The 72,089-nt window shown below is 32.0% G+C and overlaps 1 protein-coding gene and 1 long non-coding RNA gene across 2 annotated transcripts; both read left to right on the top strand.

Moving 5' to 3' along the window:
• Positions 1 to 16,067: 16,067 nt before the first annotated feature.
• On the top strand, positions 16,068 to 62,021 carry LOC143257994 (uncharacterized). The gene is made up of 3 exons (XR_013032079.1): positions 16,068 to 16,370; positions 59,701 to 59,786; positions 61,216 to 62,021. It is a non-coding gene; the product is annotated as an uncharacterized LOC143257994 (long non-coding RNA).
• Positions 62,022 to 62,088: 67 nt separating this feature from the next.
• LOC143255645 (prolactin-releasing peptide receptor-like) lies at positions 62,089 to 67,318 on the top strand. The gene has a single exon (XM_076511628.1). The coding sequence runs from the start codon at positions 62,196 to 62,198 to the stop codon at positions 63,462 to 63,464; it is 1,269 nt and encodes a 422-aa protein (XP_076367743.1). The 5' UTR covers positions 62,089 to 62,195; the 3' UTR covers positions 63,465 to 67,318.
• Positions 67,319 to 72,089: the final 4,771 nt, after the last annotated feature.

The raw sequence follows: 72,089 nt of genomic DNA, 5'->3' as shown, positions 1-72,089 counted from the left end.
CAACTCTTGGACTATTCTTTTACAAACGAATAGCGGGATTGATCGTCACATTATAACGCCCCCACGGCTAAAAAGGCGAGCATGTTTGGTGCGACGGGATGTAAAACCGCGACCCCCAGATTACGAGTCGCACGCCTTAACCCACCTGACCATGCCGGGCCGTAAATTGCTGTCAGTATATCTGTGATCATAATTTACGTTCATAGCTAGTGCAGCTAGATTTTCACTTCTGTAGCACTACTTGTGTGACTAGTTCGTAATTTCACATGCAACGGTGAATGAGTAATTATTCTAAAAGTCAATACGATGACACAGAATTTAACTAAGCACAACTTTTATAAATTTATTATTAAAAAAAATTATTTCTGTCTAACATAGGTTTTCCAGTGCAGCATTCAATAGATACACCTGTTTTTAGTTAAATACTTAAGCCTGGTGAATGACAACTCTTAACGTGTAATATTTTTTGTGTTCAGTGAAGTTTATCCAAACCCCATAATGGTCAATGAATTGTGTCTTATACCATCTCTTCCAAGCGGTTTTAGGAAGCAGTCTAAATTTCTTTCCCTGAACTTCTGAATGTTAAAAATCTAGCCTGCTTCAAACCATTAGACTATACGATTGGCTACTATCTGCGTTCAGACAAAAGGCTTTATAACAAAATCACCATATTCTTGTCAATTAAGACTGCTTGGGAAGCATTTGGTTAATGTTTCTTCTTCATCCACGGTGACTGGTTGTGTTTGGTTCTTTTTGTGTAAATTTAAAACGGGAGCTGTCCCTTTCTGTGCCTTGCTGTTAAGTTATTAGCTTAGATATATTCTCTGTGTGGTTTTAACAAATACACAAATAACGAATGTTATTGATAACCAGTTTGATGCTTGATTGATTAAAGCATCTTTCTGATATAAGGATATACATTAACGGGAAAAAGCAATAAGCTAAAGTTTACAAACCTGCAAGTAAATGAGCTTTAACAGACAAAGAATTAATGATACTGATGTACAAACAAAAAACAAATATTTATAAATGTATGTAAGAACAACACATGCAGCTTATACCGTAGTCCAGGAGCTTCGACTAACCTCGGTAGTGACAAACCAGATTTAGCTTTAGTATGATTTAATACAAAGTTAACTAAACTGGAACTAAATAATGATGTTGTGTTTGATTAAGTTTAAATATTAGTTTTTACAACTGACAAATACAGTATTATACTTCGCTCAGTTGTTAAGCAAGATAACAGCACCATATAGAGAAGAACAGAAAAACTCAACTTACAACTTCACCTGCTGGTACAACTATTAAGTTACTTAACTGAATGACTACAACATTCGATTATTTCAGATGACCTTAATTAAATAATCAAAGCATCAAACAATTCCTGAATAGTTTTTCGTTAAAATATATTTTACTTAAAGAGATCATAGTTATATGCTAATCCGTTTGAACATACTGATCTGTTTTGGTTTTTTTTTTGGCATGGATAAGGCACTCGACCCGTAATCTGAGAGTCATGGTTTCGAATACCAGTCACACAAAACATGCTCACCCATTCATTGGTGGGGGCATTAGAATGTTACGATCAAACCCACTATTCGTTTGTAAAAGAGTAGCTCAAGAGTCTTTGGTGGGTAGTAATGACTAGTAATATCAAAATTGGAACACAAATTAGCTAAATATTATTCACACCACAATTTAGCAACGTTTTTTCTTCCAAAAACATATTCAAGGAGTAAAAATACGATTTTTTAAATTACGTCACACATGAGTTGTGAAGAATATTTGGTTACATCTACAAAAACATCAAGTGGAAAATAAAATAATAAACAATTAGTGACCTAACAGCTTTGTTTCATGCAAATAAAATTAGTATTTTTTATCCTCCTAGAGGATTGCAATCTCATAAAGAGTAAATCAGAAAACATTACAAGAAGAGAAGATTTTATGATGTTTTTCGATTGACATTTCATATTAAAATTTATTTATGCACATAGCTCCTTTGCGTTAAAACTATGACTTTTATTATTATTATTATAATGGTGTTTGGTTACTCTAGCTAATTTGATTCTCGAAAAATTATTTAAATAATTATTAAAAATATTTAGCGTTTCCAGCAACTTAACATATAATGGAAGAGTGCTGTGACATTATGGCACTCCTCCCAGCTGACAGATGTAACGGCATTGATTAAATTTGCTAATAGAACCGTTTTCTAAAAACAACTCGCGCGTGTGTATGTTTTTTTTATAGTTTGTTTGTTTCTGAATTTCGCGCAAAGCTACTCGATGGCTGTTTGCGCTAGCCGTCCCTAATTTAGCAGTGTAAAACAGTGGGCTACTCTTTTACCAACGTATAGTGGTAAAATTATAATTATAACATCACATTATAACGAGCAAACGGCGAGCATGTTTGGTACGACCAGGATTCGAACCCACGATCCTCCGATTACGAGTCGAACGCCTTAACCCACTTGGCCATGACGGTCCTTTTGTTATAAGAAAGCCATAATGGGTTTTGTTTGTTTGAATTAAACACAAAGCTACACAATGGGCTATCTGTACTCTGTCCACTACGGGTATCGAAACCAGGTTTTAGCAGTATGAGTTCGCAGACATACCACTCTGTCACAAGTGGCGTCATATAAAGCTGTTTTATGTGTCAACTGAGGGGAATCGAACCTCTGATTTTAGATTTGAAAATTCGTAGATTTACCACTGTCCCAGCGGAGTACCTTAAAATAACACTTATACAAATAATTGTTCTATTGAAATACCGATTCTTCTAACAGAAATTTTATGCTGATTTGTTGAGCTGAACCCATGATTAATTACAAAATAAATTGAGTAGATTCTCTTTCACGTGTTGTAAGTATTCCTAACATTGTTGCTTCAGATACGGTTGTTTATCTATATGTTTCAAAAGGTCTGTATGAGCTTCTCCAATCATAATAGCTATTTTAATTAAGCGATTTTTATTCTACAACTTAACAGATAAGTTTCTAGCGTTTTCTTATCAATATAACGAATCTTAAGCGCAAATAATCAAAATAAAATTTTTTGCAACTAAGTATTTATTTAGAAATTAGCTATACTAATCACCATAAATATTGATTTGTTGTCATAAGGAAAGGTATGACAAGAACAAATATATTATTATATAGGAGATAGTTTTATTCTATTTTTTCATGCAGTGTTGAAGAAAACGAATTACTTATTCGCTTAATATGCAGTATCTGCTTCTGACACAACTGAGACAATTAATTATAATTTTAAATTAAATAATTTTACTTTTCTGATAATAAAAACACATAAAAAATTGAGATAAAACAATAATTTTTCAGATATCTATATTTAACGAAATAGTTTATAATTTATAAATATCGAACCAGGTTACTTAGATCTTTAACAGCTTCGTCCTTTCAAAAAGAATCTGCCATCAAGAGCGCTTACTCGAAGTTGACCAGGAAAAACAAACAAACCCAAAAATTTTTGTTTGTAATTAAGCACAAAGCTATTCAAAGCGCTATCTGTGCTCTGCCCACCACGGTGGTTGAAACTCGGTTTTAAGAGTTGTAAGTCCGCAGACATACCGCTGTGCCACTGGTAGGCCTCACACGAATAAACAATTTTAACCATTTTTGAAGGAAGTGTATTACTCAGTTCTACCAAATAAAGAAGTAAAATACTTTATTCATAAAAGTAATAAACTTGAAGAATTTGATACTTGTTTGTTTTTGAATTTCGGGCAAAGCTACACGAGAACAATCTGCGCTACCCGTCCCTAATTCAGCAGTGTAAGACTAAAGGAAAGGCAGCTAGTCATCACCACCCACCGCCAACTCTTGGGCTACTATTTTACCAGCGAATAGTGGATTGAGCGTCACATTATAACGCCCCCACGGCTAAAAGAGCGAGCATGTTTGGTGTGACGGGGATTCGAACCTGCGACCTCAGATTACGAGTCGAATGCCTTAATCCACCTGGTCATGCCGGGCCACTACATAATAAGCATGAGAGACTGTATGTGTCCTAAACAAATTAAAAAATTTTTCAACGCAATAGATGTTTTTCACCTTGAGTAACAGATTTTCAAAACTTTAGTCTGAAAATTATAAGTAATTTTAATGAATAGTTATACCTTTGTGAATTTGTCATTTACTATAAAATTCATTATCTTTGCTGTTACAACCAGTAAATCGCAGAGTTAGACATTCGACAATGTAGGAATATTTCTTCGAGCACCAGTTTTTTGCATGGTTTAATATAGCAGATTTTTAAAGAAAAACATTTGGTCATAACATAAAAAATATACAAAAGTTAAAATTCGAATCAAGGACCACTTATATAAGTGATTAAATATTCAGTAAAAACATTTGCGTAAAATATTAGGAAAATAATGTGTATTCTGAATACATTAATAATTAATTGTTTTGGAAACATTCTCATAAAACATTTATTTATACTTACTTTTCAGTATAAAAGTTAGTAAGCCTTTTCCCTCATACGATGGGCATTCAGCTAGTATAATGTAAAACATTCAATATATCATGCAAATTAGAAAGGGCAGAAGTTTATGCTTGGTAAAATTCCTTTGTTATTTAAAATGTGGGAGGAACGGATGCTACGTAAATCAAATTGAATTGGCATTTTTACTGGAACAGCCTTAAGGAGATTATTGGAAGGAGATACAGTACCAAGACTGGTGTCAAGTAATTCAGGCGTATAATAATAGTTGAGTAACTGTATTAAAGTTATGTTACTTACATTGAGTATGTTAAGAAATATATACAATAACAATAAATAATGAAGTAAAATGCAAGAGCGTTTGCTGTTGGACGAATATTTCACAGTGATCGATAGTTCTGAAATACCGATGGCGCCACGTTACTTAAGACTGCTCACTGACAAACACGTGCGATGGATTCCATTACTGGAAAAAAACAAACTTTGTACTTTGGCAGGTGCTAAGCTCATCTAATGTATAAATGAATCAATCAACTAATCATTCAGAACACTGTAATTAGGTCATTTGACGACACACAAATACTCATGAAACTTCGTGAATTGAGTCTTCAACATAAGAATTTCAGGCTTAAACTAGCTAAATTGAAAAATCAAAATTTTAAAACTTCAAATCACTCTTAACCGAAACATTATCCAGCTGTTTCTTTCACTGAAATTTAATCGTTATGATTTTTCAGTATATAATCTATTTAATACTGTGATCATACTACTGTTAGTTTTTCTGAACTAATCTTTCTCACTATATTAGTTTCCCTGGATTCATGTTTCTCAATATAATCCAATAAGAAACTTTGATTTAATTTTCTTTTTAAAGGAACACGTTAATTCTGAATTATTATAATTAATTTTATGTTTAATTGTCATTATGCTTCAGCTGTTGTTAGAGGTAGTCATCACTGTTAGTCAAGATACTGTTCATACATGTCTTCTTTTAAGAACACTTCTTCATCTTAATGTAGCTCTGGAAATCAGATTTTAATGAGTGCATATCCCCGTAAAGAATGATTTTTAGCAAAATGTTTCTTCGGCTAGCTAGTCCAATACGGCCCCAATCCAGAAAGTTCTGAGAGATTAAAGAGCAGTTGTAAGAGATAGCTGGTTATTTGAAGTAAAGGGCCTTTAGGATTGTAAAATGGTAGATAACTAAAAATCAATACCAGGCATAAGCAATTTAAAAAATAAGAACAATCCTTCGTAGGCCATTCAGTATGTAATATGAAGAACTAACACAAATACCAAAAACTATTTCACATATCATGATGAGGTAGGGACATAAGTCACAGATATTATTGTGCTAGAGTTCCAAAGTTCTAAATTTTAATCTTTCATGGGTATTATTGTCCTAAATTTATAATATTATATATAAATCAATATAGTTCTCATAATACTTCAGTATTAGCTTCATTATATGTTGTAACCCAATATGTTTTATTCAGTCTCTTAGGATTATTCAGGATAAATTTTAGTGTGTAATCGTATTTGAATCAAACCATGTTTGCCGTATTTATTGCCAATAATACGTTTTGCACGATAAAAGCTTGTCGGTCTCCAATTAGGACACAGTAAAGGTTGGAACATTATTTATATAAGTTACTTCATATATTCGACGTGTTAATTAACAAATAAAGTTAATCACCTTCTGCTTTTCTCGGAAGACATTTTGGTGCACTTACTTTTCACGGTTTTTAACTCCTTTATTTTTATTTGCAAAACATTTGTAAACAGCCTGAATATATTAATTCAACAATTTCACATGATTTCACAGAAGTTTTTGAAAGATGCATGAGAATCACATCAAATTTAGTATGACTTAATGATAAACGTGTCTTAACTAATAAAACTTCATTTATGAATTTCTTCTTACTTTTGAGAATCAGTAAAATAATTTTTTATATTTTAAAAAAATCACAAAAGTTTACGATAATTCATACATTTGAGTAAAACTTCTTTTTATAAATTATTTTCAGGATTTGTGTATGGGCCAGATTCTTTAAAGTAGGTGTCTGTGATGTGTTAGCGATAAATTACAACATTAAACAAACAGCACTATGGCTAATTGTTTCAAAATATATTAAAACAAATTAAAACGCATATATAAATATACGTTACACTATTAGTTATAATAGTTGTATTAAGAGCTTTAAATAATTGTCTCTTTTCGTCAAACTCTACACAGACTGGGTGTGTAGCTTTAAGACACACCTTGAAAGACGAATAATTCTTCTCTGTTCTGTTATTACCATAAACATTGTATAATTTAATTTTAAATGCCGCAACTGTACACTCTTGTATGGCTAAACTCATAATTAAGAAGTCTTGGTTAATTTGTCTATTTAACTAACTAGATCCACGAGATATTATGATGCAGTAGTACTCAACTAAAACAATAAGAAAATCATAGAAGGTTCTAGTAACATAACGTAATAATATAACAAAAGCCAATTCAAACAATTGCGCTACATAATATATGAATCGCACAATTACATAAGCAAATGTGCGATAAACTATAGCCTGCGTAAACAACCAAGTTTAACACTCGCTCTATATTTAAATTGTCTAAATCATGATACTTGCTTTAACATAAACAGTCATGAATATCTGACAAATATTTTGCCAGAACTTAAAACTTCAAATTAGGAAAGAATAAACAGCACTATAAGAATTTTATCACATCACATGTGCACTGTAATAATGTTAATTAAACTAAATATATCAACTTACTTTGAACAATAATTTTGTACATATATATATATGTTGGTAGAAAAGTAATATTTACCTTGTAATCTTCATTATGTCTACATATATATCCTATTAAATATTTTAGAATTAAGCATATTATAAACTTTATTTTTAGTGAAATAATTTCTTAAAATCTCTAGACATTTGGATAATGAATGTAAGACGTGACATGCCAGAAATGGTGTGAGTAGCGGCTAAGCATGTTAGATTAGATTTCTTGCTTTTAGATGCTCACAGATGAAAGAAATAAATGCAGAAAATTAGAATGTTCGTCTTCAAACATAAATTCCCATCTTAAATGTCAACTGCAGTTTATGGAAGCAGGTTTTAAACTTTCTGTAGTATTAAGAGTAACTTTTACCAAATAAGTACTCGATATTACGAGCTGAAATGTTGTGACTATTCAAATAAGAGCTTGTCTACCGTAAAATCAGCTGAGTGGATTTTGAATTAATTACTTAGTTTAGTATATTTCTCACTAAACCCTAATTGTGAAGTTTTAACCTGTGCCATAGTTGTCTGTACTGTTGTAATTAATTAATTTACAATCCTGAATAAAATATCATTAATGCACTGTGTATTCTGTATTCAGTTTGATGAAAATGAATGAAAAAATTCCGACAGCTCTGATGCAAACCGATGATTAAGCAGATTAAATGTTTAATTAAAAATTAATTAATTGAAAGCTTTATATCTGTGCATGCACCTTTTCATTTTCATGATCTGGATTTTGTACATTTTCCTGTTGTCTTAAAATTGATTTGTGCTCCTGTTTTCAGTTTTGCATACACACAAAACACATTGAATTATCACGTGTGCTTGAAGAAAATTAGGAGTATCTTAAAATATACTTTATAAATGTCCTGATAGTACGTTTCTTTTATAATTTAGCATTGGGGTTCCTGTGAATAATGGCCCTCGCTATTACGGCTGTAAGCCTACGGGTTTACAACGCAAAAATCAGGGGTTCAATTCCCTTCGGTGGGCTCAGCAGATAGCCCTATGTGGCTTTGCTATAAGAAAAACACACACACACGAATGAATATTCTTTATAAAATTTCTGTAAAGTATAATTATTTATTGCTATGTAGTCCTTTATATAAGTATTTTAATCAGGTGACGTTTTATAACACAAGAATTATAAACTAATAAAATGTTGGTTTATGTCAAGGAATAAGGAAAGTGTAGTTTTTGGTTCTTGATCTAGAATTAAAATATAAAATTAATGGTTAAAAAGAAAATCAATAATCAACAGGGTATTCATACGTTTAGACCGTATTCATATTTATCGAAAAATAAATAACTATAAAATGCTTTAAAAAGGAGAAAGTTTAGGATCGTTGTCTGAAAATAGACCTTAAGAAAATTAAACATTTTGGCTTTTCATGTTGGCTACAAATACGAAGAATACATTTCAATTAGAGATGTTTTTCATTAGTCAAAAGTGATCTTAACTGCGAAGTTACTGCCTTTAAACTGAGTAATCAAGTATAACTAGGTTGTAAAAATGAGTTTTGTTTTGTACAAAGCGGAACTAGTTTCTGTATATATATATATATATATACACAGAAACCACAGTTTTTATGATTGTATTTTCATCTTCTTCCAACAGAATGAAATTATATACGCTGTATATAAATTAGTTTATAGTTTGAACCTATTAAAACAATCAATCTGAAGAATCAGCTGGAAAATCTCACGTCTGTGAATTCCTCACAGTAAGAAAAGTGTCGTCTTATTCGGCATAAACTTACTTAAATAAAGCTTTTGCACGAAGTTTAAGTAAGTTTTATGAGAAACCGATAAAAGAAATAAAGTTTCAAGCTAGAGGAATCAATATCTGAATGCGTGATTTTCTAGATCTTGCATGGATTGTTAAGAAGTCAGCAGATACCGCTGTTTCAAAGGTTTTGGTCTCCCAGTTGCATAGAAGTAAGTCTGAGGTATTACACCACTAAGAACCGAGTTCCGATACTCGTGGTGTACAAAGTATAGATATCCCATTGTTTAGCTTTATGATTATCTAGAAACAAAATATAGTGTTTGTTTGAAAATAAAAATATTTCAACTGAGAATATAAAGTGCACGTAAATGTGTTATTACATTACAGTTTTAATTACGTTTTAGCACAAAGCCACACAATATATGTATTTGGACCTATTAAATACAAAGATCCAACTTCGAATCTTATTATTATAAGTCCTTAAGCTTACCACTGAGACATTGGGAAAACTAAATTTAACATATTATTGGACTTTTATTTTCTTGACGGTCATTAATTTTAAAAAAATTCACCAATCATGTACGTACAATCAAAAATAAATAAACTTTACAACACTTTATGTCAATTACAAAATAATGAATTAATAATAGTAAGTGCACTATTAGCACACATAAATACATATATATCGTATACTAAAAATGTTTTATGTTTATCGTACTCTATTATATAAATAAAATATGTTTTGAACTAAAGTTTTGTAACGAACAGTTGACTTCCTTTGTTTGTTTCTATTTAAGCACAAGGCTGCTCTGTCCATCACGGGTATCGAAATCCATTGTCTGTGATGACGAGAAAACCCACTTGTAGAGAAAAATATATATGTAAAAACGGCTGGTTTGGGTTGAGAAAATTTTTGTAGTATTATAAGTCCTCTCTGCCACTTGGGAGCGAACTGTTGCCACTGAACCAACTGTTGTCAACTCATTTGGTTGATAATAATAAATTTATAACAAACATTTGTCCATGTAATAGTCATATTTCCTATTTTTCTCATTAGTTTTATGTGCCTTCTCTATATCGATGTGTGAAATAATCTTACTTAGTTTTGTGTGCCTTCTCTATACCAATGTGTGAAATAATCTTATTACAAAACGTAGGTGAAGTAGTGACTTGCAAACCATTTGTTACCACGTTAAAAATCTAATTTTATCAAAGGAGGCCATTTATATTAGAATTATGCAAAAATGGCTAATATTTTTATTAGTTTGTGTGCGTTATAATTACTAAATAGGAAGGTCTATACTAGAAATGTGCGTCTAGTAGGGAGTAAAAGTTTCTTGAATCTATAAGTTTTTTATCTCACTGTTTTTTATTTGTCATGTAATCAATGGAGTAGATGCAGCTAGTCTATAGCATCTACCTGTAACTGTGTTTTCATCGAATAGTGGGTATTTGACTCCAAAGCGCCAGTATTTATATTAAACGTTTTGAAAGTTATAAAATGCTACATTATAATTTTTCCAACACAGTTAGCTAGTTATGTAATATAAATCACATAGTAACATTGCTATGTTTAGTACTTTTCGTTCGATATACAATTTCTCAATCGGTTTATTTTTAAGTGGCTTCTAGTACTTATTATTATGCTCTCGGTATCGAAAAATATAACAGTAAAGAAAGCTCAGAAATATTAATATTGTAAAGTAATTTTATAAAATACACGTGAAACAATTTAAAATATTGCGGGAAGTAGCAATGTGCAGTGTGAAGTTATTTAGAATTCCAGTTCCATGTATCATTCTACAAATACTTTCATTGTTGTAACTACAATATATAGTAACCAAAATCTCTATACAAGGAAACATCCAAGCAATAGATAGACATGATAAAAGAGCTTCGTCGAAACAAACAAAACTCCATTTCAACATGTTACGATCTGTATAGTTTTATAAAATATTATCTAATGCAACCGTTCATATCAATAATATATTTCTGTAGAATACTAAAAGTATATGAACAAAAAAAATGAAGAAAGAACGTTTGCTGATATTATACCCTTATAAACGTTTTGTGGGATTTTAAAGAGCATACAAACCCATATTAAAATTATATTATTTTTCATTCCGCCTATCTATTTCATAAACATAAAATAATACTGAAATTAACTGAATAACACTTTCCAACTATACTGGAAAACCGAGATTTATAACTCACAACACCCCCAACGGCATAGCGGTATGCCTTTGGACTGACACCACTAGAAACCGAGTTTTATACCTGTGGTGAGCAGAGCACAGATAGTCCATTGCGTATTTTTATGCTTAATTCTAAACAAACAAATTAACACAAACAGTCTTTATACACTATTCTATTACCTATGTTTAATTTTAATATAAATAGCATTTGAATGATCTATTTTGGTGAAAGACCAGCCAAATTAGTTTTAATCTCAGTTTTAGAAAGTAAAAAAAAGTTTGATGTATAATGTATAGGTAGAAACAGACGGGATGAATGATAAAGCTGAAAAGTACATCTGATTGCGATTTTTTTTTTTATTCACTAAGAAACTTCTGTTGTTTGTTTTCATTTTAACAAGGTTTTTTTTGCTTCACAACATACAATAAAATTGCGATTTTGCTTTTGTTTTCGCGTTGTATTACAACTTGAACATCCTTTAAACTAGAATATATTTTTTTCAAATTCAGAGATCAGAAATCAAATAACGTACTAAGTTCAAATTGATTACCAACATTTCCGCAGCGACTGTCTTTCCAGATAAAACGAGTAACGAGGTGTTTTATACGGTAAACATCTGCACTATATATAGAGAGAGTCTCTTTGACAGTACATTTGCTTTGTTGGTTGCCGGAAATTTTTGTCACCCATTACAGAATCATTTGGAAGGAAAATTCAAACACTACTTCTCAGGCGCAAGCGAACGGTAATATACGACAATTGTATTAAAAAGAAACTATTATTTTAAAGATAAGTTTGATACACTGCTGGCCGAAATCTTAAAACCAATGAATATAAAGAAAAAATATGCATTTTGCGTTATTAGACTCAACTACTTATTTGAGTGGAGCTTCGAAAGATGAAAATAAGAAAAGGAAAAATAAAAATTAAGAAACTTTTTGCATTTAATGGGGAAAATGTAAACAATATGAAATTAGCCTAAATACTATCTGGTAAAAAGTTTAAGACCATACCAAAAAGAAGTCCTAAACGGGATAGGAAATGCCCAACAAAAGGTCTCAATAGTGAGTTCCAGGGTCGTCATTGTGGATAAGTTCAAACATTCATTTAGCATGGTCGATATAAGCGTTTGCAGAAGGCTGGCTGGAATGTTATTCTAAGTGATGAAGATGGCTTCACAAAGATCATGCACTGTTTGGAATTGACGTCCATTTCTATAGACTTCCTTTGCCATCTATCCCCAAATATTTTCACTGGGGTTTAGTTCAGGCGAACATGCTGGATGGTCCAAAAGAAACACGTTTTTCGCCATGAAGAAGTCTTTTATCCTGCTGAAAGATCCAGTCATTTCCACACAAGTGAGAGACTTCAGTCAATAAGGATGATCTCACCAACATGCCTATGTAGCCAGCTGCTGTTTGACGCCCCTGTATAACCTGAAGCTCCATTGTTCCATGAAAGGAGAAAGTACCCCAGATCATGGTGAAACCTCCTCCACTGTGTCGTGTAGAAAATGTCTCCGGTGGGATATTCTTATCTTGTCAGTAACGTTGGAAGCCAACATCTTGATTAAACTTTTCTCATCAAAGAACAAAACTTTCGTCCACTTTTCTACGTCCCATGTTTGGTGCTTTACAGCAAAATTTAACCGAGCTATTTCGTGGTGTGGAAGGAGGCGTGGCCTTTTAAGACGTTTACGGATTTTTAAAGCCTTTCTCTCGTAAATGCCGTTTTATTGCTCTTGAGCTGCATTCTGCGTCCGTAAGGGCCTTAAACTGGTTCGTCGATCGGTTGGTGTCTTGCCGGACAACCCGTCAAATCCTTCTACTCAACGCCGGCGAAACTTTCTTGGGCCGACCACTTGAAATTCACGTTCTGTATCCCTCACGGTCTTTTAAGAAATTTGCAACAGCAGTTTTACTACGCCCAATTTCACCAGCGATGGTACGTTGAGAGAGACCTTGCTTTTGCAGCTCGACAATTCTGCCACGTTCAAACTCTGTCAACTTTTTAGCCTTTGCCATGTTTTTACCCAGAGAAGATGTCAGTGGGAGATGTTGACAACGCTAATGCTTGAACACAAATGACTAAATTTCGTTACGCGTTTACCGATTAACGCTTCGTTTCTGTATGTTCTTAAACTTTTGACCAGCTAGTATTTAGGCTAATTTCATAGTGTTCACATTTTCCCAATTAAATTCTAAAAAGTTTTTTATTTTTATTTTCCCTTTTCTTATGTTCATCTTTCGAAGCTCTACTCAAATAAGTGGTTGAGTCTAACAATGCAAAACGCATACTTTTCTTTATGTTCATTAGCCTTAAGATTTTGGCCAGCAGTGTATTAATAAGAAAAGAAAAATGTGGCTATTCGTAATCCGAATTTGTTTGAAAAAATCAGTATTTTATCTGCAGTGTTTTATTGTCCGTACTTAAAAACTTTGATGTTATATTTCGCTTTTATATTAGATCGTCAAGTTGTAAAAATCGTCCATTGTTTTAAGTTGTACAATACAAAATGCTAATGCTAAGTTTAAGTGAGATTGTATCAGAGAGTCTTCTTACTAGACACATATACAGCAAGAAATGATCTGATTATAAACATCATCAGCCAAACATCGCACCTTTCGTCATATTTCACTGATAACAGTAGAAAGTAGAGCTCGGCTTGTTTTAGCATTTGGATGTAGTTGAAATATAAATGACGTTTTGGATTAACATGTCACATTAAAAAGTGGTTTTAAAAACTGATACAATTAACATTTACTAACAAATGTTCTAACCTGAAGCCAGGCGTTTCAACCTGAACAGTGATTACTGCAGTGCCTACTAACGTTTTTTATTTTTTATAAGAAACTTAAGTTTCTTCTAAGACATGAGCCTATGATGTTCAATAAAAATATATATTACCTTGAGTGATGTTGAGTATTCACGAATGCTCCACGATTTAAGAACATTAAGTTCTAAATCAAAGTTATCGTTGTACTTCCATTGGTGTAAAATAGTCTTCTAAAATAGGTAAGGCAGAGACATACTGTTTATCACATTTAACACCATTCGTGTATTATTTTAATCTCTTAGAGCATACAAGCATGTCCTGTTTCTTTGTAATACTTGGCTACAAAGAATGTAGTAAACAGAAGCGGTAAGTTGCATGCTTCATATTTATATACAATTTGTTCCTGGTGGCTAAACGTATCACTCACATGGGCGTTGCTGATTTCTCTTTTCTGTTAAGTTAACAATCTGTATGAACAAGCGCCTTGCAGAAGTATAGGAGGCAAATTAGAAGTTGGAGGGTCAAGGTTTATTTGACCAAGCGGAGCGAAGCAACGTGCGCCGCAGACGAATCCATTACAGCCGGACTTCAATACTCGCCTCGGGAAGTTCTTGGGCTCTGGACTAAACTTTATACAATCATCTGTTATACCTAAGAATTATTTTTTTCTACTTTTGATGCATTTTTACTTAAAGATAGACTAGGACCGAAACGTTGCGTAGTGAAAAGATGTAATTGACGGGATATATTTATTGTTTTCTTAATTTATAAAAGTATTTATTATTAAACAACACAAGACGTAGAGATGGTTTTATCCTAAATCCTGAAATACCTGTAATTTGTATATGGTCTTGTTTATGATGTTATGAGCAAAATATAAATAACTTCGTATGCAAATTGAAATATGAATACTGATGCTAAGATAAGAGTTGTCAAGCGGTTGATTAGTTGCTACTTTATACTCTTAACTTTTACTCTGTTTCTGTCTGGTGCTATTTAAACATTACGTCATTTCCCGAAGTATTTTAAACTCTGGGCATAAAACTGCATAAAAACCAGAAGACGTAGAGTGATAAGCGTGTAAATTATAAAGTTAACCAGTTGACGCTAATGTGAGTTTTAAATCAAAAACTGATCTTATAAACGGCTTCACCTTTGTATTTCAATATAAACTACACTAAAGTGTACTTGGTATAGATAGCTACAATGTTTTTCTCATGGCACCGACACTCTCTGCCACTAATTTTGATAGGGTAGCAAGAAAGCTTATGATCAGAAGATACAACTTTCATTTGTTTTGTAGCACTGCTATTGAAGATAACTTTCTTTATCCTCTTTAAACTTCCTATTTAATACGAGGAATAGGTTAAATAGATATATTTTGTACATTATGCTCGTTGCATGCGTTTCGTGATAGTAATAGATTTGTTTTGTTTTCAAATCTAGCAGTTCTAACTTGCTATGAGTTGTTAAGTCTGAGGAAAATATTTGAAAGAGTAATGTTTAATTATACGGGTTAACTCCATAAGTAACACAAATTAATGTACATTTACAAGGAAAATCTCACAGACATGTACTGTAGTTACACTATGTAAATACTTATTAAGAAATTCGAATGATTCGTTAGAGGGTTAATTACTGAAAGCTTAACGTAAATAATGAAGTAATGTATGTAGTTACACTTTAGACAAATTCTATAAATCACTTTGATAGAAGGAAAATATATTTTTGTAACTGTAAATAGATTTCCTTCATGATGATTAACGAAAATGTAAGAAATGAGCCAATATTTTAAGCAATGAAGATGGCTACTTGAGAACTATAGTAAATTACAAATTCGAGAAAAAATTGACATAACAATAAAAGATCAAGGAGGAAAATATAGTTTTAAGAAATAAGAAGAAATTGACAAACTAACGAAGGACTAAAAATGACAGATTATCTGTTGAATTCAATAAAAACCACGTGACTTTCTAAACGGTCAACGATAGGTGTTTTTCTGGTTCACGTGTTTCTCTATCAATTTTGATTCATCTCAGTGGTCTATCTGAGTCGCCTGCGCAGAGTACAGAGAGGATAGGAGAGACTCTTAGATCGATCTCTTTGTAACTGCACATGAAGAGTGAAGAGAGACCGAGAGACACAGACTTGAACGTGTCCTGATAATTGTTAGGTGAAACCTTTATCTTCAAGTTTACCTTGTAGAAAAAGAACGCCTCAAGTATATTTCACATTATTCCTAATAACTGAGAGCTATAAATAATTATTTTAATCTATTCCCTGTAATAATTATCTTCCCATTATTGTTTTCTTATCAAAAATTCGAAGAAACCATCACAAAATATTCGGGCAGATAGGATCGTCCGGCTATCAGAAGGACAATCAAATATCTCCATAAATATTACTAAAGGTAAGCTGTGTTTCTGTTCACGTTGTGTACCCAGGTACTCGTAACTAAACGTCTTCCTTTACTCTATCTTGTGAGGAGTTTTATTCTTGTTCTATATAGGAAAACTGAGGGTGACAAATGAGAAACACCTATTAATGTACGTCTGATCAGTGCCTTTAGTCGAGTGTCTCAATGGTCCTATAAAACTGAAAAGGTATATATATATCCCCTTCATTTACAATGGTTCCAACTTGTATACATACCCAAAATATTCTTATTACTCATACTTAACGTTATTTAATGAAAATACAATTATATTGGATATAACGGTATACATAAAGATGTTTTACTTTGTAGCAACGGGTTTACATACTATGCGGATCAGACTTTTCATGTCACCATTAGTTATCATTGAGACTAGTATATAAGCCAGTATATATATATATATATACTAGTATATATTTACAGTGTTTTTCAAGATATAAAATAGTACCATCTCTTGGTTACTCTTAAAATACTCCAAAAAGTATCAAGACTGAATTTTTATTTGCTGGTTACTTATACTACACTCAGTTGGTGAATCAGTGGTAAGTCTCTTGACATATAACGCCACAAATTAGGTTAACATATCCGAGATGGGCCAAGTACAGAGCCCATTCTTTACTTTTACGCTTAGCAACAAACAAACAAAATACATTTTACATATAATTTACTTTGTTGTGACTGTGGATTCACCTAAAATATATTCTTAAGACTTTCCACAAAACATTATACTTCTTAGTAATTTGAACTACATACATTACTGGCACCGACATCATGTGAACATAATTCAGTTTGGAAGTAACTTTAGATTATGAGGATGATAGAACGTTAGTGAAGTTAAATGAAATAGAATTTCTTGTTTATAAACGACTAAGTATTCGACAATAAAATATTTAGTTTGTTTATGATTTTAAATGGTATAAGAGTAAACGTTAGAAACGTTCTGCATCATTTTAATGGAATATTTGAATATGTAATCACGACAGGACTGTTACAAAGTAAACACATTTATTCTTCCACAAGATACGTAAACTTAGCAAAATGCTTATTTCAGAACCGATGATTTTCTTCAGGTTGTATAACTCTAAGTCATGTGAATATAGATCTGTTATTGTTTTTCATTTCAAAAAAGTACAAGAAACGTGATTACAGCAGAAGAATTTAGGTTTACATTTCGTCTCGTCTTTAAGTTTCATATTTTAAAAAAAAAATTTACAATTCAGTTTCAAAAGAGATTAAATAAATAATGTGTGTTTGTGTGTGTGTGTGTATTTCTTATAGCAAAGCTACGTCAGGCTATCTGCAGTGTTCATTTAGGGAAATTGTACCCCTGACTTTAGCGTTGTAAATTCAGACTTGCCGCTGTTCCAGTGAGAGACATTAAACAAAAGTTACAGCAGTTATAAAATTTCTGAAGTGGATATTTGCCTATAAAAGACATATTAATGTTAGTATCAAACGATCTTATAATACCAAAATTGTTATTTTATTCTTTAATTTGAGACTGAAGCACAAATGTGACGGTAATTTATTACTAACATAAAAAGAAGTTCTAGCTAGGTCGGAATTTTGTGAGAATTTTCAATAATCTAACTTGTGCATATACAGCCAATATTAAGTAAAAACACTTAATCTTTTGATATATAAATTTGTTTTGAAAAAAAATTATGAAATGTATTTTAAAGTGATACAGAATATTTAACAAGTACCATGTAAAAAAAAGAATTATAAAAATACATTTTTGAAGTTTCATGATATTTTACATCGATTCTTTTTTCTTCTCGGTTATTAATACTTTCAGTGGCTCAGCAGCAACTCTGATGGTTTATATAACAGTGAAAAATGTGTTTCGATACTCGTGGTGGGCACATCACAGATAATCCGCTGTGTAGCTTTGCGCTTAACACCAAAGAAATAAAACAATGACTTATAACTGGGATATATTTATAATATTTCTAATGATTCTTTAGGTCACTTTGACTATACTACTTACCTGTCTGTTATATGTTTTAAATTAGTAGTTCGGAAACGATTGGATCTAAATTTGTTGTTTTTTGCATAGATGAATATAACTATATGCTTCGATTTTTGGTCGTTCAAATGCAACACAAACATTAAATGAGAATCTTTGTCGTTCTCGTGCATTGAAAAATATATCAACTAGTGTAATAAATATCCGTAATATTATTTATGAACTCTGCTACAAACGTAAGTGCTATAAGTGAATGCAGTACCACTACAATGATAAGAATGCATCATCTGAAAGTGTTTTTTATTTCGAAAACTGCAAGTCAGTTTAGGTAAGCTAAGTGAAATAAGATAAAAACATGTCAGTTCAGACACTTTCAGATACAATATTTCCCAACCTATAACTGCATGAAACTGTTTATGTTCTTTAATGGGCATAAGAGAAGTTCAAGAAAATGTACAGATTAATAAAAAGTAACATAAAATCACAACCTGACTTTTTTATGTTGCTTTTTATTAATCTGTACATTTTCTTGAACTTCTCTTATGACCATTACAGAACACACTAAATATGGTTTCTAAGATATAACCCGAATTCTAAGAAATTAAACAAGTTATGCAACGATATTTTTAACTATTTCATCTATGAAGACAATAAAACGCACAAAAGTGTTTACGTTGGTGAATCCATTAAATCTTGGTTGCTGAATTAAAAGATAAAAACTGATTCCAAAAACACCTGTTGTGTATTAATGCTTATCTTAAGACGAAATAGTGAAGGAACAGTTTATTTGTGTATGTTACGATCCTAACACTGAATGAATACGACAAATTGGAAATTGGGAAAAGAAATTATCTTGTATACTTTCTGTTTCTATTCCCCGCAATGTAAGGGAAGTTGTTTCCAATTTGCACACATTTTACTTCCGTATTGTTCTTGTATATGTCTTAGCCTCCTTAGTTATTTTTTGTGGAAGAAACATAAACTCCTATAGTTTCTAAATGAAGCCCGGCATGGCCAGGTAGGTTAAGGCGTTCGACTCGTAATCCGAGGGTCTCGGGTTTGAATCCCCGTCGCACCAAACGCGCTGTGGGGGCGTTATAATGTGACGCTCAATCCCACTATTCGTTGATAAAAGAGTAGCCCAAGACATGGCGGTGGGTGGTGATGACTAGCTGCCTTCCTTCTAGTCTTACATTGCAAAATAAGGGACGGCTAGTGCAGATAGCCCTCGCGTATTTTTGCGCGAAATTCAAAAAATAAAAAAGTATTTTAAATGTCTTTCTGCGTTTAGATTACGCTTCTTAGATCAATGTTTATTATAATTGCGTAGAATGTATACAGATATCTCTAATTCCGTTACATTAGTTTAGTTTTTACAAAATGTTTGTCACGTTTTATAATTTATCCCAAACAAGTCTTCGATTAATTATGCACATTACTACAATTTCACTATTTCCCAAGTTTATAGTATACTAACTGTAGCAAACCAACACTATATAAAACTGGCACGTTGATTTATGAACTTAGGCAAGGTTCTTAGTCTGCAACAATATTTTACTCACATACATAATACATTATTGATTCTTACACTCAAGAATCTTCTACAAATTTAGAGAATAGGCGGGAATTTGACACTATACGTTACATGTATTTCTAAAGATATATTAAACTGAAACAAGCATAGATATTAAAATAAATATATAATATTAAATCTGTTACATTGTAAGTGGGGATGACGTAAATGTAGGTGTTGTTGGTAACTTTAATTAAGCTTTTTAATTAACAAATAATCATTGTTTTCCGAAAGAAGATTTGGAATAATCAGGTTTAATAATTAGGTAATGTTATCTAGAACATTGTAGGCACTATTGTAACAAACGTTTAGTAACTCGCTAGACTTGCGATTGTGGATATTAACATCACAGCTAAATATTTATGGATATTCATTTATTTGAATGCTTAGGTCTAATGTGATATGCAAGTGCTTTGATGTTCGGGAACTGATATTAGAAAAGTGTCATTCTAATCTTGATAAGTGTTCACGGACCAAGGTGAAGTAGAGATAATGCAACTGTTTTAGGCAGATAAATAGTGACTATAATTTTGTTTGTTTACTTCCGATAATTTGCTCAAAGCTAAACAAGGACTATCTATGCTAGTCGTCCCTAATTTCAAGTTGGTAAACTAGAGCGAAGACGACTAATTAACAGGGTCAATTACAAATAAATACAAATAAATTCGTAGGATTTGCTGATCATTCTTGAGAGTTCCAAGCGAAAAGAGAGAAAAATAGACCCTCTTGCCAATAAGTTCGCTTGTTAGCCACTAAATCCCAATCATTTCTAAGATAATTTTTATTAATTAAATCTGCACCTAAGTAGAAAAACTTTTCAATTGTTATCAGAAGAAGATAATATATTATACGATTTTATAATTCTTGACCAGGTTACAAAGGAATAGATAATCACTGGTTTAAGGCGTATGTACCTTATATTTGTCATTCTTTAATAGGTTATTTGTTTGTTTGTAACAAGTACAAAGCTACACAAAAACTATATGTGTCTTGCCCACCAGGGGTATTCAGATTCTGTTTCCAGCTGTGTAAGCTCTGAGATATACCGCTGCGCCACTGGGGGGCGGTAATATGTTATACACAAGTGCTCCGATATTCTACATAAGTATGGTAATTCTATTGATTTTGAACAGGTTATACAAAAATGGATAAATACCGAATTGGTAAACAGACGCAGCAATTTTACCCTTCTTTAACAAAATTATAAAGAAGTGGAGAAACATCAAAGTCATAAGCAGCTTGAGCAATTTTATCATTTTCATTACACCACTAAATGCCTAATTTTGGAGAAATACCTAATAAATAAGCTGCCATTTTATTTTTAATCTTATTTATAATACCTACCGGGTACAAAGAATTAATTGAATAATACTGTACAAGAAAGTATAGCTGCAGTACTTTTATTATATTTAGCTACAGTCATGTGAAAAAGTTAGGACACCCTATGAAAGCCTGTGCATTTTTGTAACATTTTTGGGTATATAGCTATTTAATCTCAATTTCAACAATACTGAGATATTATAGGAATATAACAAAACAATTAAAACTGAAGAAAAGACTTTTCAAGATCTTCTGTAAATGTAATTCTACAAAAATGCACACTCTAACTAAGGAAAAAGTTAGGACACCCCTAAATTTATTCTCACTTAAAATGGTTCAACTCACACACAGGTGTATCACACCAGGTGCACATGATTAGAAGATCGTTACTCAGCATTATGAATGGGGCTTCTCCTATTTAAACCTCAGACATTTAGTTTGGTGTGCTCCTGACTGTTGAAGTGAGAGTAAGCACCATGGTGAGAGCAAAAGAGCTGTCTTCAGAGAGAAAATTGTAGCAGCTTATGAGTCTGGTAAGGGATTTAAAGCGATCCCAAAAAATTTGAAATCAGCCATTCCACTGTCCGAAAAATAGTCAACAAGTGGAGGGCTTTCAAAACAACTGCCAACATGCCCAAATCTCGTCGTCCAAGCAAGTTCACCCCGAGAGCAGACCGAAAGATGCTAAACGAGGTCTCCAAACATCCTAACATATCATCACGGGACCTACAGCAGGCTCTGTTACTGTTGATGTGAAAATGCATGCCTCTACAATCAGAAAGAGACTGCACAAGTTTAACTTGCATGGGAAGTGTGCAAGGAGGAAACCTTTGCTCTCTAAGAGAAACATCAAGGCCAGACTGAAGTTTACCAGAGAGAATGTAGACAAACACCAGGACTTCGGGAATAATGTTCTTTGGACAGATGAGTCCAAAATTGAATTATTTGGACACTAGAACAGAGGACATGTTTGGCGTAAACCAAATACAGCATTCCAGGAAAAGAACCTCATACCAACTGTGAAGCATGGAGGTGGAAGTGTCATGGTTTGGGGCTGCTTTGCTGCAGCAGGACCTGGACAGCTCACAATCACAGAATCCACCATTAATTCTATTGTGTATCAGAGGATGCTTGAGGATCATGTGAGACCATCGGTACGAAAATTAAAGCTGAAGCGGAACTGGACCCTGCAACACGACAATGACCCAAAACATACCAGTAAATTGACCAAGGACTGGCTGAAAACTAAGAAATGAAGAGTCCTGAAATGGCCGAGTCAAAGCCCAGATCTTAATCCCATTGAGATGCTGTGGGGTGACTTGAAACGGACTGTACATGCAAGAAGCCCCTCAAACATCCCACAGCTGAAATAATTCTGCATTGAGGAGTGGGGCAAACTTTCTTCAGACCGATGTCAGAGACTGGTAGATGGCTACAAGAAGCGTCTCACTGCAGTTATTTCAGCCAAAGGGGGTAACACTAGCTATTAGGGGGTAGGGTGTCCTAAATTGTTCCTCAGTTAGAATATGCATTTTTGTAAAATTACATTTACAGAAGAACTTGTAAAGTCTTTTCTTCAGTTTTAGTTGTTTAGTTATATTCTTGTAATCTCTCAGTATTGTTAAAATTGTGAATAAATATCTATATACCTAAAAATGTTACAAAAATACACAGGCTTTCATAGGGTTTCCTAACTTCTTCACATGGCTGTAGGTTATTCAAAAGTGGAGGAATGCTATATTACTAAACAGATGCATAAAACGGATTACATAAAAATAGAAAATCTTGTACTACTAAATAAGAAAAGAAATTATTTCTCTTCATCTATTTACCTTATAATTTAGATTTCAGCATTAGATAACATTGTCTACTAGGCGTGTAATAGATAACTCACAAACCACTAAACTGTTCTGTTTCATCAAAGCATCTAAATTATCCTACTTTTGTATTATTGTGAACTTTATCCCCATATGTAAAAACAAAAACACTTTTATTTCTTTCCTAATGTTTTGATTTCACACTTTTTTTAATAGTTGCAGCTACTTTACTGATAAAAAAAGTGAAAAGTAATTAATAATATATATGGTATCGTAATACGAAATATTCGGGTTTTATAAATACAAGCTTGGGTAAATAACTGGCCAGCTATGCAAGAATGTGTAGTGGAATGCATTACGATCAAGCCAACAGAAAGCTCAAGGAAACACTGGGCTTAACTAGAATGTAATATAACTTCAAACATTCCAATGATTATTGATAGATATGCTTGAAAGCACATTGTTATTTGTGAATGAGGATATCAACACGGAAAGTGATGGAACACATTTAGTGAAACACGTTTCAGGTCAAATATGTTTGGATAAACTGAAATCTACCGAGTTAGATTATATGTATTGGTATTTATTTCAGATTGTACTTGCAAATATAAATTAATCAGTGTGAATCCAAGCGAATCATAATTACATAACAAATTTACATTTACACATTAGTTAGTTTGTTTTTCAATTTTGCGCAAAGCTACACTAGAGCTATCTGCGCTAACCATCTCTAGAGGAAAGGTAGCTGGTCATCATCATCCACCGTCAGCTCTTGTGCTACTCTTTTACCAACGAACAGTGGGATTGAATGAACAATTATAACACTTGTACGGTTGAAAGTGCGAGCAAAATGCAATATGTCTATTAACTTTAAATATCTGTTTTTGATTTCTTGAATTACTTCTAATTCGTTGTAGTAGCTTTCTTGGTTGAAAAGCACAATTTTTTAACTGTAATTTCACTTTATGGGGAGTACATTGTTTCCAAATTATGATTGGGTAATGACTTTGGAGCACATTTTTACCCTGAGTAAGACACTGAGTGCGTGCTATGCTTGAAACATTGGATTTTTCTTTCTTCAAAACATTGTGTGCTGTCTCAAATTTGTAGGAACCAAATAAATAGGTGTAGGTGATAAAGGTATCATCTATATATGTATATGTCTGACATATGCAGCGATTTAACACTTCGTCGACACATAGGAATGGATGTTTTGAATTTGGCGCAAAGCTACACGAGAGCTATCTGCGTCAGCCGTTCCTTATTTAACAGTGTAAGACTAGAGAAGGCAGCTAGTCATCACCACCCACCACCAACTCTTGGATTACTCTTTTACAAACGAATAGTGGAATTGACCGTCACATTATAACACCTCCATAGCTGAAAGAGCGAGTATGTTTGGTGTGACAGGGATTTGAACTCGCGACCTTCGGATTACGAGTCGAGTGCCTTAAACACCTGGCCATGCCGTGCTGTGGAGGAATAGAACAAATAAAAATATAAGATGACTTTAACCATTTGTATAAAGACATTTAACACGAAACTACAAGTTGCACAAAAATCACTTTGATCTACTCTTTTTTATTTTCTAAAAGTTTTGACTCAGACAGTTTAACACCGACATACAACATAAAGAACTAAAATTAAATATTCCAATTTTATCTTAATTCTGACTTTAGGGAATAGTTTTAAAGTTACAAATTACATATACAATAGTGAAATTTTTACATAATACACTTTAATTTTGAGGTAGCAATAGAACAATATTCCATAGCTCACTAAGCTATTAAAAGCTTAATAAGATGAGTAAATTTTCCTTCTAGTCTCCAGTTTATAACACAACTCTGCAATAAACGATGATCGAGACATGAAAAGTATGACAACGTGGTAGAAGTTATGTGGACTTGCAATTAATCCGGATAGAAGCAAGAATAAAACTCGCAAGTTCATCAGAAGTTTAAGAATCTTGTGACAGGAATTTTGTACTTAGACATCAGTTATGGAACCAAAAGTTCATTTATTCCTATAGAAAAGAAGACGGATATAAGGACAGAAATAAAGAAATGCCCTGGCCCTAGAAATATTTAATAACAGAGAAACAAGTGTAAAAAACAAGAGAGTTTTGATGAAATGTTTGTGGCAGACAAGCTAATTCTTCTTTTTTCTTGGTGTGATTAATGTTATCCAAATTCTTATATTTGTGTAATGACAATACGTTTTTCTTTACAATAGCTGTACGATAGTCTTGGACTACCTCTTAAAGTATTTGTTTCTGAATGGTTGTTTGACTTTTACTACTTAATTTACTATACTAAGCTATTTTTAGTAACAGTTGTAAGACGATAGTATTCTACACAATAACAGAATAATTCTTGTGATATTAATAAAATATTTCTGAGTAATTCTTGTTTGTTGTTATGAATTAAGCACAAAGCTACACAATGGACTATCTGTGCTCTGCCCACCACGGGTATCGAAACCCGGTTTTAGCGTTGTAAGTCCGCAGACATACCGTTGAGACACTGGGGTATTTACAAAATATAATTGCACTCCATATTCTGGTGGGATTGTGGTAAGTCTATAGACTTACAACACTAAGATGTATGATTCGATTCCATACGATGGACACAGCAGACAGCCCAATGTGGTTTTATCAATAACAAACAAACACGCAATATTGTAATTATTATGCTATTCCTGTCATTTTAAGGGTCTATTTATTGTGGTACTGATATGATATTTGTGGATTAGCAGTCTAATAACTTCGGTATTTTTGATGAGGAAAAAAGAAATTTTGAAGTCTTAGTGGTTAATTGTATCAATCAGTAACTTTTCCTTACGATTACTAAATTACGTGGTACTTGAAAAATAGCTAGCGTATAAAATATTTGACTGTTTATACTGTATTGCACAAATGCTTTGGTGCGTGGCAAAGATGCCACATCAAAATGACAATGACTTATGGATTAATGTGTCGTGTTGCATATCAATAGGTTCATGCACTTTTTACTGTAGGTGCATTATACATAATTATCAAAGTTAACGCTCATTCCTTTACATGTTTCAATGCTGAACAAAATCCTTGTGGCGGTTTATGGTGATGTTGGTTGTTTTCTCCCTAGTTAGTGGCTCAAAAGCTCAAAATTAAAAAGGCTATTACTCGAGAGTCTTCGAGCATGACCTTTTAGTCCGTATGTTACATAGAAGGTGCCATGTAGTTTGAACACTCAAACCAGTACTATAATAATCGATATATTTTAATTATACCTTTCGCAACATAATCTATATTAAATGTTTGAAACCATTATACGTATCGCTATTTTTGTAGAACGTGTTATTTGACAAATGGTCTCAACGTTTTTGCTAAAACTAGTTGCAGCATAAAGTCTAAATAAGTTGTTTATTCGAAAAAAATACTTAATAAACGTTCAATTAAAGATGACAGAATACGATTAAATGGAATAAACGTAATTAGAGAATGGGCATGTAAAAGATTTAAACATACATGTTTATACTTTTGTATTGAAATTGGCTAACAAAAAAATTCTGAGAGAGGACGGAAAACAATTTGTGTAGAGAAAACTACTAATTAAATCGAGAGTACTGGATTGCCAAGTTAGTTTGTCTGGAATTATGTGTTGTTTTATTGTTGCTGAGATAGTTTAATCAGTGCTAAACTCTTTAATGTTCTTATTTTCTTTTTGTTTATAGGAATAACAGGTCTATTTTCGCGCTGATAGTTGGGGTTTGTTGACTCTTGAAACATTGATTATACTGTTTTTGTTTATAGTTGCTCTTGACTTGAATAAAAAAACAATACTGATTAAACTGTTTCATTCTGCTTAGTCTGCATTAAACACAAACTTATAAAAGATTCGATTCACTGAAGGAAAAACTAAATAACTTTTTTTATGTTTGGTCTAAATCATTCAAACAATAAATTTGGTTAGTTGTTATGATGAAAGTGTGTGGTTTTTTTTTTTTTATAGCAAAGCTATCGGGCTATTGGCTGAGTCCACCGAGGGGAATCGAGCTCCTTATTTTACCGTTGTAAATCCATTGTACACCAGCGGGGGACTGAAGCTTTATGAAGTAATTGTATTAAAGTAAAATATACAGTTTTGTTATATTACAGCGAAGATGCTTTATTATTTAGTTAAATACTAAGAAAGACGATAATAAAACTAGTAAAAATTTAGTGGTGGCCATTCATATTACTTAAGAAAGTACATTTCATTTTATTTTCTATTTCAACTAACGAATTATGAAAGCATAAAAGTAAATTAATTTAAAATGAAAGAACGTACTGTGAAGTATTGAGTATTAATGTTTATAATTATTTTTGAGTTTCTTTCATGTTATTCAACAAGACTAAACATTTAGCTGCTGGAGAAGATAATTTATTTTCTCTTCTGTCTTTTTCTTGGCGTGGTTTTTGGTTAGAACACTCGACTCTCAATTTGTGGATCGAATCACGTCCCCAAACATGCTCGTTCTTTTAGCATTATAAAGTGACTGTTACTCCCATTTAGTAAAGAGTAGCCCAAGAAACATTGTAGTGTAGTGTTGACTAAACTGTCTTCCCTATAACCTCTCATTATATAGTAAAATATGTAAGTTTGTTTTTGTACATCATTACACTGCTTTAATTGTGAATATCTTTTATTATTTTATTAATGATAGCAACAAAATCTCTACTGTTCTTGTTTATCACAGCACTTAGTTTGAAGCTTGTTCGAAACTTTACTAACAAAGCACTCCAGCAGATTGTCCGAATTTAATTTTTTGATGAGTAGCAAAAAAGAAATCTACTGAGTATATGAAAGGTAACAAGAAACTTAATTTGTACTTATGTTAGTCTTAACAAATTTAGCCTACCATCCCTGTTACATTTTTTTTTAATTTTTCGCTGCCAGTTTACCGATAAAATTTAAAAACAAATGTTTTTGTTCACTGTTTATAAAGTTATCATGTTTGTTAAAACATTTTACCAGACTGCAGTATATGCATTGCACTTATAGTTTTGTATCTTTGGGAAATATAATAAGACTATCCGTCGCCGTTCCTAAATTTGAGCTACTGAATAGAGGAAAAGCAACAAGACAATAGCATTATTTACTAACCACTAACGCTAACTTTATAACATACCCACAGATTAAAATGTGAATTTTGTGGTATCACAAGCAGTCAAACCCACTTACAAAATCCAGAATTCTTTCATGAGACAACACGTTTCTCCAGTGATCCAAGCAGCTATGAAAGGAATCTAAAATTCCAAACAAAAAGAAATTCAAAAATACTATTAAATAGCGAGTTTACTTACACAATAAAAACAAATGAAGTTTTCTATCATTGACAAAGCTGTAATGTTTTAGGTTAATCTTTCTGTTTCAAAAATAACAACATGGTCAAAATAAATTAATCATTTTGTCGTTTGAAGAGTGTATTTTTTTAAAAAGTAAGAAAATTATTGCTTCGGCATTAGAAATCATGAAACTTGAAGGTCATAATATATTGCCTAAATAAATTAATTGATTGATAGGTAAAGTTTTGAGTTAAAACTCATCTTCAGACCTAAATACAGACTATTAAGGAATTAAAAGAAACAGAGTGAATGACACAAAGACTTTCTCGGAATTTATTGCGCCAACGGCAGATTGTTTGTTCAATACATGATCGTTCACATCGTTTGTGTACATTAAAGTAAATCTAGTATTGAGGTATGCATGTGTTTACAGTCTATTTTATTATATACTATAGTTCATTAAAAATAACAATATACTTACTTTTTAATTTCAGTTTTAATTTAAAAGTAAATAACCCAAAAGAACATGACTTAGACTTCCGGAGTCAGAAATGAAACATTTATCGGAAAATGGTCAATATGCTATAATTAGAAATGAATTATCTATTAGAGTATCAATTAGTGTTATTGAGTTAGAAAATGACAGTTCTGTACAACAAGAGCTAGAATCCCGAGGATAGAAACAAAAAAAAACTTTATATACTTATTATGTTCAGAAAATACGTAGGTTCAAGAAGTAAATTTAATACATTAATTGTTTTTTGTTTTGAATTTCGCGCAAAGTTACACAGGGGCTATCTGCGCTAGCCGTTCCTAATTTAGCAATGTAAGACTAGAGAGAAGGCAGCCAGTCATCACCACCCACCGTCAACTCTTGTTCTACTCTTTTACTAACAAATAGTGGGATTGACTTTCACATTATAACGCCCCCACGACTAAAAGAGCGAGCATGTTTGGTGTGACAAGGATTCGAAACCATGACTCTCGGATTACGAGTCGAGAGCCTTAACCACCTTGCCATGCCTGGCTAACACATTAATAAGAAAACCTATAACCGGAGCACTTTCGAAAGGTTGTCCTTTGTACTTTACCTCCCTGAAGAAGAAATGTTTCAGATTTTACATTGTCCGCGGATTCTTTACAGTAAGTCTCTATGACGTTTTGGCAATAAATTTGAACAATAAACGAATAGCACCAAATAAATAATGTATTCAAAGCAAGTGAAACGCATGCACAAAAATTTGTTACACTAATGGTAATAACAGTTATATCCATAACTTTAAATAATTGTCTAATTTTATACACCCTTTGACATGACAAATTATTCTCTTCTACTCTGTTATCACAATACAGTTAGTGATAAATTTATTTAATGAAATCTATGAGTTTTCACTATTGCATGTAGTGCTTTAAATAATTCTCTTTTGCATCACTAGTCCAAACAGTATGGTTCAGTTACCTTAGAACCCAACTGACAACATAAAATGTTCTTCTCTATTCTATGTATTACAATAAAATCTGTGGTAATAGCATTTTAAAAGTTGCCACTTTACATTTGTTATGGCGAAACTTACAAATACAGTCTATATCTATACCTCTCACAATGTTTGTCTCACTTTCTCATTCTCTAACTTTCGCCAACCTCTCCGACTGGAGCCTAGAACTTTCTACAAGTTATAAGATGCTATGATATCAAAATACTCGCTGAAATCAACAATAAAAATAGAGAATATTCGAGTAATGTGACTTAGATTCATAACAATTAAACTACACAACAAATGGTTTATGAATAATTGTAACCAAACTTATCATAACTATGGCTTCTAAAATAACCACAATGCTAACACAATACAAACTAAACAATACTCTCATATTAACATTCTTTTAAGAATACTCTCCAATTCCAGTGTCGGAAGCATTGACCTAAAAGATGAACGGTTTGTTGAAATCTGGAATTCTAAGGATTGACAAACTTCCCAATATGTTTTTTTTTTAAATTCCTGGAACACAATATGCCGTTGTTGTTCCCACTTCGTTTTGGGTAGGGCTTTCTTGGTCAGGCAAGTCAATAATGTGGTTACTTCAGCATAGTTTGTTATAAGCAGTTTTTTCAGGTGGCCTTCCTATTTGGCTGTGTGTGTCAGAATGTTGCCCATGTAATGCTCAATAGGAATCTGCCAATAACCATTAATGAGGTTGATCTCTGAAAATAGCTTGGCTTTATTTAGTTTTCTTCACGATAACCTCTGGGTTGCCATAGGTTGGGAATTGAAATTCGTCACGAGGTTGCGCTTTTTAAAGTCTACGCAGACATGGTTTGATTTGTCCCTCTTATTCACAATTACAACTAGTGAACAATAGGTTTCGATAGCTCGATGACTCTAGCCTCTAACGTTGCCTTAATGTCATGCTTTATTGGATCTCTCATCACATAGAGCACCCGATAAGGTTTTACCTTGAGTAGAAATCTGATCAGAATCTCAGTTCTGTGTTGCACAAGGTCTGTTTTACCTGATATATTTATGAAGACATTTGTATACTGCACAGTAGATCTCGTAGCTCTTTTTTTTGTTTTCCAGTCAGTTATTCACTGATGTTTATGTATTTGTAGTTTTAGGTTAAATAGGCCTTCATCTTCCATGACAAAATCACCATCTTCTGATTTTATGTCTATAACAGTCACATCTGCAACATTCATACATGTCTCAGTACCTGTACCTGTTACGTATTCTAACCTTTTGGAGTACTTCTTCAACAGATTGGCATGGTAAATCTTTGTTTTCCTTCTACTTTTATTTTATAGACCATTCTGTTAGCTACTTCTTGTACTTCAAATGGTATTTTTTACTGCAAGATGAGTTTGTTGTTGTCTATGGGCAGCAGAATTAAGATTTTCTGTCAGACCTTGAATCGTTGATTTTTGGCTTTTGACTGCCTTCTAATGCATACAAGCTCTCTCGAACAAGTTAACAGATCTTTTTCAGTTGGTTTTTGGGTATTACATATACTGGTATGCGTTTCTAAGTTTTGACTCTTCTTCTCTTGTCCATATTTTTTTAAGTATTTGCATTAGTCCTCGTAGTGTTTGTCTGTACAGTAATAAAATAAATGAAAACTTGTGAGATTTCTTGATAACCAATTGATACTGTTTGCATATACCTATCATAGTCACATGATCTCTCTTTGGACATGCTGTTCAACATGCTCTTTAAGACTCAATTTACCCTCACACAAAGTCAATTACATATTGGTTTGTATGGGATAGTAAATAACTACCAAGTACTGATTACTGCCAATACCTCTTGTATATGTTCTGAAGTAATTTGGATCCCTCTATTACTCAGAACTTCTTTCAGAAAGCGTACTCTAAAGAAGGTTTATGTGAGGTTGGCAGCTTCTGTCTCTGTCTTTATCTTTAGCAGTAATATAGCATCTGGATAATATGTCACATACTTGATGACGAGGAACCTACTTGAAATGAAAATGTATCCCAGAACGGCTGGTATAGATATTAACACTTTTACAGATAAGGAGAAAACAACGTTTCGATCTTCCTAGATCATCATCAGGTTAAAAAGGTCAAATGTTGTTCTCTCTTTATCATTAAAAGTGTTAATACCCATACCAGCCGTTCTGACAATGTGTCACATAGTCAACAACTGTCACCATTTAGCAGCTACCTTTGTTAGAAACAGGTTGTAGTGGTCAATCAATTACACAGTTTCTGTCCTCTATTCTTTAAGCTCCTTTCCTCTATATCTTATTGCTCGGTTTCCTCCCAACCATTGTCTCAAAGTTTCTGTAATGAAAGGTCTTTCTTCCGACGATGACTTAAGAAGTTCGAAATGTTGTTCTGTACTTTATTTTAATTAAAGTTTTAATACCCATATCAACCGTCTTTGGAATACAGGAATTTCTTCTGTGGTTTTTGCAGTTCTTGCAGAACTACTTTCAAGATATCGCCTTTTGACCCATTCAGGGGCTTAATGTCTTGCTTGCTCTTATATATTTGAGGTCAAATGGTAACTGCAAATGCTTTTTCAATCTTTTTTCTGTCCAGTTCCTACAAAATTATACTGATTTGTATATTTCTGATTATCAGGTAATAGATGAGTGGATATCTTCATACACATATCTTCAAGTCTCCTATCTTTTTTATTTATTGAGAAACTGTCTCATTGTCTCATCATTCAGCACACTCAGATGTACTTCGCCCTTAATCTGGTCTTCAGATACATATTGATTCTCACTGCCTCATTATTAGACTCAGTGTCTCATAGAGGTTTTACTTTTCTGTCCCTGTTATAACCTTCGCCTGCTACCATGTTGTGGTGGTTTGTTGTCACGATTTGGTGTTTGTCACATGCACTAATCGCTACTGGCTCTGTAGTTCAATTTTTAATTGAACTGACCATCATTTGTGCACTCATTAATCATGAAAATAACACTTCCTTCTAGAGATGAATTTGATGAGCTCTCTCTATTCTGTTTCTTTTGACAGCAATATCCATGGTGACAGCTACTCTTCTCTTGTTTCTTGTCAGGTAGATGCATCTGCTTCATGTTGAGATTTGTGCTCTTGCTTGTTGATGCTAGACTTGCACTGATTTGTAATGTGCTTTTTTATAACAAGTACAGCATTTCGTCTCTCACTTGTCTGTTATCCTTTGTCACCTTTATTACACTTCTGCATATTGTCAGCTACCAAGGATTATTTTTGGACTTGTCAGCTATAGACCTTCTGTGAGCTTCCATATACATTTTTGCCAGATTGATCATCTTGTTCACATCTCTTGGTGCTCTCTCCTTTACAAACAGGGTTCAGTTCCCTTCAGTAAATAAAACAGATAGCCTTTACTATAAGAAAACATACATACAGAATGATCCAACATAAATTCAATATATTTCATGTTATTTCTTTCTAAAATATACAGTTCTATTTTTGATGCAAAAAACATGTAAATAGAAAAACAACTTATTGTTATTATATTATTCGTTATACACAATAAATATTTTTATAATTTAATTTCATAAGTCTCTTATATTTATTCCTCCCTCATCCTGTGTTTCACCCCATGTTGGTTTACGACTGTTTATTACTATTAGGTATTACTCCGCAACTGCTCACTACTGTATGTAGTAATTCTCAAAACATATTCATTAAAAATAACATAATTCGTCGCACGAACAGACTCTGGTGCAGCTAGTGGCTGTCCCATTAGTTTTGGTTTTAGCTGACTGCTTACCAACTCAAAACCATAATCGGTATAGTCGGTAAGATCATTAGCTCCTGTTGTTCCATTCTTCTATATAATTAGATGAGAGCTGCAACAGTAAAAGTGAAGTCGTCTTCTGTTGAAGGAATCTTTTTACTTCAGTTATCTTTCTCTTGCGTTTAGCTATATCACATTATTGAGAGACGTGTACTTTTGTTTTCAATAGGTAAACTGAAAGTAAGTTGAACGTGTAGAATTGTACTTATCAGTACTCTACTTAATACAGGACACAAGACGTGTGAGAGGGGAACTTATGTGAATTGTTTTGTATATATATATATTTTTTTCTGGATTACAAAAGCACATGACTGTCGAGACATTAGTTTTAGTTCACGTGATCTTGGTCACGTCACTTGGTGTTGATGTTAAAGGCATTATTTTTGAGATAATACCCAACGATTAAAATATTTAAATTTATATTTTGTGAAATGAAAGTTGTTAGTTTGACGTTTCTTTAAAGTTTTACATCAATCAGTTTCATATTTCAAATACTCTAAGAAACAAAATGATATATGATGCAAAATTATTAATTTTGCGGTGCATGTTCCTCCTTACAAAGTGAGATCCGGGAATATTCTGTAGCGCTAATTAATTTGAAATGTTGAAAATAGAAATATAGGATTAAATTTAATAACGTTGAGTTATTTTACGTAAGCAATGTCGACTAAAATAATAACTTGACATTTAAACCTATGAACATTTAATAAAGAAGCTAATAATTCTATATATTAAAACGATTTCGTAGTCTCACCACGTCGTTACAATCAATGTCGTCACCTCTGGTCATGTTCTATCTAACAATTATGTCTCTCAGGATAGTCTTGCAACATAATTTTAAACTCCTCCTCCTTGCAAGTGTTTCGTAACTCATCTAGTTTAAGAGAAACGTGTCCAAGCGCTTTTTAAGTCTCATACGTAAAAATCCGTATGGAATAGCATGAATACTAGATTATTTCTCCAACTGCTTTAGGTATGCAATGAACGAAGAGATATTTTTTTTTTTTTTTTGTGGAGACAAACTTGCATTATTGAACTATGTCCCTTTTCCAGAAGGAAATCCATCCTCATTATGTTGTCTACTGTTTCCTGGGACAGTAGACAGCATGTGCCGATGACCTTTGTGCTTAAGCATTCTCAGTTAGTACATGATGTCTGACCTTGCTTTCTGCCTGGATTGTTTTGAATTATCAGCTTAATCCATATTTTGCGTCTTCCAATGCTATTTAGTACAAAAGATGCCCACGTCTTGAAAAGCCTACCCTAAAGTAGCATAGCTGTGTCTCTGCTGACTTACAACGCGAGAAACCAGGTTTTGATAGCAGTAGTGAGCAGAGCACAGATAGAATATTGTGTTGCTTTGTGCTTAATTACAAACAAATAAACAAATATTTGGTCCGATTGTATTAATATTTTGCTATGGAAACGTCTATTACATACTCTACGCGGAAACGCATTTAATGTCAAAATTTAGTTTTTTTTCGTTGTTTTAAACATATAATTCCTTACTTATCTCTAATGGCCTAAAATACTTTAGGCATTTTCATAATGTTATTATTTAACGGACTAATTGATTATTTTATTATTCGTTCCTTTCTTTTAATTACAAAAACATGAATTTCATTGAAGAAAAAACGACGTAAAGGCCTAATCTAACCTCTTATTCGCTACTACTGTTGCAACGGACAAGGCTTATTGAATTCACGGGTCACAATACTGCTTGATAGCAAATACATAAAATAGTTCTCATATACCAATGTAAAACAAACAGTTTGTTTGATTTACATGTACAGTTCTTTGCTTACTAATAAGTATTTAACATAATTTATGTGTTTAATTATCCCGTGTTATTCAACTTTTTAACTGAAATTCATATTTTGGTGAATAAATTAAAGTATCAAAGAAATAGATTATAGTTCTGATACAATCCGTACCACTTCAACTTTATATTTACTATATTTGTCACATATAGCATTGTTTTAGCTAACACGGTAAAGTATCTTTAACCTTAGCTCTGTGCTTACCTCAGTTAAACAATGGATGTTTAATTCTCAAGATTAAGCTTATCACTAGAATAAATGCTATTTATTCGAAGCGTGAAAAGAAAAAAAAACAAACAACACCATTATTGTTAATAGTAAAAATCATTTTGGTAGATAGTTATTGTTATTTTGAATTATGCACAATGAGCTCTCTGGGTTCTACCCACCACCGTTATCGAAACCCGGTTTGTAGTTTTGTAAGTCCGCAGACATACCGCTTAGCCAGTGAGGGGCTATTTTGTTAGAACTAAAATAGTTGAGACTAGTATATAACACAACTGATGGTTTTGAAAGTAACTATAAAAAGTATAAAAATTGTATTTTGGTAAAAATACTGTATTTTAAGAGTTGAATGCAGTTTTAAAATATTTTATTTAAGTGTGATTTTTTCTTCTTGATTTCTTACTATTCATTAGTTGAATTTTGCGCACCTAGTCAACAAGACTCATTACTTACTTTTCAGCAACACATAGTTTACTTGAAGGTCATGGCTGAAAGAACATACATATTCGGTTATAAGATTCGAACCTCCGATCCGCATATTGCGAATAAAGTTCCCTAACCAGCAGGCCATGCCAAGCCTTAATTTTCTTTCTACCTTTATGAATTTTGTAATTTTGTCCAGCATTACGGAAACAGTAACAGCATTTCTGTGGTTTATGACGTTCAAAACCATCAATGTTTGCTGTTATAGTTTAAGAGCGTCAGAACCGAATTTATCCTTTAGTTTTCTCTTTCTAAACAAATATTCATGCATATATGTAGAGAAAGAGATAGAAAAAGCGAGAGAAAATTCTTTGTTATTCAATATTAAGCGTATTTAGAAATTTGATTTTTTTTTTCAGGAATTAAAGCTTTATATATGAAGACATAAACTTGTTCATCTAACTGAAACAGTACCTTGTTTGTTTACGATTTTCCTAAATAGAAGGATGAATAAGAATCTATATTTCATAATTATAGTAATAAAATATCAATATCCTGTGATATTATTTGAGAAAACAGTATTAAATTTTTATTAAAAGATTAAATATTTTAAGCTTTACCTGTTTTTTACTTCATCTATCTCCGAGCTCAGAAATAATAAACCCTAGATTTCTACTAATCCAAACGAAGATATTTGTTTCCGTTTACTGATAGTCAGAAATGTATATTTATTAGCTTTATTGATTAACAACTAAACATAGCAGCATCATTTTCTTCGCTAGGTACAATTTATATAGAAGCGGCCAGATAATTGTACATTTCAAAGAAGATAATATCGATTTTAGAATCACAATTCAGTTCATTGTTCAAGAAATTAGAATTTACATTCAGCTGAAGCGTAAACTACCAATAAAATTCACTTGAATTTCAGACTAATAAGAAAAATGTCTAATATATGATCAGTTTAACAACAATGTTACCTCATATATATTCCCCGAAATCAAATATTGCTTATTATGAAATGTACTTAAATTTGATCTAAATAAATGTCGGATAAAACTGTTTTTAAATTCTGCTTTATTATTGCCGTGAAGGTCTCCGAAAAATAAATAAACCACAAAACGAAATAATTAAAACTAACGATTTAAGTCTTTTACGTATTTCTGCAAAAATACTGAGGTTTAATCACAATACATAAAAAAAACTTTGTTACTTAGTCACACGTATTCCATTTTTCCCATCGGAAATCTTAATTAACTAAAAACGTTCTCTGATTTTACGAAAGTTTTTGATATATATTTTAAAGTTTGTTTGTTTTTTAATTTCGCACAAAGCTACTCGAGAGCTATCTGTGCTAGCCATACCTAGTTTAGCAGTGTAAGACTAGAGGGAAGGCAGTTAGTCATCACCATCCACCTCCAACTCTTGGGCTACTCTTTTACCAACGAATAGTGGGATTGACTGTCACTTTATAACGGCCCCACAGCTGAAAGGGCGAGCGTGTTTGACGCGACGGGGATGCAAACCCGCGATACTCAGATTACGAGTCGCACGCCTTAACACGCTTGGCCTTGCCGGGCCTGTATTTTAAAGTACTCTTAACAGAAACAGAGTAAGCCGTTACTGTTTGTTTTTAAATTTCACGCAAAGCCAGACAAGAGCATTCTGCACTAGTCGTTCCGAATTTACCTGAGTGAAATTAGAGCGAAGGTAGCTAGTTATCACCACTCACCGCCAACTCTTGGGCTGTTCTTTTACCAATGAATAGTGGGACTCACAGAAACATTATTTGCGAGTCGAGCACCCTAACACCTGGCTATGCCGGGGCAAACCATTAGTATAATAATGAAATTTCAGAAGTTTCAAATCATAATTACTTTTCACATCTTTTTACTAAAAACAGTTGTGATTTGGAAATATTTGTTACTCATTTTTATCACTTTAAACTTCAATGTTTTTTTGCTTTTAAATACTTTTACTAATGAAATAAAAAGAGTTAGGACACAATTTCTCGGATATTTAAGAGTATTATCTCTAATTTGTATATGTGGCAAGGCTACCAAGATTATCGTTTGTCGTACTTAATTTTTAACTACTCACAACAGGAAAGGCAACCAGTCAGCATTATCTTACTAAAACCATTCACGCTAAGAAATTAACTGTCACCCTTGTATCACTATCATAAAGCCAGTCCGGCAATGTTCTTCATACTGTGTCACTACTCATCTGTATTTCTGAGCAACGGATAATGGAATATGTTAAAAAAGTAATTTTAAATTATCAGAACCTGGTATTATACAAATGTTTCACGTTTACAATGTAGAGAAATTGGTGTCTGAAGCTACTTCATATGAAACTTACATTGACTGATATTTCATAATAATGAACTAATATTACTCTGTTCCATCTTCAGTTGCAATAAAAATTACAAAGACAGACTCGACACAGTACAGGTTCCATTGAAAGCCATGAGTTGTATTTTTCAGCAAATTTGTTGAGGAATATGGTCAGTGAGTGATCTATAGATACTGACAAAGGATTATAGATAGCAAATATTGCGGTCAATTGCATCTTAATATGCTCAATTGGGTTAATATCTGACCATTGTGTTGATAAGGAAAAGTAACTAAAGCTACTGTATTACTGTAATATGAGAGCAGTAGAAAAAGGTAATACTCAACATATCAATTCACATTATAGATATACGCACGCATTATCACTGTTTTCATCTGAGAAATCAGTCTTGCCATGTGATAGTTTTTGTGGTTTCTTTTCATGGAACTGTTTCACTTTACAACTGTACCCATTTGTCTGTTAGTTCGACATCAACAGTAACTACGGGCCATAAAATAATTCTATTTCATTACGACTAACAGACCATGGCAACAGATGTTCTTGAAACAGTGAAGCAAAGAAGAAATATTTGGTAAAATACCTTCTATTAGACGCGCACTTATTGATATGTTCCTTTGAAATGGCCAGGCATGGACAGGTGGTTAAGGCGCTCGACACGTAATTTAAGGTCGTGGATTCGAATCCCCGTCACATTAAACATGTTCGCCTTTTCATCCGTGGGGGCGTTATAAAGTTACGGTGAATTTCATTATTCGTCGATAAAAGAGTAGCCCAAGAGCTAGTGGTGGGTGGTGATGACTAGCTGCCTTCCCTCTAGTCTTACACTGCTAAATTAGGACGGCTAGCGCAGATAGCCCTCTTGTAGCTTTTCGCGAAGTTCAAACAAACAAACAATCCTTCAAAATTTGGAAAGCTCAAACAATTACCAGACGCTTCCGAAGATCAGTGTGCATAATTTACACATATAACTGAAGAGTTTCACAATTGTGTTTATGGGGATTTTCTAGAAAGAACAGCAGTCAGCTAGAGTATATGAGTAATGTATTATCTAGGATATGCTCTTACACCTCATACACAGTGTTTTTTAATCGTGAACGCTTGGAATATATTTATAAGCAATTACAATATTTAACTAGTTGTTTACTTACTGTATATAAATATCTACAACTCATGTCATGCGGTTACTCTAAATGTGTTTGACGATTTTCTGTCTATTGGTGTCAGAGATATCTATTATATATAATTCACTGGCTTTCAGAAATATAACTAATGTAATATTCTTTATAGTTCATAATTATGATGTTATTCAGGAACATAAATATCGTTTTACAATTTTACAAATTTTAGTGTCCCTGATTAAATAAAGTTATTGAAACTGCTAATTTATGAATCATTACAAATGTTTTAATTCATATAAACATTATAGATTTCGTTATTAGTTTGGCCTTAAGAACAGTATTTCTAAAAAGCAAGTGTTCGCAAAAATTTAACGAATTCAAAACTTTTATGGTGTCAAAGAACGCTTCTAAATATAGTGAATCTGTAATAAATAATTTATATTATTCCACTTATCTGTTGCATACAAATATATGTTATGGTAAGGTATGTACTTTAATTTATGCTTCTAGAAAAGCTTTATAAAAATACAAAAAATCGTAATAACTCCTATGATGTTTTAGTGCTTTATTTTTATACTATTTAAGTACAAAGATTTTGTTGCACGGAAATCTTGTCTTGTGTTTTTCGTCTCCAATTTCCCAGTAAAAGTTTTCCACATCTTTACGTTATTGTATTTATTTGCTTTTTACAATGTAAGCTTGTGAATTTTAAGTGTGAGATTTATGTACTATCATTACTTGTACACATTTATGACATGCATTCAAATTTTTAAAATGCACTTTTCCGCATTGCATAAGATACATTTTCATTTTGGTGGACTAACCTCAACTTATATTTTGGATGTTTCCTTACAAACTTTCCTTACAGTTTCCTTTAAGATACTGAACTATGCACGTGTTTAGTTTAGTGTAGTATTGGTTATTTTATATATACCTCCATATTTCGTAAATTCATGGTTATAGAGTGAGAAATTATTTCCTTTTGAAAATTTCAATCTTGTTTACATTTTACAACAATTACTTAAAACTGTTAAGATTTTATTATTTATTCAAATATGAGTAGTTATCCCGGGAACCTGGCATCACACCACCAGATAGCGCAACACACATATCGATGTCAGGTGTTGGAGGACGATGACGACATAGTTCCATGCAATGGAATTGGAGATCTCATTACTAGTCAACCATGACAGGTGAACATGATGTCAGAAACAATGACGTCCACAAAATGGATTGACGTATCTCAATATGTCATCAATGGCAATACTTAATACATTTGATGTAAACACTAATTCATTAGTTCTGTGTTTAATCGTACTTTCTAACCTTTTACATGTAATTCACTTAATATCCTGAACAGGATGCTTATTTAGATATCAAGCAACTATTTTAAACGCACTGTTTCACAAGTTTAACTCTTTAAATATAAAACAAGTGATTATGTCAAAGATTGTTGGTAACATGATCATACTTTTTAACGATTTATTAATTTTTGTCACGAATAACGATTTTGATCTACATAAAAAGATGTGTTTATTAAGTAATATTTTTATAAAACGTTCTACAACAAAAATGAACAAACATATAATTACTATCTTTGTGAGATCCAACTTTAGATAAGAGTTTCAGTTTGAACACACTTTGACAGTCATAATATATATACAATATTATCCACACACTAACAAATGTAGTCCTTGCAGTACTTTTTGTTATAAGTTCAAGTTGGACAGTTCTTCTTGATAAATTATGTGATTTTTACTTTTATGTAAAGATTGTCTTAACTGATCAAAATATTTCCTTTTATCATCTCAATCAATAAAAATACAGAACCAATGGCTAACGAGATTTTGAGGATATACAATGACAAGCAATTGTTTTTCACTGGGGGACACACATCCAAACTTCTTTTTTGTACACAAATCTTGTTAGAGTATTGAATAAATTTGTAATGTGTTCATAGCTTTTTTTATATCAGATATGATGCTTATAGACTGACCAATTCCTAAAATGTACTGAAATGATGTATAGATTAAAACATAATACAATATTGAAATGTCATTGTTGCACTAAATGAGAGTGAGAATCTTCAGCAGATAGATCTGGTGTAAGATCAAAGGGAAACAGTATTTGTCATATCTTATATCAAATTCCTGATCTAGAAACTGTTTTTCTGTTCCACTAAATAATATTTTGTAGCTTCATGCATCCAGCTATGCATCAGAATTTGGCTCTAAAGTTGAGCAGGAATCTGCTTTTCGTGTATGTTGATTGCCACAAAATTATTACTGTAATGGTTGAAGTTGTATGGATTTTTCTTCCAAGTTCCATGAAATACACCATTATCAACCCATCCTATAACAAGACGTATAGTTAATTGTCCTAAACACTCTTTGCAGATAAATGCCTGTAACTTCCATTGGGAAATTAAAAACTATTTGTATATTATATATTTCAAAGGAAATATAGTTCTTCCTTTTCTAAATGCTTTATAAGTAACAGAATGACTGATAGACTTAATTTTTTAGCACGGATAAAAATATGTTGTAGTACAATCATAAATATAAATTGATCGTTGACAGTTATGTCACAAAATAAATCTATAGTTTGTATGAGTCAAAGTTTTAAATTGACACCATTAGGCAAGAAATTGTTCTGTAAAAAGTATCTGAATGTGAATGGCCAATCATTTCAGCTTTTTGATTACCACGTGCTTTTATGTGCCAGTTACTGATTATGTTGTTCTTACCGTCATTAAAATTGAAATCATGAAAGGTATTCGTCATATTTATTACCCACATGAACAACGTCAAATGTCTTTTCTTAGCTTTTTCACTACAACTCAGTAAATTTTCTATATAGACCTTATATACATGTATGTAAAAATTGTGAAACGAAGAAAGAACCTTATCATTCAGCAGGACATCTACTTGAGAAACCAATAAATGAAGCAACAGGTAGATAGGCTCTGTTTCACTTTGTTCTTTTTTAAGTTTGTCCCATCTCGATCCACAGTATTTGTCTTTATATGAAGATATATTCGTATCAGATCTAAATATTCATCCCTTGATGCTGATACAAAAATTTCGATCAGTCTTCTGTCAGTCACTGAAAATTAAGGATAAGTTTCAATCTACTAACCTCCCTCAATCATGGTTTGTGTGGGAAGAAGAAGGGAGAGAAAATAAATTTAGCTCTGACTTTATACAATAACAGGAATTTTCAGGAGGTAGGAAAGTAATGATTAATTGTAAAAAAGTCTGAATTTGATGTTTTTTGCTTCTTCGTTCTTCCAATTCAAAACATGTGACCTTTTTATAGTACATAGAGCATCGCGAGCCACATTCTTATATTTTTCTTTCTCATTGTTTTCCAGCATCAACAATATATTTTTCTTGTGTGAAATGTGATGCTAAATTTATGACTGACTGAGCAGCTTGTTTTCGTAAGGCTAATGTCCTTTCTTTTACAGAAATAGTGTAGTTGAATTAAGTAAGTTACAAAACTTATCCCAACCCATGTTCCCGTTGCAATTGACTATCGGTATAAGGTAACTCATTTATCACTTGGTAATCGTATTAGGCATTATAGATGACTAGTTCTTGACAATAAGATACTCCCATGATGGTGAAGATGGAGCATGATGATCACTCTTTCTTGTTCAAATGAGATGGATCGACCAATGTCATCCTTTGTATTAATCTCAAAAGTTCGAAACAGGTCTATATTTAGGATTTATAAATGTTTCACTGATCACATCTTTATCCTGACATTTAACTTCAATGGTTTGTGTTAGTGGTACATATGCATCATCAAGTACGATAGGTTTCACAATACCTAAGTAAACATAGAACAAATAAAATACACTATATATATTATCAGTATATGGAGCTATAATGGGCTTTATTATCACATGAATATTCTCAAATGAAAGTATTACTGATGTAAAGGATACAATCTTCTAGTGGCTTCATCATTTACGTTCGTGATAATTTCTCAGGTGAATGTATCATAAGTTCATTATAGTTCTGAGAAGTGTTTCTTCTTCGTGGTTTAAGATTTTAATTCAATTTTCAAGTTTTTATAATAATCTGTTCTGTTACAATTTATTGTGGTAGCAGACTGAGAGCCTGAAAAATAAAATAACTATCCTGTACCATCAGACACGTTATGCCAGCTATGTGGATATTGTAATTCAACCAAGAGCGCTTCCCGCAAACCTTCAAGATTAATATATTTTAGAAGATGGCTGATATAGTTTATTAGAGAAATGTCTTTAGTTGAAGTTACATGGAACTGATCCATTTTTAAAAACGAGAAGTAAAATTATGCATATCGTTCCATAATAACATGTGATTGAGATCTGTTACAGAGATCTAACTATTAAATATATCACGATATCCTCATATTTTAAAAATTTTATTGTTTTTACCCTTTCCTCGTTCGTATATTGTTTCTTCTAGAGTGTGAACATCAGTGGGATACTTTATAACTATTTGTAGTTCACATTCGTAAAACTTTCCGTTGAATTTTTCTTCAAGATTGTCTTGAAGTTTATGAACCGGTAGATTTCTCCTTATTTCATCATAAATCGTGAATATAGTTTTCTTTTTTTAAACTGACACTTCATGTTGCTGGTACGTATTTGAATAACTACTTTAAAAATAAATTTTACTTTAACAGGTTTAGAGTTTTTTACACACCATCTGCTGATCAGAGTGATTAACGTCTATTAATCTTATTTCAATAATTTTGTGAAATAAATTATTAAAGGCAAAGACCATACGTTTCATTACATTGATATATTTATAAGTTCCACGATGAGTAAAGTGGAAACATATTCTAGTTTTAAGAGCACAATTAAAACTTCCTATTACTGATGCAATTGTTTCATTATGTGTATTAAAGAAATGATTGACTTGTTCCTTGACACAGCATTGATATAGATGATCAGCAAATACTGTCCCAAGATTGTGCCTTTCTACCCTTGAGTGGAATAGCTCATGCATACTTAAGAAACTTTGATACACGTAAGTACTAAAAGATATAGTAACGACTTATGTTAAAGAAATCCACCAGATCAGTCTGCCATTGGTTATTGATCCTTGAACTGGTAAATTAGTTTTCGAAAACTTATATCTTACTGGTTTACCTAGAGCGTATGTAACCTGATTTAGAGTAACGGAATTACTTAATACTTTTACAGATCTAAATAAAGGCTGTACTCATACTTAACTAGCAGGATGTGAATGGTTATAATAGATAGATTCTAGAATTTTATTGGACATTATTTTCTATGCTGTCTATTTCATTTAGTTTTTTTAACATCAACTTTTTATTTAACAGTTGTAATAATTTCACATTTACAATGGATGATATTAATTTTTAAAAGACCCAAGATATTACTAAGACAGTACACAAATGAATGATTAATATAACACTACCTTATTAAAAATGAAATTATTTAAATATAATAGATTTAGGCTTTTAAACGCTTGGTTCATGTTTCATATACTTTCATCTGACTGCATTTCCAACAATTTCATATCTGATAATCATTCTGGCATTTTTTCCAGCCTGTAAAGCTAAAGTTCTTTCATTTTTGTAGCGTTTATTATGTTACTGTTTGGGACAGATCTTCTGCTTTCACAAATTTTCCATCATTATTCCATGTTAGATTCACCTTAGAACATATCAAGTTTAACAGAAATTGAGCTTTCTTTTTATATTTCTAATATTTAAGTTGTCATGGGTGGATGGTTCCATTTCGATTTCTAACGTGTTTCATGGTTTATGAGTGAAAGGTTTGATGACATTGTTACACCTGGTTTATCATCTTTGCTTTATTGTCTACGGGTAAGGTATCATTTCATACAACTGAATTCATATTAAGGGCGAGCGTGTTTGATGTGACGGGATTTAAACCTACAACTCTCAGATTCTGAGTCAAACGCCCTAGCTACCTGGCCATGCCGGATCTTGGAAGTTGATTAGCCTTGAGGCATCCAAACAATTTCAGATTGAAATAGATTATGTAAAATATAAAATATTCCATGTGTAAAAGTTGATTCACTCGTTTATTTTCTCCACTTTCACTTATGCGATCATCGATGATAAAAGTATTTGGTTTATCAAACCATAAATAATCATGAAAAGTTTCAGGTAATCCTTTGACAAATTGAACGTTGGGAATACACATTAATTTTGTATTAAGGGGTTGAAATTCATTTCAGAACCATAGGCCCGCCAGGGCCAAATGATTAATACACTAAATTCGTAACCCGAGGGTCGCTGGTTCAAATCCTAGTTACACCAAACATGCTTGTCCTTTCAGCCGTGGGGAACTTATAATGTGACGGTCAATTCAACTATTCGTTGGTAAAAGAGTAGCCCAAGATTTGGCGATGGGTGGTAATGACTAACTACCTTTCCTCTAGTTTCACACTTCTAAATTAGGGATGGATAGCGCAGATAGCCCTCGTGTAGCTTTGCTCGAAATTTAAAAAAAACAAACAAACAAATAAAGCCATAAGAAATGTACAAGATTAGAACAGATAGCTTCGCGATGATAAATTAAAACGTTGCTTTTGCTTTCAAAGTGTGATTTACTACTTCCTGACACTAAACATGTAAAAGGGTGTATTAGATGGCTATCTATTTGAAAAACTAATGAGAAATGAATTAAATGGAACTCACCTTATATGGATTATGTTTGAGCGCAGTTGGGATTTTCCTCCAAGGTTCTGCATATGTCCTCATTTTAGTCCATAGACTGTGGCAAGCAGTTATTTCCATTAAATGAAAAAAATATTATCCGTATGGAAGGATGTTAAAGTCTAGAAGGATGTGTCAGCTGCTGTAACCTGAATAATAATTTTTCTTTTCTTTCTTGTTGTAAATGGATTTAGTCGTTATATTAAGACAAATCTTATGATTAGTCACAGTTATAAGAGACTGAAAATGACTGAATATATCTGTTATCTTACACTTGATTGATGAGAAGTTTAATGATTTTGCTATGGATGAAATTAAGAATAAATCTTTCAGTTTTACACCATAACTTTCCATTGTTACATAAGTACCTGTAATTTTTAGGACTACCACTGACCCATAGTGTTTTATAGTGTTAATTTATCTCTTCTATAAACTTGTCAAGGCAATTACCTAGAAGTGGTTCATTAGATCCAACTGAGTTGTAAACAATACTCTGTTGTACCATAATACAATACAGAAGAACATAACTTCTCCAGTGTATTATATAACTTCAGAAAAGCATGTGTGTTGTGGAAGCTCCCAGAAAGATGTTTGTTTAGTCTTTTTGGAGCAGACATTCATGTTTATATTTTCAATGAGTGTAGCATCTGTTATTACCTTGGTATTATCATTCATTAAGGAGCAATACTTATTAATCATTGTTAAATAAGTAAGTTGTGGTTTTTATTCAGACGTATCCCAACGTCCCCAAATAAAATTAACTTTTAATTTTGCAAATGTTCTTTTAACTGGATTAAATACTCTGTTTTCTGGGGTTAGTTGCATTTCTTTATTTTCCTTATACGGGGCAACACAATATTGGTTTGCCTCCGATATTACACAGTAAGAAGACCAACCAGGTCTTTTTTCTTTAATTAAAAAACTTATCCATATAGTTCTTTAAAAAGATTTCTCGACTTAACAAGAAAATAACGATTCTTATATATTCTTTTTATCTGTTGATCACAATCGACTGTTTTCTTTACTTTACTTCTTTAGTGATCTAGGTATTAATGAAAGCTCTCTCGTCGTTGCAGTGGCTACATGGTGCAAGTATGGATTCCACAGCTGATCCGCATAAATCAATGGCTAATTTACCATTACGCTTAATTGAAAAATAGATCATAAGATTTTCATGGAGCTGCAATTGTATATTTTATTATACAAAATATTTTTTTAAATCGGATAAATTAGTTGTTATTATAGTGGGATGTCCAATCATTGATGGTTTATGGAAATAGTGATGTAAAGTCCATATACTTCCTTTTTTCTAATTCTTTGATATAACATAAAACACTTCTTATATTTACTCTTCCTCCATAAAGGCATCTCCTACATCCAGATGTATGAACCCTTAGGAAGTTATTAAACCTGAATCATTAGATTTCATTTATTTATACTCGTGCTCCGGTATTATTATGATCTTGTTCCCTAGAGCTTCTAATGTACGATGTACCATGTGGTTTATTAGAATTAGAGAGTCATAACAATTATTGTAACCACGGTAGTAGCACACGTAACACTCATAGATTGTGTTTTGTTCCTTACTGAAATCGTGTACTCTATAATTTAGGAATTGTTTCTCATCACCATTAGATACTTACTTGGCTGTAGTTATTGGTCGTAAAATATCCGTGGTTAGATAGGTAGGAAAGCTATAAATTGTGGTGGTATAAATTTAATCCTGTATATAGCAATGTACATAGACGTAATGACCGTGTACTTGAAAGGATCTTGGTCACAGGTTGCGAGAAACTCTTCCCTGAATTGAAGACAATTTCAGTCAAAATACGTCTGCCTCTGAATGGTAGTACTAAACAAAAGTAAGACTGATAAATATAACTTTCAACAAAATGTTCAAGCAATAAACTTTCAACAAAAATTTCAGAAAGAATCAACATAGATATCATTTTGTTTCATACCTGTACATTTCTTCTTGAAAGTCAAAGTTATAGTCTTTCTTTCGTCGCGCTAAACATGCTCGCCCTCCCAGCCGTGGGGGCGTATAATGTGACGGTCAATCCCACTATTCGTTGGTAAAAGAGTAGCCCAAGAGTTGGCGGTGGGTGGTGATGACTAGCTGCCTTCCCTCTAGTCTTACACTGCTAAATTAGGGACGGCTAGCACAGATAGCCCTCGAGTTGCTTTGTGCGAAATTCCAAAAACAAACAAACAAATCTTTCGTCGCTGACAGCGCCAATCAAGTAAATATCTCCTTACCAGTACTGACATGATGTCGTCAAACTGGAATCTAGCATCCGATATTCGTCCTCAATATTCTCAATTTGATTTTATGTTCAAAAGATTGAGACATATCATTCATGTAGTCATTCTAAACCTAATGTTTTTGGAAACAATGATAAAGACATGGGTATGAAATTGTAACTATTAGTTATTCTAATTCTCAAACTTTTAATGTTCATAAACATTAGTTTTCCATGATTTACTATAATGACAAAGTTTACCAATTTGACTAATAAGATAATTTAAGATAAAGTGTCCATCAAAACCTTTAATATTGTGAGCTATAGCAAAATAATTATCATGATTTTCGAAATTAAAAAATTATAAAACTCGTCACATGAGTTATAATCTTTGAAAAATGGACCACACAAAAAATTAGCTTCCTGATCAATCTCAAAATAAATGAAAATATTTATTTGATGATTATTTGAACTTATGGATCGTGAAGAAAGTATAGATGGTTATTTAGAACCTATGATTTACATCCTATACACATGATTTCATGGTACCATAGGAAAATTATTTCGGGACGTAAATAATCTGTATAAGTTACATGGCTCAAATTGCTCGAATATACTACATGTATTTGAACATTTAATGATGCTCAACTTTAAAAATTTCTTCTTCTTCATGTTGTACCCTTCGGAACATTAGGTGAAGCATGCAAGTCTTTAGCCTATACATCGTATACATCTATATTTTGGATTTTTTTCTGAACGATGCTAAGTTTAGTGCTATAGCCATAGCACAGCAAAAACCATTGATAGTATTTTAACAACATAACTGATGCTGTTGTTTTAATATCTAGATAAAGACTAATATTAGATAACTTATAATTATTGGCACTACTTACTTGTAATTTCAAAGTAGTAACTTCAATTTAAAGATATGTCTTTTTCTACTTTGATTGACATTTTCGAGTGTGGTTAAAATAATTTCAGACATGTCCTTCCCTTATCTTTATTGCTTAGAACATTTATTATTCCTAACTTGTATTTATGCTTTGATATCGTATTTTGTTGCTTTGGTGGCGTAAAAATGTTTGGTGTTACGCGAAATATTCGAAAACAGTGCACAAAATTATTCGTAAATTGGGTCTTAAATGTTTTTTTCTGAAAAGTTGGGTCATATTATGACTGAAGTAAATAACAAATTACGTTTATAAGATACATCCTGTGTTATTACAGTTAACTGAGCTATGATTGTGTATCCAAGATGGTTCCAAAATTTACCTACATACTTTTAGAATCGAATTTGTGTAACCTTGTACTTTTTATAAAATGTTGAATTTTTGTTAACACACATTACCAACAAATGATTTAAGAGGCAGCATTATATTTGGCACTGTAGCACATTTTTTACAATATTTAACATGTAATTTATAAAATCGTTTTAAATTAAAGAATTGTTTATTTTTTAGACATATACCTTTGATCTTTATGGAAAAGTATTCTTAATGGTGGCAATGCTAGAAATAAATATTTTTAGTTGACAATAGGAAAACTACTTTTGGGAGTTCTAATTGTGTTCTTATAAAATTTGAAGTGATTTTCTGCCAGACTTTTTGGCAAATTTTCGATAGAATAAAAACCTACAAGAAACGTCAGATTTCTGCTGATGACAGAGTTTCTCTAAGTGCGAAAAAACATTTACCACACCGACGGACAGCGTCTAATTGCATTTTCGCCTTCTAAAGCGTGCTTGGTTACGTAAATAGAGCGGTAAATGGTGCGCGAATTTTTTCTAACGAACTTCCGCATAAGATGTATAAATATAAATATAATATATTATTCGATAAGCGTAGCTGTTACGCACTAAATACAGATAAACTAAAAGGTTTGCTAATGAACTTTATCATTTCACGGATTTTACTCATTCCATTTACATTTAGATAGCCCTCCATCAATAATATACTGAACAAAACATCACATTACTTTAACGGCATCTAACACAATTAATGCATTATTAATCATTATGTGAATATCAACACGAATATGTTTTAGATTATTTTTATTTAATTCTAACAAGCTTGCTCTGCTTTGGAAGACAGATACCATGATGCCAACAGTAACTTTAGTTTTGTTATCACGGTCGTTAGAAAGTAGAGCCATGTAATGTACGTAAGTACAAAGCTAAGAGACAAAAATCATAATTTGTATTAACAAAATCCATTAAAGACATTGGTTAATCTGCAGGACTCTTTTTTTTTTTGTATTCATGACAATGCTATGAAAATTATTTGCCGCAGTTTCATTAAACAGTTGGAGTATAAAACAAATATTGTTGTACTGGAAACCCAGATAGGTATTGATTAAACATTTGGAGTATAAAACAAATATTGTTGTACTAGAAACCAAGGAAGGTATTGATTAAACATTTGGAGTATAAAACAAATACTGCTGTTCTAGAAACCAAGGAAGGTATTGATTACACAGTTGGAGTATAAAACAAATACTGCTGTTCTAGAAACCAAGGAAGGTATTGATTACACAGTTGGAATGTAAAACAAATATTACTGTATTGGAAAGAAAGGAATGTATTGAATAAACAGTTGGAGTATAAAACACTGTAGTGTTGGACACCAAAGCAAGAATTGGTTGAAATGTTGAAAAGTAAGAAAATGTTGTAGTGGTGCAAATCATAACTTATATTTGCTACCTATCACAGCAGTTTCTAGAAGAGGCCATAAAATGTCTATGTTTCGATCCTTCTCTTCAGGATATTTTGGTTTTATGTATTTGAACTATTGATCTAAGAGATAAAGCTCTTTTGTTTTGAAAATAACGAGTTATTTGGATCGTAGTTTACGTGAAAGTTTTAGTTAGGATATAGTGCTGCCAGTTAAAACCTACAATTTGAATGTTAGCTCTGTTTGAATATGAAAAATATATTATCATCCTACAGGTATATAGAGCTTAAACTCACTAAGATAGAGGAAGAGTAAATAAGTAATTTATATAACCTGGCGGAAGGTTTTGTTCAGTTTAAGTCCACATCATGCCTATATTTTTACACAGCCTTCTATAGTAAACTAGTTATGAACAAGACAGTGACATAATTTTTTCGTGAAAACAGTTAGATAGTTGTTATTTTGCTACAACAAGAGGTATTGAAAAACAAATTTGATTTTGCTGAAAACTGCTACAAAACTTGTTTTTAAAAAAACATTACACTTATATTACTGTTGGCAACTACGGTAATTATCTTTTGAGATTATTTAAAAGTATATAATCATAAACTTTTTTCTCGGGCGCTAATATTCATCAAGAAAAAACAATTTGAATTTTAAAATTAGTTCATAATATAAAATATATAATGTTAATTTAAATTAATAATATTTTTCATGAATATAATATTTCATCCCATTATATCAATATAGTACTTGCAATAGCTTTAATCACATCATTTTGTGTTTAGTGGGCATTTGTAATCAACAAGAAAATACTAAACCTTTGTTTATCATTTTCGCTTGAAATGTCTAGAATTAATGGGGCACTAAATTTTGATATTCATTTTTACCACAATATAACTTCAATCTATGCTCAAAACAGTTGGTTGGTTGAGAGTTGTCTCATTAAACTGACAGTAATATCAAGAAGAAAACAGCGTCAAATATTTCTCTTCAACAATCTTACTTAGTAATTTCATACTCAATATATATACACACGAATATGCTATATCTTATTTTGTAAGTATCTAATAAATTGGCTTAAACAGAGCTGGTTTTGAATGTAGATTACTTCTTTTTTTTTGCATAAAGATGAATGGCAGTGTGTTATGTATCGAATAAGAATAAGTTTCGACTTACATAAAAAACAAAACAAAGCTAAATAATGAACAACTGAGGACCATGCTTACAGACGATGTCAGCTCTAAGCAGCCCAGCTTTGCTGAATACGGGAGATGCTATTGTACAAGAGTAAATACATGCTCGTGTGTGGGTGTATACCAACTACACAAGCTACGTTTGTTCTGTACAAGCTAATCTAATTAAATGTGAATACGTGTTGTACTTGAGATAATAGTCAGGCAAAGCAAAGAAAGAAACCAGTAGCTTAACTAAATGATATTATTACTTTCGCTTTCTTTTACCTATGATATGTATTTAAATATTAAATAAAATCACTTAGGTTGTGCAAAAAACAGACTTAATACATATATATATATATATAATCTTAAATATCAACATGTGTTTGTTCATATTGAGGTAATTTACTTAAAGTTTTAATATGGGTTATTACAAATTGCCGTCGGGTAAATTGTACTATACTTAAATAATGTAAGTGATATGTGTTATATCTATGTCAACGCTACGTAACTGTATGTATGAACCACACAGATGTACTTATGTGGTTTCATTTTAAATAAACTGACCAATACTTGTGTTTACTTAAATCTAGGTAGTACACTTTTCCCAACGCTCTGCAAGACAAATATAATGGAACCAGTAGAATTTGCAATTAAACATTTGGAAGGCGCAAAACATTATATAAAATTATATACATCACCACGAAAAAAATATAAATAACTAAACAGAATGCAAATGGGTAATTGATTTACACTGCTTATTTGAATAATGGAACTGAAAATATAGTTTTTTCACTAATATATATTTTTAAGAAATACCATTTTAAAAAGAAAATGTTAATGGATTGTTTATTTTAACGCAAAACTACACATTGAGCTTTATTCACCGTAAAAAATAGAACCCCGGATTTTAGGTTCGTAAATTGAGAAATTTACCACTGATCCATCGATGAATTGTTTGTTTTTTGAATATCGCGCAAAGCTACACGAGGGCTATCTGCGCTAGCCGTCTCTGATTTTGCAGTGTAAGACTACTCTTTTACCAGCGAATAGTGGGATTGACCGTAACCCTATAACGCCCTCACGGTTGAAAGGGCGAGCATGTTTGGTGCGATGGGGATTCGAAATCGCAACCCTCAGATTACGAGTCGAACGCCTTAACCCTCCTAGCCATGCCGAGCCTCATCGATTGAGTAGTTCTTAGCCCCAGCAGGTGTAATATTATAGTAACTTTCGACAATGGGCTTGATGTTGGTGTTTGTTAAATATAAAGTTACACAAAAGGATATATGTGCTCTGCCCACTACGAATATCGAAACTCGGTTATTAGAGTTGTAAGTCCGCAAACATATCGCTGTGCCTGTGGGGGCATGCTTGATATTTATAAGTTATGATACTACTATCTTTTTATCTGTTAGATTGGTTTGGTTTGTTTTGCATTTCGCGCAAAGCTACACAAGAGCTATCTGCGCTAGCCGTTCTTAATTTAGCAGTGTCAGACTAGAGAGAAGGCAGCTAGTCATCACCACCCACCGCCAACTCTTGGAATACTCTTTTACAAACGAATAGTGGGATTGATCGTAACATTATAACGCCCCACGGCTATAAGGGCCAGTATGTTTGGTGTAACAGAGATTCAAAACCGTGGCCCTCGGATTACAAGTCGAATGCCTTAACCACCTGGCCATACCGGGCCTTTATCTGTTAGAAGCATATAATTTACATAAAGAAAAGAAACTAAATAATAAACAGAGATTTAACACTATCTTAAAATCATTTGTTTGCAATAAAACCTTAGTAATGGGACTTAAAAACTTGTTTCAACAATTATCTGACAAAATACCTTTTACGCACAAAGAACCAATTTGTTTTCAGTATTTTGTTTCAACATCGATCAGATTTTTCTGATAATTTTCATGGACGCAATCACTTTCAGAACAAACTGATACCACATTAGGGAAAAAGATGTATAATCAGTCCTGTGTTCGAGCAGAAATCTTGCATACGTTTTGGTGAATGCTAAATTGAAAACTTAAGACCAGAACAAAGCAATTTCCGTTTCTAAATAATCTCTTGAAAGCACAGCTAATGAGTTTTTTTTATTTTTTTATTTTCAGGCTTTGGGTGCTTTTCGATTAAGTTGACGGCCTTAATATGGTAAAATAGAATTGAAAAAAAAAATCATAAAGCCAAAATAGTCATCGTTTGCACGTTATATCCTTGTAACATTTTATAGAGTGATGGTCTCCTATAATAATAATTTACGTCTACTGACTTGCATGAATATTTGAGGTTGAGAATTATTACTTGTAAATAATTACCTGTAAGCCTTTAAAATTATAATTGATATTCAATCCTGTTGAGGAATCTTAAATTGTAAAATAAAACTTTTTACCTGATGTTTTTTATTACTCTATCAGAATAGCTCACTCAACTCTTTTGTGTTTTATCCAATAAATTTATTTCAATTCATTCGTTTTATTTTAATTTGTAGACAATAACTTTTGGTACTTTAATTTACCAGAAATTACCCAAACCATCAAATGAGTCAGCAGCTGAGTGTATATACTAAATTCCCAGTCTTAACAAGTTACAAAATGAGTCAACAGCTGTGCGATGTTCAAACTTTCCGATGTTTCATTCTCATTCATAAAATGTCGGTATTTCTAATGAGAATTTTGTACAGATTACGCACGTTTACAATAGAGGAAAGAGGTTAAAATATTACTGATTACACAATAACTCTTTAAAACTACTCGAAAACTTTCACATTTTTGTCAGGTTTTCCAACTGAATTTTATATTAGCATTTCCAAAAAGTAATTAACACTACGTATTTTTATACTCTTATTTATAAATAGATACTGTATATTTATGAAAAGGTACTGCGTATTTCATTTTAGTTATTAACCAATAGATACTGTGTAGCTATTTACCCTCAGACACTGCTTATCAATATGCACTTGATTAACTGCTGCATCATTGGAAATGAGTCTGCATATAGACATTGCCTACATTCCAGTGTTTGTTACTGTCCGTAACAACAGAAGTTACAATCCAGGTGTAATGAGAGAGATAGTTATACATGTTGCTGTAATCTCTCCACATCATCATTGTATTCCTTACGTGAAGACCACCTCTTACTATAGAATACCTGTTTCATGTACGAACAAATGCATAATGTGGTGTTAATTATGTCCTATGTTTTATGCTTAATCACCGCGTAGGTTTTCATGTTATAATGAAAAATCAACCTTCAAAACGAATATCTGAGGGCATTAATTTTTTATTACAATAAATTTGTGTTAGCACGAGCTTTCCGTGACTTGCTACAAGATGAAGTCTCAAGCAGAACGAGTAGTCTCTGGTCTTTTTCCATACTGGTTACATTTTACGAAGACAGTAAGTGCGAGTTGCAACGTTGTCATGTTTCTTGTAATAAATACTCAATACCTCAAAACAAACAAAGAAAATAATCATATATCAATTAAAACATGCACTTGTCTAAACTATTTATGAGATGCGGGAATAAGTATACGTTACACTCCCACGTATTATCGTGAGAGTTTTAGTCATTATACAAAACAGTATTTTGTTAGAAACTTCGTATTTTGTTCTCGTTCTTTTAACTGTGTTGTTAACCAAGTTATTAATACCCGAGGTTTTACAAAAGTGTCTATTTTATAGAAATCTTATATATATTCAGACTTTCATTAACCCGTAATTTATTGCGTTCTGGACCAACAGTTTTATTAAGTTCATCACAATATTACAGTCTTCTGACGCATGACTTACAACGCTGGAAGACTGAGACTTCATTAAGAGTAGTATATGGTCTTTCAATAATCACAAAAGTATGGAACAAAAATCAACTGCACTTACCCCCACAATCACGATATTGAAGTTATAGATCACTGTGAAACAAGATATATCATTGTAACGCTTATTTGTTGAATACAATACAGAATATTTAGTTATACCCAATACTAATCTAATTAACAGGAGCTTTTTATTAGACTGAAGGTTTCCTTCATTCTTCATGTAGACATGCTTGGTAGCTAGAGCGCTCGAATCTATGTTCAAATCCTCGTCACCGAACATGCGCTACATTTTTAACAGTACGGGCGTTATAACTTGAAGATTAATCCTACTATTCATTGGTAAAAGAGTAGACCGATAGTTGGTAATGAGCAGTGCTAACCAGTTTTCTTCCTTCTTGTTTATCATTGCCAAATTATGGACGACAAGCGCAAATAGCCCTCGAGTAGCATTGCGCGAAACATAAAACAAATAATCCTCTCTTCATTAATTTAAATCACGTGCGCATCATAAATGTAAACTATTAGCAACTTCATTTTAGCCGAGCTCTTCACTGTTATCGAAAATTTACAAAACTTTAGTTATACTCTGGGATAACAAAGTTGTACAGTTGGAATATGTCAACAGAACTGAATTTTGAGAAATTCTACTGCATGACTTCCGTGATGATCATCTTAGTAATTAAAGGTAAACGTGATTTTACACTTATTATTTGTTTTAACTAGCCTAGCACGAACTGTTCATAATGATTATTGTAGAACACAGGTTTTATCTATTTTAAATAAAAATACAGAAATTCACTATTTTAGCAAAATAAAAAGGTATCAACTATAATTCGAAGTAAATTATATACAACAGACATGAACAAATCAACTGTTCATTGAACTTCAAGTCTATAATGTAATTATGATGATAATATAAAAGAACCTATCATACCTTTTAAATTATTCAGTAGTGCCAATAAATTATTTTACTATGTAAATACCTTTGCTTCCTTTAACTGGAATAGAGAATCGAGGGAATAATACTAGTTTTTTTTTTCCAGAGCTCTAAGACTTAAATTAAATTTCGTATACTCTCTTGGATAAAGTTTTGTAGTTCTGAAGTGTTTTTGGCTTTATATAAGCCGTGACTTAGCTTGTTATTACTGTTAACATGAAATATATAAATATTAATTTTGAGTTACAGTGGACAAAATAAAAGGAAAGTGGGGAAACATCTTTAGTTAACTTGTTTTTATAGCAACTTTAGGGTTTCTTGGTGTTTTTTTAATAGTTCTATGGTATTTTAGCGTAACCTTTTAAGTATTAAACTTTACATATATTCATGACGCCTCATTGAATATTTTGTCTCTCATTGCCAAGCCAATCTTATGAGTTCTACTACTGAACGAAAACTGTATTGGAAAGCAGCTTGTGGGGGACAAAATATAGATCTGAAGCACCTTTTTATACACTCTTCTTATGAGTTGCAATAAACAAATTGAGAGGAACGTCTTAAAAACTATCGGTAGTTAACGTCTTTCCTATAACAACTGTTGGACTATAACAACAAACTTAATTCCTCGATCTAAAGTTTTAAACCATACCTTTGAAGTTAGTAAATTTCTCAGATAAATAAATCATCTGATTTTGTTTTTGATATTGTTTTGATTGTGATTTATCTTATAAGCAGATATTTACGATAATATTTAATCAAACAATATGATTTACTATTTCTTGGTATTCTTCTGATTAGACCTTCCAATAACTAAACATTAGGTTAGTATGTACATTTTTGAACACTTTGATAAAATAAGTCTCTTTTTGTTTTATGAAGATTTTAGTCAACCAAACCCTGAACATAACTTTTTTTAATAAGTGTGAGTTAATGCATCATATTTTATAAATTCTCATAAACAGATAAGTGTTAGATATAAAACCCAAAATATAAATCATACAAATTTCTCCAGTTACTGTTGTGGCTTTTTGATCCATGAAATAAAATATTATCACTTTTGCTCATAACATAATAGTTTGAAAACTAATTAATTTGCCACTGGAAATGAATTGTAGAACTCAGTCACACTGTTAAGTTACATGTTTTCTTTTTAATAAACATGACCTGAAATTCATTAATGTTGTATTTAACTTAAACGATCTGTAAATTAATCATGTGTTAAGACTTAATTATGTAAAACACAATTTCACCAGTATTAATGATCACAATCTTTTAGTATTTGTGATCGACAGATATAAATTAATTGGTCAAAAATGTTTGTAAAATAGCAAGACTCTTATAAACATAATTAATTTAACAATAAATTCACACGTTAAGATTGATTTTTAAACATAAACTCTATTGTTTATAGTAAAGTATAGAAAAACTAAGCATTTAGATGAAAGAATACATTCAGTTTTTGATAAAGAATTCTGGAAAATCCAGCTTGTTTCATGATGTTGCAGATTCTCTTAAAATTTGACAAGATGTGATACATTCTACAGAGAATATAACATGTACAGAGCAGCACTGGGAGAACATATTAGTTTACAAATCTACTTTGAATTTGGTTCTACAATGACATCTTATCAGATTGTAAATGAAAACAAAATGAAAGCTTTCATCACACAAAATAAACATATGATCAGTAAACAAGGACAAAGTTAGATGCTGTTTCTCCAGAGAACTACAGAGGTAGACTTTACTTGCTTTGGCTTTTAATGCACTTATCCTAGAGAAAAAATCAAACCAAACGTCATGAGGCTAACTCTGATATGTACTTGTGAGGAATGTAATTTCTAACAAATTGCACCAGAAAACTGCTAGGTGTTGTTATCTTCACAAAATTGTGAAGTAAAATGGTTTAGAGACAATTTCCCTATTTAATGTGTTTTTGTAATTTTCTAAAAGTCGAAGGAGTGAACAATTGTTTGTTAATATTTATGATAAATCTGCCATCAAAGATTACTAGCTTTTAATAGAAAATGCTCTTAGATGAATTTGTTGGTTTGTGAACATTTATTTAGTATTATTTTATTAGTATGTATTTCTAATGATGTCGGATGAACAAGTCACAAATGTAAAAAATATATTAGTAAATTTACTTTTACAGAGAAAAGAGGTCAATAAATTATTATAAGTACTGACAACATTGTTTATTAGACCATTTAAGAAAGGAGAACGTAGGTCAAGAGGTCATTATAAGTATACGAGTAACCTAATTCAAAAAGTCATAAGTACTGGATGCATATGCCTCGTAAGTAACTATTTATAGTTTCATGAAAGTGTTCGTGTCTTAAAATGAATAAATCAGAAACCGTAACAATGACTCTAATATATATATACATATATACAATATAAATTATCAATCATTTAAGAAAAATTAAGTTATAGCTTGAAGTAAGCACACACACATTGTTTGGTAACCATGTGCTGAAAAAATGTACTCAAACAAAACCTTTTTTTTATCACAGACGTTTATTGTGAGATATCTTTCTTTTCTCCCAAAAGGAGTTTTGGTAAGCAACCTTAATTAAAACTACGAAGTCCATCAAGGTATTCCAGATTACAGAGGAGTTTGGTGATGAAGAGGAAAGGTAATTATCTGTTAGTTTCTACACACAAAATAGTTTTTCCAACTACTTAGTTTCGCAAATTGTATTTTTTGATTAAGTAGAAATACCAGTCATACAAGCTTTATTTCAGGTTTCTAAAATAAAATTTAAAATGAACAGTAGAAGGAAACAATAAAACACAGTTGTATAGCTTTTATGTTTTCTATGGAACGCTTTTAGTTTCCAGGGAATGTGGTAGCCTCTTATATCTCGATAGATACTTCAGCTGATCGGTACCATTAGCTGTTGTCAATTCTCTTTCCACATAGTGTCACTTATGAAAACATCCTGAAGGAATTGTTTCAGATTGTAGCATTTTCCAGTCGTATGATGATTACGAGCTATGAATGAGCCACTTACACACGAAACGTTTTGGGTTCGTTTATGATTGTCATAGTTCTTGAAAGAAGCTATTAACTTTAATGTCAACTTGATTACTGCACCTGGACGTAGTAAAAATTGGACATTTTTTCACATTCTATCAGGTATCACAAAAAATCAACATTGTAAATACTTTGACATATGCATATATACCAGTTTCAAATGTGTTACACACTTTATTATTAAAATCTTAATTGTATATATCCTTAAGTTAATGTATAATGCATTTCATAAAATTATCTCTAGTTGATTTTGTTTGTTTTTGTCATTTCTACGCAAGTGTCACTAGTTTTGAACTGCCAATCTTAAAACAAGCCAGCTAATCATAAGCGCTCACCGCCAACACTTAGACTTGTATTGTCTGTCTGAATGGTGAGATTTGACTAATACTTTTTATAGCGTACCCAAGGATCCAAAGAGTAAGGTGCGTTCGAGCGGCAATAGCAGACAAAGAACCACTAGACTTACATTCAGAGCGCGTTATCCCATTTAGATATTGGAAGAGAAGTACTAGCAACATGAAACTGTTGTTATAAGTAATTGCAACATTATTTAATAAGTCATATAAGCAATGGCAACATAGGTAAAGAGGTGCTTACGAGTAAGATATTTCCAAAAGTTATAAGTTCTCGAAGAATGCTGTCGTAGTAGTGTTGAATATTTTTATTAGTTCGCAAACAAATTTCCAGCTACAATAAGTTTATAGTGTGAAGGATAATTATCTGTAAAATGTTAAGAAATAATTAAGGTTGTTTTTCTGGTTTTGTGTGAGAAATAAGTTAATTATTTTTAAGCCTCTAAAAATATTAAAACTTAATGATTCATTAATTATGTAATGGATGGCGCTTGGATTAAGTAAGAAAATGCGAAAAAAATATTTATTAATTTGTGTGTTATGTATAAATAAAGAAAAATGAATTTGAAGTACAAAACATAACATGTCTTATCGGCTTACCTTTATGTTGATTGATTTAATTTCTTAATGGAAGAAAGTTTGATGTGAACTAAACATTTGTTTTATTTATTACAGCTCCAAGAGTATCAACTGTAAGTCACTTCTGATTAAGTGAAACTGAGCATTCTGACATTAGTACATTCACTTGTTTATAAAGCCCATTCTTTCTGGTGAAAAGAACTAATTCTGAAATGTGATTTTCTGTCTCTGAAAGAAAAACCAACTAAAACATCTAGAATAATTATCCGGCTTATGATCACCAGCAAAATATCTTGTAGAGACAATTTTGCTACTAAATGACGTCAGTACTACATCTAGAAGATTTAATTTGTTTCTGATTACAACCCGAACATCTAGAAAATATATTGTGCTACTAATTAATTTTCAGACATTTGAAAAACAACGTTAGTGGTGTTTAAGAAAGCATACTTATAGAGAATATTTCGTTCTTAATTAATAATTTTAATGGAAAAAGGGTAAAAAAGGTATGTTCTTTATAAGAACACAGTGAATATTAATTGATGTCAAACATTCTTTACAAGTCTCCTCTACGAATAACGCAAACCATTTAGAAGAAATGGTTTATTTTTGATCGACATTTGCGTTGTTTAAATGATATAGATTAAAAAAATAATATTAGGTTAAAATATCAGACTGTTAATTGACATTCGTACTGGTTAAGTTAAAGTGTTCACAACAAATATTTAGCTTATATTAACTCGTCGTCTTGGTGATGTGAAACATTAGAGAAAAAAATTGCTTTTGCTAAGATTTTATTTTTTGGAGTATCTAATCATTCAAAATGATTCTAGATTCCTTCTCAAATTCTAAAATACGTATTTCTGTAGAAGCTCTGAATTAATAATTATGATTGAGATAACATTGCTGTAACTCAAATATCAATTTAAATTCATATGCATAATATATCAAAAACGTTGTAAAACTTAAATGTAGTTCTAAACTTTTAAGGATAAACAACTAAGTTTACTTTTAGTAAAAATAATAGTAATAACAACAAAGGATATTTGAAAAATACGGATATAAAAACAAAGAAAATGGAGTATGCAAATAGCAACTCATTTGTATTTTTGGCAAACAACACAAGTGATTTGATAGGAAATATTTCCTTAGAAAATCAAACCTGTCAAGATTTGTCACTAAATTCAACTGGAGATAACTTAACCATCGCAGATGAATACAGTATTTTGGAAGACTTTACAAACACGCCAGCTATGCGGGCCTTCTTTTCATGCTTGTATATAATTATTTTTGTGCTCGGGATATGTGGTAATGTGTTGGTATGTTACGTAGTTTTCCGTAACAAATCAATGCAAACTGTTACCAACTACTTCATCACCAACCTGGCTTTATCTGACATTTTACTATGTACTTTTGCTGTACCCTTTCCTCCTCTATACATCTTCCTTCGAAAGTGGGTATTTGGCCGTGTCCTGTGTCACCTTGTGCCATATGCTCAAGGTGTCAGCGTCTATATTTCGGCCTTTACTCTAATGTCCATTGCCATTGATCGCTTCTTCGTCATAATTTATCCATTTAAGCAGCGGTTGAAGATAAGCTGCTGTATCATGGTGATTATTCTCATCTGGACTATGGCTTGTTTACTGACCTTACCCTACGGAATCTTAATGAAGCTATTTAAAGATAACGACATATTTTACTGTGATGAAGGATGGCCTCAAGAAGCTAGTCGGCGAGTCTTCGGGCTGTGCACTTCGGTGCTACAGTTTGTTGTACCGTTTATCATCATCAGTTTCTGCTATATTACAGTCTGTGTCAAACTGAGACGTCGAGCTCGATCGAAGCCAGGAACCAAGTCAGTAAAGAAGGAAGAACAAGAACGAGAACGGACTAGAAGAACTAACCGGATGTTGATAGCAATGGTGATTGTATTTGGAGTATCTTGGCTGCCCCTGAACATCTTCAATCTGGTGGGAGATTTCTATATTCCTGCTATGAATTGGGAGTATATGAACACTTTTTACTTTCTGTGTCACGCTGCCGCAATGAGTTCCACGTGCTACAATCCTTTCTTATACGCGTGGTTGAACGAAAATTTCAGGAAGGAATTCAAAACAGTATTACCGTGTTTCCTTCTGCAGTCAGCTGCCACGGGAATGACCAACAGCAGCAAACATGAGAGAGCTTGTAACGGCCATGAGAACCTGCGAGAGAGCTTGCTACCACAAGCAGCAAGCCAGAGGAATAATAAAAGTCCTCAAGACACTGTACCCTCAGCTAAATGGGTTATAGAGACAGATACAGTTTGCCTACAAGTTGGAAACAATCAACCATACGTTGTCTAATTTTACAGATGGTGAATTAAAACTAGGTGAAGATACATGAAGAGCTTATACGTATAGAATAAAATCCATTATATGGAAACATATGCTAGATTATTAAACGAAATTCTATATTATGATTCTTTCTGATAGCGTCTTAGCGTCATATTGAATTCAAAAGAGTTAAATTTGTAAAGCTTTTATGTAAACTTTGAAGAAAAACTCATATAATTAATTCAAATATATTAAATTATTTCTCACACACATTTGCACAGAAAACATCTTTTTTAATCTTTAGTCTTTAATGACAAGCAAGTACTCTACAATTTATTTAATAAACTTTTTTAAGAAAGTTAAAAAAATACAAAATCCGTATATCGTATATTGCTAGATCATGCCTGTACATAGCAGTTAATTTTAAAAGAACTCTATGGACATAATTTTAAGAACCTACAACACAAAATATGTACAAAATATCCACAAAATCATTTATAATTTAATGATTTTTCTAAATGTATCGTCGCTTAAAACGATTTCGTGATCGTTTGTTAACCTTCCAGTTTTAAAATAAGTCTCAATATTTTCCTTAGAATTTTCAAAGTCCTAAATTTTGAAAGGAGGCCAGCTAAAATAAAATATAAGGTAACAGGATTTTTGTGCTACATTTTTACAAGGTGGAAAGTTAACTTTTCTTGGAACTGTGGGATTTCATGTTTCTTTTCTAATCCTAATAACCGTCAGTATTGTTTTAGTCATATAACGAAGCCACTTTTATCTGGCTTTATTTAACAGTGGGAAAATAAACAACAGATGATTAAGACATAAACACACCCACACACACACAATAATTTACGATAGACTTTCCTTAATCGTTGATGTGTTGAAATAAAAGCTATTGGAATAAACATTTTGTTGAGCCTGACCAGTTACGTAATTTTGCAAACCACAACTTTCTTCCTTAGGGGCTCTCTGTGTCTAACACACGGATATGTTAGAACAATACCTTAGAACTAAATTACTCTGTATAATGAGTAATTACAAATGTGATGAAAACTGAAAGCTAGAAGGAACTAACCTATTGGTTGTTGCGATTAACATGAATTAGAATTGGTATGATTTTCATATATAGTGAACACTAGGGCAAATGATCTCATTGTTGACATATACACGAGAAAAGTAAAACATAGTTCATATAGATATCCATAATTCACGTGTGAAGACGCTTGATGATAAGCGTGTTAAACAGCCACATGCGAAAACATCTAAGTGGAAAGGACGAAGGACGACTACTAACAAACGTGTGAGAACCAACTCCTATGATTGATCAAATTGCTGCTATATTCAAGTGAGAGGATCACATCATATTTAGTAATCTTATTTCGTAAAAACTTAATCTGATGAGAATTGTTTTCAGATTCATGTGCAACTGCTTATAGGTGATCAGTGTTGAAATATTTTACAAGTGTCTAATCAGATTTGTGACAAATTATCATCTGAGGACAACTAATTAGTCTGGATGTAATATGTTGTTTTATAAGGAAATATTGTTGATCAAGTTGTATCGACTAACAAGCAAGATGAAACGTATCTGTTAAATATGCTAATAAAGTATCATGTGTTGTAGCTAACTGGTAAGGATATTTGTTTCCGATTGATGTTCATGAAGATATTACCCAATTACTATATGGAGAAACTTCGATTTTCTGATTGCTTTAGCACTCCTTGTTGAATAGAATAAGCAACAGAACTAAACAAGTTTGTTTACAAATTAAATAGAAAGAGACTTCGCTGGACATTTCCACACGTAACTGACAAAAACGAGTGTATTAAGGCCTGCTACCAAAAACGTCGAACCAATCAATTGTGATGACTTCGATTTCTTTTATTAATAATGGTAAAAAAATCAACAAGACAGTGCAATACTGTGTGAAGGTTGTTGAAGTGCTTGTGTTAATCAAAGATGCGTTCACCTGTAAATATATAAAGAAGGTTGAGATTCTTTGTATTTTGATGAGTAAAATTTGAAGAAAAACCTAACAACTCATCAAGTTTATAAATAAGCACGGACATATTTTCTTTCTCCTTTAACCAGAAATGTCACATATTTACATCGCATGATGGAACACAAGGTCTTCTTCGAAGATCAAAAGAGATTTGTCATACCAATATCTATTAGTTTGTATGTTATTTGTTTTTGAAAAGTGATGTCGTTTATGTAGTTTTATTTTGATTGTACTGACTTATGCGAATCTAGATATTAACGTAGAAGTGAAAATAATTATTATAATGTGTAACACGAGGATAAACTTTGAATTTGTATACGTAAGGAAAAAGTGTGAATTATGCTATTTCCATTAAAGAAAGATTCTATGACACAAAAGTACATGATATTTTCTCACTAGCAGGCTGTATTAAAGGACCTTGTAGATCCACTAACAGTTTTACTAACACAAAAAGACATGAAAAACAAAACAAAATCTTGCCTACACAAGATGTTATATTCGACATCAAGTAGTAAAATCCAAAGCATATGTTCGTCTTGGTTTTTACATTTACTTTGGCTACCCCAAATATAGTTCATTATACTGATAGAAAATGGAGAAAAATATATATTTAATCATGAATGTCTATTTTTAAGATTTCCAAAATATGTAAGGTTTAAAACAGTTGCCACTGTTATATATATATATATATAAATTTACAAGAGTTTTAGAATTTAAATACTAAAGGTTAAAGCCTGTAATCGGCCTTCTGGAGAGATAGTTTGGGGCTACATGTACTTTTGTGGATAGAATCACTTTTTAATTTATTAGTAAGACTATTTAGTCAGATCTGTACATTTTACCTCTGCAAAAGCAGAGTAATGTACTGCTGGGCAGTATCTTCGGAATGTAATTATCCATTTAATGGCTACTAATCCTTAAAGAACTAGCCTCGCATTTCTGTATATAGTTCCCATAAAATTACGTGTATAATGTCATGATAAAATACCAAATATTGAATTAAAATGTTGGGCTGCTGTAAACTGTAGATAGATAGAAGGTCTTAATACCCTTACTGACAACTTGAAGGTATCTGTAAAGTGTTTCTTTTTGTATGTTACTCCTTATACATTGTTGATATCCTTACTATTAACTCCAAAATATGTGTAAAATGTTTTTGTCTCTATGTTACTTCTTATACGTTGTTGATATCCTTACTATGAACTCCAAAGTATGGATAATGTGCTGTATCTTCAATATTGTCTGTTTATAAGTAATAGTTATTGTTATCGTTAAAAAAAAACACATTATAAAGTATCTATGGTTATTTCTACCTGAATTTTAACCTCTCGTCAGTAGAAACTCTTAATAAATCTACCAGCAAATAAAAACCTGAAGTACTTCGAAAATGTTATATAATTCCTTACCAAAAATCCAACCGCTTATGGAAGGTTATTTTTCATGCTATTGTAATCTGATGATCAAATGATATTACTGAAGTTAAGGTTGATTGTATTCCGTTTAAAATTTGATAGGTATTGTTGTTATCTTTAATGACAGCTATAAGGTCCCATTTGTTTGTACACTCATGAAAACGTACTAGGTATTAGTCCTACTGTTGCTGATCAATCTAAACTCCAGTGGAGGACATTTTGTATATACGCTATTAAAATGTTGCTGGAGGATTCTGCTACTATAAGAAGTAATTCTGTAGCTTATGTTATTTAAACATCAGGTAACATCTAACTGGATATTACTTTCACACTCAATGACAAAAGTCTAGTTAGTGCTAATGAGATTTGCTTGTTTGTATGCTAGCTGAAAATTGCTACGTTGTTAGAAGTGCCAGTTAATGTGCTTGCTAAGTGGAATTTGTGTTGCGGCTTCTTTGCTTATTTGTTACCTGAAAAATTATATAGACTACTCTATGTTTAACATATATGTGTAAGTTATATATATACATTTTGAATGTTAAACGCTATATACTAAACAATAACAATATATATTTTTCCCAACTAATATAGTTTTTGATTTCTATAAACATTTATCTCAAAAACAATGTAAGTCTTATCTTTCTAAAATACAAAAACTAGTGAATTGTGTTTAAACTTTAAAGCTAAGAAACCAAATGAAAAGATTATAGCCTTCAGTATGACATTTATTTCGAAAAGGAAATAGTTATGTTTCTTTGTAACCAAATTTAACACTTCAATCAAATAAAGATGTCATTTTGTGTTGTTGCAACTAATAGTTTCTTTGTATTATAGTTTATATAACAATATATCGTATCATTGAAAAGCTGAATGCCGAGATATGTAGCAAAGCATTAAAAAAATTGGGTTGTTCAATCATAATGCAGTGTACTTAATACCCGAGAATTGTTTGTTTGTTTTTTAATTTCGCGCAAAGCTACAAGAGGGCTATCTGTGCTAGCCGTCCCTAATTTAACAGTGTAAGACTAGAGGGAAGGTAGCTAGTCATCAACACCCACCGCCAACTCTTGAGCTTCTATTTTACCAACGAATAATGGGATTGTCCATCGCATTATAACGGACGAAAGGCTGAAAGGGCAAGCATATTTGGTGTGACGGATATTCGAATACGCGACTCTCTGATTACTGCCCGAGAATAACTAAGTAGTTAGCTTTCTAGTCTCTAGATACGCAGCTTTAAGCGCCACAACTGAGCATGCGTTATAAGAGTGACTATAGTTAGCTTTTGGATTAAAGTAGCCTAAACATTGACTATGAATGATGTTGAATAGCTGACTTAACTCTACTCTTTCAGTTCAAAACTAGAGACAGCTAGCTTATAAAACTATTACGTACTTCTCCCCAAATATCAGATCAAACTGCTGTTCTTATTTACAAGTATGGTATGCTCATAACAAAAATAATTACATAAAATAAGATGAATAAAATCAAATTTTGGCCAGGTATGGTCAGGCGGTCAAGGCACTTGACTCGTGATCAGACGGTCGCGGATTCGAATCCCCGTCACATCAAACATGCTTGCCCTTTCAGCTGTGGGTGAGTTATAATGTGACGGTCAATTCCACTATTCGTTGGTAAAAGAGTAGCTCAAAAGTTGGCGGTGAGTGGTGATAACTAGCTGCTTTTCGTCTAATCTTATACTGCTAAACTATGGACGGCTAGCGCAGATAACCCTCGTGTTGCTTTGTCCGAAATTCAAAAACAAACAAACAAGAACAAATTTTGATATAGACGCTGTATAAGAAACTCTAAAGAAAGCAACGTGGATTATATAAATAATTTAACAATGTGTAAGATGGTTAAAACAGAGAACGTTTAAAAATCGAAAGACCCAGAAATCTGAGCAGACTTAACTCTGAATTGCCAACCACGACTCAATCGTCAAATAAAACTACTTTCTCCAATGGCTTATTTAACAGCGTATCACGCTGGTAAAACAGAAATACTATGCAAAAGCATACTAAAGACGATCATAATTATTGTGTTTCTAATGGTGTTTTATAACGAATTATGAAACTTAACGTTAGGTAAAAGCGTTTTGTAATATTAATTAGAAGCACACCAGCTAAAAAATAATGATAACATATCTATTCCTTATTTATTTTTTTTTATTTTTTGAAAGTTTTGAAAAAAAATACAATTGTAAAGAAAAATTTCACACCTCAAAATTAAGGATGGCTATACATGAATATCTATATATTCATGACAATGACTTCCAGATACAAGGTGTTCGTGGTTAAATGACTCGGGTCACAATGCACAATTTAATTGTTTTCATTATAATCTTCTTATGGATATCAAATTATCAGATACTCAATAATCTGCACTTGAAACGAACCCATTCAAGATATTATATATAATTTAGTATAAAATACAAAGATAGGCAGCGCTAGGTAAAAATAGTTTTCGTTATCGGTTTTGCTACATTTTTATGCTGACAGCTCCTGAGAAGTGAGGTTACAGACTAACATATTTACGTTATAATAAAAAACATCCAAAAGATCATTCACCATTCAGTTTGACCACAAAAATAACATTTTTTAAAGGTTATCTATTTGCTATAAATTACTGTAATTTTTAGATTTTGTCGGAATGTACTTCATGAGCCTTAACTCAACGAAAACTTAAATAATTAAATGAATAAAAGTAATATTTATCTATATAATTTTGTAAATATATTTCCTTTGAAAAATCCCGATTATCTAATGGAAAAATAAATTCAGTATTTACTTAAGCGGTCCCCCGCTAGTACAGCGGAAAGTCTACGGATTTACAATCCCAAAATCAGGGGTTTGATTCCCCTCGGTGGACTCAGCAGGAAAGCCCAAGGTGACTTTGCTAAATGAAAACACACACACACACATACTAAAATCTATAATTCCACCAGATAATCTAAGAATAAGCAAATTTGGATAGTTTATTCAATAAGAGTGACTTGTTTACTTAGATGGAGTTACAAAATGCACTTAAAAGTAGAAATTAAGAAGATTGATTGATCCTCTAGCTTAACAGAGAAAATGCAAGTAATAAGAGAAAGTTAGATAAGGGTTTGTCTTGCTAGTACGTCAAGGTAACAAGTTGGTGTAAATAAAAATTGAGCTGTTAACTTATTAGTTGACTATAATTTATTTCAATAAAAATATCAATTTACATTAATAGATAAGAAAAAGCACTTTATACCTTATGTCGACACTTTTATATAGTGTATGAAATCCATTAAATAATAAAGATATTCTAACGTTACATATTTCATTACAGTCATATTAAATATTAACACAGCTAGGAAGTCACTTACGTGAAGCAAATGTCAATAAAGCTAGATATACAACATAACAAACAAGCATAAATCACTTAAGTTTTTTTTTTCGACAAACAATAATTACCTCATACTAAAGATTTCCAAGTTTTTCTTGAGTATATTATTATTACAATTCTTTTCGCAACTCAATTGCTGGCATAAATTAGTGGTAAATCTATAAAATTAAGAATAATTTTATGGTTATTGCAAGCAAAGCGCTATCTACATAAAGCGATTATTTCGCAAAAGCCACATCGAAATCATAATCAACGTAATTAAAATATCGCCTCGTAATCATGGAAGCAAGAAGAAAATTTTCTTCTGGTCTGGTTTGCAGTATCGAGGTATGTAAAATGACCAATAACGGAATACTTTTAATCTTCTTTACGAACAAGACATTATTTCAAGAACACCTACCTAGAAATCGGTTCTGTTCACTGTGGCACGTTGACCGAAACTACATATGGCATTATTAATAATATGTGCTTAATTATATTTTCATTCTAATAACCATACATGTTATTTAATTATGATTATCGACCAAAATCAGTCAGACAAAAAAAAACTGATATGTTATTTTTGTTCCTTTTTTTTTCTATGTAAATGTACAAACTCAGCTGCTCGAACAAATTAAAAAAAGCTTAAACATACCTCTCTTTATTTATATTATTTTAATTCGGCTTTAGTATAGAGCTAACACAGTTTGAATACATATATTAATTCATAGTAGTAATAACAATATCTGTCTTGTATCTACATAAAAAAAACTATATATTACTTTTAAAAATATTTTGAAATAAGTGGGACAAATATTTAAAAGGAATGAACTGAAAAAACGTTGTCTTATTTTTTTCTATTTTTAAAGATGCTCTGGATGGCTTATTACAAATACAATGCTGTAGATAGCATAGCTTATCAGTTTTAATTTTGGAGTACAAAGTCAAAATTTTAGAAGGATAAAGAAGATAAAAATACATTAAGATTCTGGAGTCTGAAGTGTTCCACGCATTTTTTTGTTTATACAAATATGTGATTAGTGTATATTTCTTTTACAATATTTTTAAGCACATTTTTATCTGGTTATGCTTTAAATATAATTCACAAAATAGAAAAAAAAATTCTAAGAGACATGGTGGAACTAATATGGTGAATTTGCATATTTTTTTTATTTGCACGCCGTAGTCTCCTTCATCTTGAAATATAGAATCAATAAAAAATTGATGGTTCTTTTGTAAGGAAGGTTTGATTTACAGTATGTAGTGGTCGTTTATTCTATTTTTATTTCCAAATATTTTGTCATTATGGAGTTTGTGTGTAAAACATGATAGGTAGTCTCAAGCTTGGAAAACCTATTCAAACAAACAAAATATAGAATAATACCATTCTTAAGCAGTCTTTATCTAGAAAGCACATTTGCCAATACTGTCATTTGTCTATTTAAAAACAGCAGGAAATGTTAACGGGAATATATAATATTTTTTGTTTAATAATTTTAAAACTATATACATGGATTAATCATCTGCGTAAGTATAAATCAATTGTTTTCTTCTAAGCGTACGATGAAAACAGTTCTAACCTTAAAATATTATATAAAAGAGAATATTTTTGATGAAAAGGAATAATTATTTTTAATAACGCTACAATTACGTTACAAGGTCAGAAGTTTGTCATGTATTCAGTATTTACAATATGGACTAGCAACAATATCTCTCATAGTATATTATCAACACCTTAAAATACAGTTGTTAACTATTATTAGAGGGCGTTACACAAACAACTAAATGTTAACCGACCGCTTTCTGTAATAACTTATGTATGGTAATTCAATATATATAAACATGGAAACTGTAACGTGCTGTGAATAATTTTTTTGTAA

This window comes from Tachypleus tridentatus, chromosome 7, assembly GCF_004210375.1.
Source record: "Tachypleus tridentatus isolate NWPU-2018 chromosome 7, ASM421037v1, whole genome shotgun sequence".
Lineage (NCBI taxonomy): Eukaryota > Metazoa > Arthropoda > Merostomata > Xiphosura > Limulidae > Tachypleus > Tachypleus tridentatus.
Note: the sequence above shows the minus strand (reverse complement) of the source record. Positions and strands in the feature narration are given on the sequence as shown.

Coding starts and splice junctions, on each gene's coding strand:
- LOC143255645 (XM_076511628.1), top strand. CDS start 62,196: ATGGAGTATGCAAATAGCAACTCATTTGTATTTTTGGCAAACAACACA.